Raw genomic sequence first — 72089 nt, 5'->3', positions numbered from 1 at the left:
ACCCTGGACTTCCTGCTTAAGAAATAGCAAGTCTGGCCTGGTGATAGTCCCTTCCTCCCTTTGCTCTTCAGGATAAGGTAGTGTGAGCAGCCCCTGCGATCCTGAAGTGAGCCACGCTTCAGCCACCATCTTACAACACCAGCTTTCACTTCTTGTCTTGTTTTATACCTTCCTCTCCCTTAGTTGATATTGAGGACCTGCATATATTTGATAATCATTCTATCTATTGATGCTTCAAATGAAATAGATCCATGCCTGCCTTGATGTCAGGACATGTGACAGAGCCAGGGTCCTTCAGAGCTGACCCTAAATCCATTGTGCTAGGAATCACACAGGCCAATGCCCCACCAGAAGACAGAAGGACAAGCAACTCCAAAGGGGGGACGACACTGATGACGCCTCCCACCTCCCCTGGTCATGTTCTTCCAAGTCCATCATACCTTGGGGTCTGTGATGGTACTGGGAGGGCACCAAAATGGGGGCAGGCTTGTGAAATGTTGCAGTGGGAGACGGGGACTCGGTGACCCACAAAAGCCTTGCATATATTTGAGATACGGCGTTGTGTCTCTGTGTCCTGGGAGCTTCACAAGGATAATTAAAATCTCCAGTGTTACTGCCCACCGGTGTGCTTGCTATCTTCATTATTTCTTACCTGATGACTCCTGGGCCATGGCTATTGAGAAAAAAGTCCCAGAAAAGTGTGCCTATTCCATGTCCTAGGGCCACCATAACAAAATGCCATAAGGTGGGTGGCTTTAAAGGACAGAAATTTAATTTCTCACAGTTTTGGAGGCTACAAGTCCAAATCAGGGTCTCCCATATCGATTCCTCCTGGGGCTTTGAGAGAGGCATCCTTTGTTGCTTACAGGTGGATCTTCACATGGTGTCTTCCCTTCGCTCTCTGTGCATGACTCCCATTTTATAGGACACCACCCAGAAGGGATCCAGACCCACCCTACTCCAGTAAGGTATTTTTAACTGATAACATCTGCAAAGGAAAACTCTATTTCCCCAAACAAGGCCGCGCTCGACAGGTACAGGGGCTAGGACTTCAACATATCTCCGTGGAGGGCACAGTTCAATCCATAACACTATCCAACATTGATTCTCCTCTCCTTGCTCACTACTAAAACCTTGCGTTTGCTTAGGATGACAATATGCCAGCTAGAAAAACCATACTTCTCAGCCTCCTTTGCAGCTAAGGAGCAGCATGGCACAGGGCTAGACAGCAAGGTGGAGTACACAGTTCCCTCTCCCACTGTGGGCAGAGTATAAGTCCTTACCCCGCTGACGTTGGGCTGGGCTATGTGACTTACTTTGAATATTAGCAGAAGGAATAAGCAGATGTCTGCTGTTTACTTGCATGGTTTGGCCCATTTCTTTTTCTGATGACTCACCATGAGAAAAGCCTGCCCTGGGTAATCCCTACTTGTTCACCCTGGGTCCCAGGACAAGTATGCTTGGAGCAGACCCAGAGCCCAGGCCAGCTGACCCCAGTCTGGAGCACTAGCCCTACCCTGATGAGCCCAGCCTGAATCAGCTTGTCACGCTGAGTTTGGGGGTGCTTGTTACAAGCATTACTGTGCTAGTAACTGACTAATGTTGTTACCTGCCATGGGGTAGGCCCCTGACCCATGGCCACCCATGCACAACAGAACGAAATGCTGCTTGGTCCTGCGCAAGCCTACCTGTCTTAGCTTCCCAAGGCCGCTACAACAAAATCCCACAAAGTGGGTGGCTTTAAAGATCAGAAACTTATGGTCTCATCGTTCCAGAGACTGTAAGTCCAAATCAGGGTCTCAGCTGTGTTGATTGTTTCTGGGGGCTTCAAGAAAAGACCATTCCACATCCCTCCCCTAGTTTCTGGCAGCTGCTCTACATCAGTTGCAGACTGGAATGTTTGATCCATAGGGTTTTCATTGGCTGATTTTTGGAAGTAGATCTCTAGGCCTTTCTTCCTAGTTTGTCTTAGTCTGGAACCTCTGCTGAAACCTGCTTAGCATCATAGTAACACACACACCTCCAGTGACAGACAGTGATGGTTGTGAGGTGCATTGGCTGGGAATCAAACACAGGCCTCCTATATGGAAGGCAAGAATTCTACCACTGAATCACCACTACCCCTTTAACTGACTAATAAAAAGCAAACCAGTTACCGTGGGGTCTATTCCAACTCATGGTGACCCCAAGTGTTGCAGAGTAGAACTGTACTCCATATAGTTTTCAAGGCAGATTGTCAGGCCTTTCTTCTGAGGTGCCTCTGGGGGGGTTTAGGTTAGTAGTCAAGCACTTAACCATTTGTGCCACTCAGTGATTCCAATAACCAAAAACACCTACTGCCTTAGAGTAGATTCTGATTCAGGGATGTAAGCAGAGGTCACTGGTAGAACTTCTGGGAAAGCTCTTTAGCATGGAACAGACTCAGCTGGCAGGTCTTTTGCCCTTGGTCCTTCTCTTTCTCCTTGAATGAAAACAGACTCAATGCTTGGAGGTAGGATAGCATCTTAAAACCACAGGGTGACAGAAACATGCTCTTGGCATGGCTATATGGAAAGATAGAATGAGCCTCCGTATCTGGTAACACCATGACATCACCGTATCAGGCCTGAACTGCCTGAACTTCTTATGTAAGAAAAATAAAGCCTCTAATTTATTTATGCCACTCTTCTTTAGGTTTCTGATGCTTGCGGCTGAAAAAAAAGTCCTAACTGATGGGCACATGTCACTGCTGATATTAAAGCCGTGTCTGCATTCTCACCCACCGACAGCATGAAGGGTCACGAGAGGGTCCAATAGAGTCTGGGAAACGTGGTATAAAATTTCCTTGGATAGGCAGCCCACAGAAGTGATTGAGAAGGAAGGGTCTGAGGGGTGGATGAAGGACCATGAGACACGGTGGCCTGGAAGCCACGAGAGAAGACAGGGATGTTGTTGTTGTTAGGTGCTGTCAAGTTGGCTCTGACTCAAAGCAACCCTACGTACAACAGAATGAAACACTGCCTGGTCCTTCACCGTCCTCACAATCGTTGTTATGCTTGAACCCATTGTTGCAGTCACTATGTCAATCCATCTTGTTGAGGGTCTTCTTCTTTTTCTCTGACCCTCTACTTTACCAAGCATGATGTAATGTCCTTCTCCAGGGACTGGTCCCTCCTGATAGCATGTTCAAAGTACATGAGACAAAGTCTCGCCATCCTCGCCTCTAAGGAGCATTCTGGCTGTACTTCTTCCAAGACTGATTTGTTCCTTCTTCTGGCAGTCCATGATATATTCGATACTCTTCACCAACACCATAATTCAAAGGTATCTGCTCTTCTTCGGTCTTCCTTATTCATTGTCCAGCTTTCACATGCATATGAGGCAACTGAAAATACCATGGCTCAGGTCTTCCTCACCTTAGTCCTCAAAATGACATCTTTGCTTTTTAACACTTTAAAGAGGTCTTCTGCAATAGATTTGCCCAATGCATTGCGTCTTTTGATTTCTTGACTCCTGCTTCCATGGGCATGGATTACAGATCCAAGTAAAATGAAATCCTTGGCAACATCAATCTTCTCTCCGTTTAACATGATATTGCTTATTGGTCCAGTTGTGAAGGTTTTTGTTTTCTTTATGTTGAGGTGTAATCCATACTGAAGGCTGTAGTCTTTGATCTTCATCAGTAAGTGCTTCAAGTCCTCTTCATTTTCAGCAAGGAAGGCTGTGTCATTTGCATGTTGGAGGTTGTTAACTAGTCTTCCTCTAATACTTACGCCATGTTCTTCTTCATATAGTCCAGCTTCTCGTATTATTTGCTTGGCATACATATTGAATAAGTGTGGTGAAAGCATACAACTCTGACACACATATATCCTGATTTTAAACCACGTGGTATCCCCTTGTTCTGTCTGAACAACTGCCTCTGTCTATATACAGCTTCCTCATGAGCACAATTAAGTGTTCTGGAATTCCCATTCTTCGTAATGTTATCCATAATTTGTTATGATCCACACAGTTGAATGCATTTGCATAGTAAATAAAACACAGGTAAACATCTTTCTGGTATTCTCTGCTTTCGGCCAGGATCCATCTGACATCAGCAATGATATTTCTTACTCCATGTCCTCTTCTGAATTCGGCTTGAATTTCTGGCAGTTCCCTGTTGATGTACTGCTGCAACCACTTTTGAATTACCTTCAGCAAAATTTTACTTGTGTGTGATATTAATAATACCGTTTGATAATTTCTATATTCTGTTGGATTGCCTTTCTTTGGAGTGGGCACAAATATGGATCTCTTCCAGTCGGTTGGCCAGGTAGCTGTTTTCCAAGTTCCTTGGCATAGACGAGTGAGCCCCTCTAGTGCTGCATCCATTTCTTGAAACATCTCAACTGGTACTCCGTCAATTCCTGGAGCCTTGTTATTCACCAATGCCGTCAGTGCTGCTTGGACTTCTTCCTTCAATACTATCAGTTCTTGATCATATGCTACCTCCTGAAATCACTGAACATCAACCAATTCTTTTTCATACAGTGACTTTGTGTATTCCTTCTATCTTCTTTTGATGCTTCCTGCATCATTTATTATTTTGCCCATAGAATCCTTCAGTTTTGCAACTCAAGGCTTAAGTTTTTCCTTCAGTTCTTTCAGTTTGAGAAATGCGAAGTGTGTACTTCCCATTTGCTTTTCTAACTCCAAGTCTTTGCACATTTCATTATTATACTTGTTTTCTTGAGCTGCCCTTTAAAATCTCGTGTTCAGCTCTTTTACTTCATCATTTCTTCCACTCTCTTTAGCTACTCTATGCTGGAAAGCAAGTTTCAAAATCTCTTTTGACATCCATTTTGGTCTTTTCTTTCTTTCTTGTCTTTTTGATGACCTTTTGCTTTCTTCAGGTATGATGTCCTTGGTGACATCTCACAATTTGGTCTTTGGTCATTAGTTTTCAATGTGTCAAATATATTCTCGAGCTGGTCTCTAAATTCAGGTGGGATATACTCAAGGTCATACTTTGGTCATGGACTTGTTTTAATTTTCTTCAGCTTCAGCTTAAACTTGTATATGAGCAATTCATGGTCTCCTCCACAGTTGGCCCCTGGCCTTGTTCTGACTGATGATACTGAGCTTCTCCATCATCTCTTACCACAGATGTAGTCGATCTGATTCCTTTGTATTCCACCGGGGAGGTCTATGTGAATAGTCACCATTTATGTTGAAAAAACGTATTTGCAGTAAGTCCTTGGTCTTGCAAAATTCTATCATGTAGTTTCTGGTGCCGTTTCTATCACCAAGGCCATATTTTCCAAATATTGACCCCTCTTCTTTGTTTCCAACTTTCCCATTCCAATTATCAGTAATTATCAATGCGTCTTGATTGCATGTTTGGTCAATTTCAGACTATTAGAAGTTGGCAAAATCTTAAATTTCTTCATCTTTGGCATTAGTGCTTGGTGCGTAAATTTGAATAACAGTTGTATTAACTAATCTTCCTTGTACCATCCTACCACTGACAGCATTGTCCTTCAGGATAGATCTTGAAATGTTGTTTTTGACAGTGAATATGATGCCATTCCTCTTCAATTTGTCATTCCTGGCATAGTAGGCCACATGATTGTCTGATTCAAAATGGCCAATACCAGTTCATTTAAGCTCACTAATGCTTAGAATGTGGATCTTCAAGCATTCCATTTCATTTTTGAAAACTTCCAATTTTCCTAGATTCATACTTTGTACATTCCCTGTTCTGATTACTAATGGATGTTTGCAGTTGTTTCTTTTCATTTTGAGTTGTGGGACATCAGCAAATGAAGGTCCTGAAAGCTTTACTTCATTCATGTCATTAAGAAAAACTCTACTTTGAGGAGGCAGCTCTTCCCCAGTCATATATTGAGCGCCTTCCAACTTGAGGGACTCGTCTTCTGGCACTACATCAGACAACGTTCCACTGCTATTCATAAAGTTTTCACTGGCCAGTTTTTTTCAGAAGTAGACCACTAGGCCTTCTTCCTAGTCTGTCTTAGTCTGGAAGCTCAATGGAAACCTGTCCAGCAGTGATTGAGAAGCAAGTGTCTAGGAGTAGATGAAGGACCAAGAGATGTGGTGACCTAAAAGCCACGAGAGGAGACAGGGCTAGACCAGGCCAATTGCAGTGGTGAATGCAGGAACATGAAGAACATTTTTCAAGAGAAAGTGAAAACCCTTGACCTTGACAAAGGAGCGTCAGCACAGGGTTGGGGGCCAAAGCCAAACTGTATAGGGCGATAGAATGCTAGCCCTCGAAGCTCACTCCAGGGATACCCCTCAAGGAAGGATGATGCAATGGGAAGAAAGCATCCCTGGGCTAGCTGCAACCTTGTTCTCACTGCACAGGCAATGGCTTCTCCTTGCCTCCAGGAGGAAATCTGAATTCCTCAGTTCCAACCTCCAAGATGTGCATCAGCCAGAAATTGGCCTCACGTCCCAGCATCCCTTATCTGCATTCCAGTGACACCACAATGTGTTGGCCACATAATCCTTGGCCATGCTGCCCTCCCTTTGGACTGCTTTCCCCCACCTATCCACAGCCTACTCAGAACAGATTGCACACTGCTTCCTTCTTTCCCTAGGAAGACAAAATGCCCTTTTTCCAGGCTTCTTCCTCCTCTGTGTCTGCCTTCATCATAAGTGGCTGAGTCTCAGGGTGGACACAGTGTCCATGTTATCTGTTCCCCACAGGGCAGAGCACACTGGTGTAGCACACAGAGGGGGCCAGTAGCCTTACCAATTTGTCATGGGCTGGTGACATGTCCTTCATGATGTTTCCATGTTAAGGAGACCATGTGAGCATCTCAGGGCAACACCCGCCCCTTCTGTTCTGACAGGGCCAGCGCTAGAGAGCTCAGGAAGGAAGCAGAAAAATCAGGAACAGAGTGTGAGGGCTGCCTTCTCTCTCCTCTCTGGAGGCTTCCCAGAGGGCAGCTGCTTCCTTTCTCTTATTTTAGAACAAGAAGACATAATTGTGACCAAATTTAGAAACAACCAAACATTAAAATAAAATATAACCCATATTTTATAGTCCATTTCAACAGCTCCACCCCACTAAAAGGAATGTCTGTTGGGAGCAATGTGGGTGAGGAATCAGCGGCAGAAGTAGCAACAAGGCTGGCTGCTATGTCATGGGTTCAGGGCCTGGGAGGTGGGGGTAGTCTTCTCACCTAAGACAGCCAAACCCACCACATCAGCAAATGGTTGGGCTGACAAGGTCCTGGGGAAGAGTGGAGCCAGGCATGGGGGCAGATGGACCCAAATTCCAGGAAGAATTTTCTTGACTTTTTGGTTCTGCCAATAGCTGGAGAGGAAGGATGCTTCTAGAAGCCACCTCCCAGACCAGCCATAGTGGGTGGGCCACTCCCTAGCACCATACTACTTTTAGTACTTTGTTCTATTGTGTTTTGTGGGAAACAGAGGGAAACCCAGGGAACCAAACAATGTCACTCACCTTACTATAATAATAATAGCAACCAGGTATTTGGTGTGTATTATATGCCAGGCGCTGTGCTAGGAGTTTTTTTTTTTTTTTTTTTAATACTGTTACCAGGAATTCTGTATGAGTCATATTGCCTTACAGAGATTATCATGAGAGAAGGGGAGGTCTTTTTGGGCCAGAATGAATGAAATTAATTTTTTAAGAACAAATGTAAAGGCTTGCATTACAAGTATGGTATCCAAGGGGAAGTTTTGGTAAGGCTGTCAGGAAAGCTACTGTGTTCTCAGGCTGCATTAATAGAGATAAGAAGGATAGATTAAGGAAGGTGATAACCTCACTGAGCTCAATTCCCATCAGCCCAGGGACCCCTCCCCTCTGAGCCTCAGATTCCTCCCCTATGAATACCCCTTTGTAGGAGGTATTTGTAGGGTTGTTATGAAGATTAAACAAGTTGATACAGGAAACCAGCATACGCCTTGCAAGTAGCACACCCTTCATAGATGGCAATGATAGTGACAGTTGTCATAAACTTCGGCGCTTAAAATGAAGTTGAGGTTTTCTCCCTGGGGTTGGAGGTTGTCTTCACCTACCTTTTATGGGCAGGAAACAAAAGGGATTAATTCTGCACTTCCGCCAAAAGACAGAGCCGTGACCTCTAGGTGAAAGCTATTATTGAGCCAATTTCAGCCAAATGAAAGGAGTTATGATTATGGAAAAAGACTGGAAGGAAATACTTTCAAATGGTGGTATCTTTTTGGGTAGTGAGAACTTAAATGATTTCTTTCCATTTTTATGTAGTTTTCAAATTTTCAGTAGTTAGCATATATTTTTTAATAATCTGGAAAAAACAAAAGTGCTACTAAAAAACAAAACAATAACAACAAAAAACCCCAGCTAGAGACAGGAATGCTGCAGTAAGGACATTATTCCATTTGAGATCCTACCAAATGTGAATCTACTTTCCAAACTTCAAAAAACTGAAATGCATTCCCAACAGAGGCAACTCAGCACAAGAGTGTCCTCCCTCCCCTGTCTTGGGTCGCCCTGTCCTCCCCCTCAGAGGACAGAGAACAGACACCCTGTAAAAGGACCACCGAGTCCAGCTCCAGGAGCACAAGGACCAACCATCCCAACAGGAAGTGTTTCCCAGCATCTTGGAAGCCTGTGAGGTGGGGTGGGAATTGTCCACCCCAGCATCAGGGCCAGTGAGGCCCCCCTCTTTAGGCAACAAATATGTGGACCTGGCCTTGCTCTTCGAAGTGTGACCAATCTCACCATCAGAGTGTGGCAGAGTTAAGCCTTCCCTTGATTTTTAATTAAGAAAACAGGCTCAAGTTGAATTTGAAAAGGCAAACGCCATGGAATGAGAGGCAGAGGCAGGTGGTGGGTGGGACACTGGATCGGGCAGCAGATGTGGGTTCTGGCCCCAGTTTCATCGCACCTCGCTGTGTGATGCTGGGTAAGTCCCATCCCTCTCTGGGTCTCAGCCTTCCATCTATAATTTCAAGGAGTTGGACAGGATGAGGAGCTCTGGTGGTGCAGGAGTTAAGAGCTGGGCTGCTAACCAAAAGGTCAGTAGTTCAAATCTACCAACTGCTCCTTGGAAACCCTGTGGGGTGGCTCTACTCTGCTCTATAGGGTCACTATGAGTCGGAATCCACTCGATGACAATGGGTTTGGACGGGATGAGTTCTAAGGTGCTTTCTAGCTCAGAATCAGCAGTGTGGTGCAGTAGACCCTTGGCCATTCTTTCTCCCTAGACTTGAAGTCTCCATGGCTCAGCATACATTAGAAGTCCTTCAACCCTATTGTCTAATCCCTGCCTTTAATGAAGCCACATCTGGAGTTTATCTCCTCTGTTCTGTTTTGTATAGTTCCTCACAGCTGGATCCATAAATCAATTTGTTCTGCAGAAAAGTTCCCAGAATTGTCCAGAATCCAACTCGGAAAAGGCAGTTTTATTTCCCTTTAGGTTCTGGTTCCAAAGAGCTGAGCCCAGTCCACGTCAGGACAAGTTCCCTGGGACTTCCAGATGCTGTGGCCAGGAAGGGTTTTGCAGAATGGCTGAACATCATGCTCCTGTTTCCTATCTGTGGGCACCAAGGACAAACCCATACCCTCTCTGGGAACCCTAATTGTTTCCTTCCTAACATGAGTTTGGAATATTTCTTAAATATAATTCGTATCAAAGTAATACATGCACTCATCTTAAAAAGCTGAATAACACTCAAGGTTTATAATAGAATCAACAGTCCCCCATCCCACCTCTCCCCACTCCTCCCCACCCTCACATCTGGCTCCCACAACTCTTCCAGCTACTCCAGTATTTGCCTCCATATTTCAAATAACATATTAACCCTGTCTTCTCATGATTTTCCCATTGTAGATGTTATTATTAACTTCCTATTATAGAAAATGTAGACTTTTCTCTCTTGCACTTACATCATTTCTCTCACTCTTGCTATCTCTCTCACACATATACTCTCTCACACACACACACACATACACACACACTTTCCTGTTCCACCCCACAGTCTACTAATACAGTTTTAGGCCCTTCACAGCATTTGGGGTCACCTGAGCCTGGTCTGGCCCTCTCTCCAGGGAAGGAGTATGGAGTCTTGACCTTTGGTTAAACACAGCAGATTTAGTGCAAATGTTAATCTTCACTCCCCCGCAGAAACCCAGTGAAAACACCATCCCAGAACAAGATGGTTTGAAGAAATTAGGGCTAGTAGCCGAGAGCACAGGAGACTCGGGGGATGTGTCCTCTCTCCTCAAATCTCTGAGGGCCTGTCCTGGGCAGAGAGCATAAACCTGCTGGGTAGCCCCAGATGGGGACCCAGAGCAATAGGAAAGCTACAAGGAGAGACTTCAGCTTCATTACGAAGCCACCCGAGAACAGAATGGGAGGCCCTATAACTGAGGGGCTTCCTCGCACTGCATTGGCCAAACAAGGGTCAGGGACATGGACGAGGGACTCCTGCATTAGGAGGGAGCTTGGACAGAGGACTTCCCAAGTCCCTTCAGATTCTGTGGCCCAGAACTTGCTTCTTTTTTTAACAGTTGGCAATTAGAATCCCATGGTGCTTTGCAATCACTCTTGAGTTAATAACTAGAGCTGCCCAGTGGGCATACCCGTCTGACAGTGTCCTTGTAGGATGCTGAAATCAACTGTCCTAAATTCTCATGAGGAGTCTGTTCCACTGACCCTTGCCTCATAAAAGATTCAAGATGATTCACAGAGGAATCATGACATGGCAGCTGGGGCAGAATGCTCCGTCCCATGGGCTTTAAGCACTCTGAAGACAGATAAGTCCTGGATGGAGCAATTGCAGTTGACTTGGCCACTGGCATCCCCAACGGGGAAAATGAAGAGACACTCCCAAATCCTGCCTCTCTGCCCCCCTCCCTTCACCCCGTTTTAAAGAGAAGGAGGGCAGAGTGCAGGTGTGGGTAAAACAGACGTCTACCTGGACAACTGCTCACAGGCCCTGGCCTTGGAGCACAGTCGCTAAACCTGCTCCCTGACTTGACACTGTTGGAAGAAATGTGCTCACCCAGAGATGTAAATCAGATCTAAACTCCTGTCCTTCAGGGGCAGGGCAGACTCATTAATTTCCATGTCACAGTTGTGTAACTGGACTAAGAGTGGGGGCAGGGGGGCTCTGGTCTGGGGACATCAGCCATGTGACCTGGGCAAGATGCCTATACCCTCTCCAGGAAGCAGAAGGCACAGCAGTTAAGACTGAGCTCTGGAGTAACACTGGGTTTGAATCCCAGCACCATCATTTATCTGCTGTGTGACCTTAGACAAGTTCCTTACCCTCCCTGAGCCTCAGTGGCCTCACCTTTAAAAGAGGGGAGAGAAGACTAGCACCTGTCTCACTGGTGTTTTGAAAATTAACTTTGTTAATTTGTATGACATGCTTATAAAAGTGTCCAACTCACGGCATTAGCATTATTATCAGCAGCTATCAAAGCAGGAGACAGCAACCCTCACTCTTATTGGATCAGTTGACCTTACAAAACCAAACCAAACCCAGTGCCGTAGAGTTGATTCCGACTCATAGCGACCCTACAGGACAGAGCAGAACTGCCCCACAAAGTTTCCAAGGAGCACCTGGCAGATTCGAACTGCCAACCCTTTGATTAGCAGCCGTAGCACTTAACCACTATGCCACCAGGATCAAGCAAAATGATACCCGTGAAAAAACTCTGAAGCTATGTGTAAGTGTGAGAAATTTGGTGTGTAATAAACCCCACAAACATTGGGAGGCTGTGAGAGGTCACGATTACGACCTCACTTAGGAAATAAATATTGTGGCTGTGATACAGCAAGCTATGTGGTCAAGTTTTAGAACATGTTCATCAAGACAGAAAAATAATTTCACTTTGTAATTGTACATGTTGTTGGTTGTTATTTGCCATCAAGTCGTTTCCAACTCATGGCAACCCCATGTGTGCAGAGTAGAACTGCTCCACAGCATTTTCAAGAGATCTATTTCACCTGGCCTGTCTTCCAAAGACCCTCTGGATGGGTTCAACCGCCAACCTTTCGGCTAGTAGTCGAGTGCTTAACCATGTGCATCACCCAGGGACTCTAAAAATGACATACAGAAACCTTCAAAAACCTATTTTTGAAAATACAATTAAAAAAAAACACTACTTTAACCCTTTAAGAAAAATGACACACCCAGGCAAAACTCAGCACACTGGCTACTAATGGGATGGTGGGTGTTGATAAAGAACATACCATTCTCACTGTGTGATCTGGGGCAAACTCCTCCCCCTGCTGGCCTCAGTCCCTGTTGACAACATTGGCTTTAGGTGATCCCTGGGCGCCTTTCAGGTCAGCCACCTGTGGATCCATGATTTGGAGAATTTTTTATATCAGAAGACTTGGCCGCAAGGAAAGCATTGTCGCGTTTCCTGAGCTGACAGCACCACCTAGTGGGAGAATGGGAGTAAGACACCCAGGACCAGCCAACCACTTTTCCTCTCTCCCTTTTTTTCTCGTTTTAATAACCTGCTATTCAAAACGTGGTCCGCCAACCAGTAGTATCAGCATCCTCTGGGAGCTGGTGAGACATGCAGACTCTCAGGCCCCACCGCAGACCCCTCAACACGGAATCTGCCTTTTAACAAGATGCCCAGGTGATTCTTGTTTACATCAAGTGTGAAAGCGCTGTGCGAATTGGAGGAGAAAAAGGAAGCTGGCTGGTGCAGGAAATTTAACAGATGCGTCACCCATAAAGAAATCCAGACTTGATCCACATAAATAAAACAATCCTTCCTGACATGGAAGGAGCTTGTCGTGTAACGAAGATTGAATTTCTTGGGAATTTTTACCGGTTTTCAAAATCTTCTTGAATGGTAGGTAGGCATCAGAAGGCAGAGATGGGCATCCTGGGGCCCCAGTGAGTTTCAAGTGTACCAGCATTGTCTGCCTTATTTATGTAATAACCACACTGATGAGTATTTTCCAGAGCGTGGATTGGGCCATTCTTGGCTCCCAGAGGCCACCCTCAGGCTCTTGTTGCATGGCCCTCTCACAACATGGCAGCTTACTTCTCCAAAGCCAGGAGGGGAATCTCTCTCAGAAACAGCTTTTAGTAGCTGAGGGCCTCAGTTCTGCACCTGCAAGGAACTGAATTCCACCAACAAGCAGGGAGTGTGGAAAAAGACGCTGAGCCTCAATGAAATAGCAGCCTCAGCCGACACTTTAATTTCAGCCTTGTAAGGCCAAGGCCCTAAGCAGAACCCAGCTGAACCATGCCTAGACTTCTGACCTACGTGAACTGTGAGATAATAAATGGGTATGGCTTTAAATTACTACCCAGGGGTGGATTAACCAGTAAAATGCACCAGTTTACAGTAAGCAAGGTATGGGCACGGGCTTGTGTTTATTTACTAATCTTTAGTGCACAATTTCACATGGGTTTCACCGCATCTTTGACAAGTAAAAACCAGGTGAAACCCACATGTGTACCTTGCTTATTGGGTAATCTGTTCTTTCCATTACCAATACCAGTTGCTGGTGGAGTCAACTCCAACTCATGGCACCTCGTGTGTGTCGGAGTAGAACTGTGCTCTGTAGGGTTTTCAATGGCTGATTTTCCAGAAATAGATCTCCAGGCCTTTCTTCCGAGGTGCCTATGGGTGAACTAGAACCTCTAACCTTTCGGTTAGCAGCTGAGTGCACTCACCATTTGCGCCACCCAGGGACTTCTTAAGCCACTAAGTCTGTGGTAGTTTGTTACACAGCAATAGAAAATTAATATATTATATGGTATCTGGACGTGAGATGCTGCTGTATAATACCTAAAATGTGGGAGCAGCTTTGGAATTCAGCAGTAGGAGGAATTTTGAGAAACATGATCGTTGTTGTTGTTAGGTGCCACTGAGTCAATCTGAACTCATACCGACCCCATGTGCCAGAGCAGAACTATCCCACGGCATTTTCTAGGCTGTAGTCTTTGTGGGAGCATATCACCAGGTCTTTCGCCAGTAAGAGACACTGGGTGGGTTCAAACCATGAACCTTTCAGTTAGCAGCCAAGTGCTTCACTGTTGCGCCACCAGAGTGGTGGTAGAAATACGGATGTTGAGGAAGCTGTCAGTGAGAGCTCGGAAGTGAGGAACGTGTCATTGGGAACCAGACGAAGGAGGATCCTTGTTATGTAGTGGTGGAAAGCTTAGCAAAATTGTCTCCTGCAGTTATGTGGAGAGTCAAACAAAAACATCTTCAGAGTTCATTCTTGTCCCCACTTTGCAGATGAGGAAATGAGTCCTAGGCGAAATGACGTGCTATAGCTAGGGCAGGCCTCCAGTACTCCCAGCTCCATACCCCAAGGCTAGGGGCTGGTTCACACCTCCTCGTGGGCTAGGGGAAACCCTGGTGGCGTAGTGGTTAAGAGCTACAGCTGCTAACCAAAACGTCAGCAGTTCGAATCTACCAGGTCCTCCTTGGAAACTCTATGGGGCAGCTCTACTTTGTCCTATAGGGTTGCTGTGAGTTGGAATTGACTCGATGGCAGTGGGTTTGGTTTTTTTTTTATTGGGTGAGGTGGAGGTTAAGTGGAAGCCCACTCAGGCAAAATTAAGGTGAGAATTTCCTCACATCCATGCAGGCTTTTTCAGACTCCTTACCCAATAGCGAAGGAAAAGATTTCTCAAAATACTGTAAACGCCTTCCAATCTGTGAAAATACATTTCCCCTGACACCAAAAAAAAAAAAAAAAATCCACTAGTTTTTTTTCCACACAAGCAGAGTTCATTTGCTGTGGTGCCCAGTGGATGCACACAAACACACCCGTGTAGCCTCCCTGCACGTCATGGATCCTGTTCACGTGGATTTCATGTCTGCCTGAACTGCCGTCCACATGTGGGAGGGCTGACAGCCCTCACCAAGCTCAGACTGACACTGCACAAAGGGCGGGAAGAAAGAGGAGGCAGGGCAGACCTTCTCAGCTCCATGACAGCGCACTTTTACCGTTACCATAACAAGGGGAAGGCTCAGCCCACAGCGCGTACATTTACGAGAACAGACCTGGAAGGAAAGGAGTTCACACTACAGTTGTCTTCGAGGAGCTGTTTAATCCCACCAAGACAAAATAACTAAATTATTGGATATTTGCTTTTGAATAAACACTGATGTTTATTGTTCTTTATATTTTATAAAGTGCATTCATAAAAATTTTCTGTTGGGTGCCACCGAGTCGATTTTTGACTCATAGAGACCCCATGTAACAGAGCAGAGCTGCCCCATAGGGTTTGCTAAGCTGTAATTTTTTGTTTGTTTGTTTTTAGATGGTTTACAGAACTAGTTTCTCATTAAACAGTTAGTACACATATTGTTCTGTGACATTTGTTACCAACCCCATGACATATCAACACGCTCTCTTCTTGACCTTGGGTTCCCAATCACCAGCTTTCCTGCCCCCTCCTGCCTTCTAGTCCTTGTCCCTGGGCTGATGCACCCACTTAGTCTCATTTTGTTTTATGGGCCTGTCTAATCTTTGGCTGAAGGTGAACTTCAGGAGTGGCTTCAGTACTGAGCTAAAAGGGTACCTGTGGGTCTAGGCTGTAATCATTATAGAAGCAGATTGCCAGGTCCTTCTCACATGGAGCTGCTGGGTAGGTTTGGTTAGCAGCTGAGCACTTAACCATTGTGCTGCCAGACCAAAAAAAAAAAAAAAACTCACTGCCATTGAGTTGATTCCGACTCAATAGTGACACAATAGGGTTTCCAAGGCTGTAAATCTCTACGGAAGCAGACTGCTACATCTTTCTCCCACAGAGCCACTGGTGGTTTCAAACTGCTGACCTTTTGGTTAGCAGGTCATCACTTTAACCACTCCTCCCACCACGGCTCCTTATTCATGAAAACAGAAGCTAACATTTGGTGAGCCTACACTGTGTGCCTGGCACTAAACTAAGTTCTTACCTGGTCTGTGTTATTAAATCCTTGCAGGCACCCTGAGAGCGTGCTATGACTATCCCTACTTACAGATGAAGACACCGAAGTACAGAACGGTTAACATGCATCAGATTGACCCAAGCCAGGCCCACTGGAGCTGTTTCTGGGTAATTATTAAAGCAGACCCCAATGGGTCCTGTCAGGGAGGGGAATGTGGGTAAAAAAGAGCCTGAGACACAGTTGATAGTTTTTAATCAATTGCATAATGTGTCTTCATTTCTTAGGGCTGATTGGTTGCAATAGATCTACAGCTTTCTCAGTTTTTTTTTCCATTCGGATCGACTCCCTTAAGTTGAGAGAATCTCAAAAGTTGAGCTGGGATCATTCACAAATCAGAACTAATGAGACAAACTTCAGCAGCTGCTACAGTGGCCCAAATATCTAACAGATAGATAACCAAACGTTATTAATGAACAAATTTGAAAAACGAATTTCACATAGAACATTAACTCTCTAACACTATTGTGTGATAAAAATTCTATAAACACATTTTAAAGTCATAGTTGTCATTAGGTGCTGTCAAGTCAATTTCAACTCATAGCAACCCCATGTGACAGAGTAGAACTGCCCTAATAGGGTTTGCTTGGCTGTAATCATTACAGGGGCAGATCACCAGGTCTTTCTCCCACAGAGCTGCTGGGTGGGTCTGAACCCCTAATCTCTTGGTCAGCAGCCGAGCACTTAACCAATGTGCCACCAGGGCTCCTGAAAGTCATAGTATAATTACTAAAAGCAGGCAGCCACACCACGGGGCTAGGCATTGTTTGAAGTCCACCCTGTGTGGTGGATGCTTATATTAGCCCGATTAAGTCAAACTGTTCCTTTAAGACTTTAGCTCAGTTTCACTTAAAGTACAATAAAAAATTGAAAAAAGAGTTTAGCTCTGGTTCGTCCTCTTTGGTAAACAAGAACATTAACTGGAGTTTTTATTGTGGTAGCAATACATAATTAAATAGCATTATTTATTAAATAAACTTAGAATAGCCCAGTGATCTGAAGGAATCAATACAATGTTCCTAGTGCCTGTCTCTATACACAGAAAAACCTAACCCAACGTTTGAGGTATCATCAGTGTATGCAAAGTACAGTCCATGTCTGATTTCCATCTGTGCAAACATCTTCATACCTGGGAACCCTTGCAAATACCAACATTAAATATTTATCTTTTTTGCTAGGAGGAATAAAAGGCACAGCAGTAAAATATACATCTTGATAGAAAAATATTCCAAGGTTTTAATTCTCTGAATACGAAAGTTAACATTTTTAGGATTATCCCTTGAAAACAGGGTATTTGGGACCAGTTTTAAAGTTTTCAAAATCATAGTACAAAGCTTATTCACATTTTTACTAAATCCAACACCACTTTCACAAACTGCAGAACGAGTTCCTCTAAAAGTAGAGCAGCCAGGTTTTTGGTGGGCTCCATCACTGTCCTTGGCCAAGTCTCTACTGGCCACAGAGCCCACGGGCCCACAGTCCTTCAGCGGGCTCCTTGGCGCAGTGACGTTTCATGACATGCGTTCCTTGAAGAACCATTTCTGACGTTCCGAGTTGGTGCAGTCTCGTAAGAGTGGCACCACACTGTCGCCAGGTGCCTTCCTCTCAGCCTGAACACATTTCTTGGACGGTACGTGAAATAAAGAACCATCCTACAAGACAAGAGACGATGTCTTGTCAATGGAAGTCCAAGTCATTCCACAGAAAAAATATATTTTTCCTTAAAACATGTTCTTAAGAGCTGGGGGTGTGCTTTTGACCATTTCAGGATTACTGGTCCAGGGATAACTGTCTGCACTGCACAAAGGTAAATCCCAGTCCACTTGTCATCCAGTCACCTCTGACTCATGGCGACCCCATGTGTGTCAGAGTAGAATTCTGCACCACAGGGTTTTCAAGGGCTGGTTTTTTTGGAAGAAGATCGCCAGGCCTTTCTTCCAAGGTGTCTCTGAGTGGACTCAAACCTTCAACCTATCACTTAGCAGGAAGCATATTAACTGCACCACCCAGGGACACCAATCCCCATCTCAGAGCTGGGGGAAATGAGGCTTAGAGAAGTGGAGGGACTTATCCCTAGGTCTAACCTCACATCCTTACACTTTGACTATTTGTTTCATGTGTTTAAACCCTATCTCATCTTAGAGTACATTTGCAAGGGCTTCTATTACAACCCACCGCAGCTCAAGGTGTAAGGGACACAGAAAAGACTAGAAGGGAGTAAACAGCGAGGAAAGAAGGAAAGCACTACTACCTCTGGAGGCTGTGGGACTCTAACACTTCTGCCAGCTCAGACTCACTGTGACGCTCCCAGGCTCACAGGACACCCCATGGTGGCCGCCTCACTCTGATGCTCCCAGGCTCACAGGGCACCCCATGGTGGCCGCCTCACTGTGATGTTGCCAGGCTCACAGGACACCCCATGGTGGCCGCCTCACTGTGATGCTCCCAGGCTCACAGGACACCCCATAGTGGCCGCCTCACTGTGATGTTGCCAGGCTCACAGGACACCCCATGGTGGCCGCCTCACTGTGATGCTCTCAGGCTCACAGGACACCCCATGGTGGCCGCCTCACTGTGATGCTCCCAGGCTCACTGGGCATCCCATGGTGGCCGCCTCACTGTGACACTCCCAGGCTCACAGGGCACCCCATAGCAGCCACCTCACTGGGACTTGCTCACACTACAGACAGAATGTCTGACTTTCCCTTTACAGCCCAGGTGACTGACAGCAAGGAGGCAATGACATCGCGCACTCACCTCTCGGAAGATGAACTTCTGATTCTCAGGGGCGGTTTCCTTGCAGAGCTCCATGAACAGAATATCTGATTCTGCAGGCGCAGATACACAGCCCTCTGGCTGTCGGGTGTTATAGCGTATTTCATTCTGGGACGTGTACTCGAAAAACTGAAAACAGAGCAGCCAACAGGATCAAGTTACCCTCTGATGACAAAAGAGGGAAAATTGCTGCCCAAGAACCTGGGGTCACAAAAGCGTGGTTGCTGGGGCCAAGCAGTCTCCTCTCGCCCCACCCCCACACCAGCCCGTGTGATCAAACAGTTTCGTTCATGTCTCCACAGCACTCTGCTACTGTTAGGTGCCGTTGTGTCAATTCTGACTCCTAGCAGCCCCATGTGACAGAGGGGAACTGCCCCATAGGGTTTCCATGGCTCTAATCTTTACAGACGCAGATCACCAGGTCCTTCTCCTGAGGAGCTGCTGGTGGGTTTGAGACTGCTGACCTTTTGGTTAGTGGCCGAGCACTTAACCACTGTGTCACCAGAACTCCTTTCACAGCACTCTTGTTGCTGTTGTGTGCCATCGAGTTGATTCTGACTCATACCGACCCTACGTGACAGAATACAACTGCCCGTAGGGTTTCCAAGGCTATAATCTTCATGGGAGCAGATCGTCAGGACTTTTCTCCTGCAGAGCAGCTGGTAGGTTTGAACCACCAACCTCTCGGTTAGCAGCCGAGCTCTTAACTGTTGGACCACCAGGGCTCCTTCACAGCACTCTAGGGAACCTCTAATGCAGTGCTGAGCAAGTGCTTATCAGGTGGCCCTTTCTCATGCTGTCTCGCTTGCTAGACTGATGAAGGCGCTGGTGCCTGGTCCGCCTCGTTCCCCCATGCCTAGCCCTGTGCTGGTGTGGGGCCGTGGGGTAAGAAGATAAACCAATCCCAGCTCAGGTATTTAGGAGCTCTCTGCAACCTTTATCAGCCACTTCTCCTTTTCCTCAGTCTCTTCCCATCCCAACAAAAACAATGATGTGACAGTGCCTTGTAAACTATAAAATGCTGTGCACAAGTAGACAACATGACTGCTAAGGGTACACTTGGGTCTTCCAGAGCAATGGTTTTCCTGCTTTTGTCTGCCTATGGATTACCTACAGCACTTGTTAAAAATCCTGATTCCTGGCCCCAGCCCAGAGAGGGAGTCCTTCTGTCTGAAGTGGGGCCTAGGAAGCTGCATTTTTTTTATTGTACTTTAGATGAAGGTTTACAGAACAAGCTAGTTTCTCACTGAACAGTACACATACTGTTTTATGACATTGGTTAACAACCCCACAACATGTCAACACTCTCCCTCTGTGACCTTGGGTTCCCTATTACCAGCTTTCCTGTCTCCTCCTGCATTCCAGTCCTTGCCCCTGGGCTGGTATGCCCCAATAGTCTTATTTTGTTTTATGGGCCTGTCTAATCTTTGGCTGAAGGGTGAACCTCAGGAGTGACTTCATTACTGAGCTAAAAGGGTGTCCAGGGGCCATACTCCCAGGGTTTTTCCAGTCTGTCAGGCCAGTAAGTCTGGTCTTTTCTTGTGAGTTAGAATTTTGTTCTGTATTTTGATCCAGCTCTGTCCAGGGCCCTCTGTTGTGATCCCTGTCAGAGCAGTCAGTGGTGGTAGCCAGGCACCATCTAGTTGCACTGGACTCAGTCTGGTGGAGGCCATTGTAGATGTGGTCCATCAGTCCTTTGAACTCACCTTTCCCTTGTATGTTTAGTTTCCTTCATTCTGAGGATGCCGCATTTTTAACAAGACACTCACCCCACCCACCCTACCTCCCTTCCAGGAGTTCCCGACACAGATGGCCATTCCCAAGGCTGTGGGGCAAAGAAGCCTCCTGGAAAGCTGGTTAAAACAAGACTCAGATTCCGTAGGGTTGTGGCAAGGCCCCAAAATTTGCATTTCTAAGCTCCCAGGTGATGCTAATGGTATGCGTCAAGGGACCACCTGTGAGAAGCACTTTTCCAGAGGGGGGGCCCTGGTGGTACAGTGGTTAAGAGCTCTGCTGCTAACCAAAAGGTGGGCAGTTCGAATCCACCAGCTGCTCCTTGGAAACCCTATGGGGCAGCTCTACTCTGTCCTATAGGGTTGCTATGAGTTGGAATTGACTTGACAACGATGAGTTTTTTAATAATTCTAGAAGGTATTGAAGAACCTGAACAATTTACGGTTTCAGGCATCCAAATTATGAAAGCTTGAGGCTTAATATTCAAACGGACCTGCTGTGAGTCCAGATTGGAAGGGAACTTTTGCATCCTCACCCCTTCATCTCTAGGTGTCTGATACCTCCTCAGCAGCCCTGCCCCTGGCGAGCCCATCCACCTTCCAGGGCCAGGAGCCTGTTCTGACCCGCTGGTGCTCCAGGACTGTCCCTCCTCTGCCCTGTCTGAGGCACAGCACTTAACAGAAGAAGATCCACCTGAGCCCCTAGGTAAATCAACATCCCTCAACACCGTTTGCAGTACGGCACTGTGCATCAAAACTGCAATTCCACTGAAGGATTGCTCTAAGGGAATCATCCAAAATGCAGAGCTGTTGGTTTTTCCCTTCTTTCTGATATTAGATGTCAGTGGCAGAGTTATTTATAATTGCAAAAAAAGCAGGGAGGGGTAGGAAATCAGTTCACTAAATAGTAACATATCCATGCAATGAAATATTAAGTGGCCATTAGGAATGATATTCTAGAAGGGCTTCTAATAATGTAAGAAACGTACGTTGAAATAAACGGAAATCATGGAACATAAAACTTGCAGGTGTTTTAACAATGATTTCAAACAGATTATCTAAAGTCTGTGCATAAAAAAAGAAGGAAAGAAAAGATGTCTTAGGCGTATTGGTGGTGCTCTCGGTCCTGTCACTCACTCTCTTTTCTACTTCCCAGATGTTCTGTAATGAGCATATATTATTTTTATAATGAAACACCCAATACCAGGTATTTAATTTAAGAAAAAAACACATAGGTTTCTACCTCATCTCCCCCTTTAGAGGCCACATTGACAATCCATTGAACGTAGAGCCTCCTGAGATGCAGCTCCTACCTGGTTCTGGCCCATCCCGTGGCAGTGGTACAGAAGGACTTGGTGGCCTGAGATCTGGTCATCCTTGGGAGGGTTATAGTCAAAGCAGTATTCTTTTAGTCCTTTGTTCTGCAGCTATATTAATAAAAGATGAAGTTAATAATATATTTTATTTAACCCAATATATCCCAAGCATTATCATTTCAACATGCAATTAATATACTTAAGGAGGCAGGATGGTACAACATTTAAGCGCTCAGCTGCTAACCAAAAGGTTGGCAGTTCAAACCGACCCAGTGGTGATCTGCTTCTGTAAAGATTACAACCAAGCAAACCCTATGGGTCAGTTCTACTCAGTCACATGGGGTTGCTATGAGTCAGAATCAACTCAACGACACCCAACAACTAGAAAATTTTAAATTACCTATGTGGTCCACATTATATTTCTGTTGGATGGCACCATCTAGAGGCAATGACAACCCACAGTGAGAAGCACCCCTAGGATCGACTGTAGACTCTAAATATCATTTCCCATTAAAGGGCCAGGGCTTCTTGGAGGAACAGCAGGGGATATATAAGATAAACAGATTGGCCAGAAATCAGGGAAGTTATTAAAGCCATTAAAATGGGCTCAAGGGTCACAGAAGCTAAAACGAAGAGGCTCCCACTGGCCAGAGATGGTACCATGAGAACATGGAACAAAACAAAGTAAAAAAAGAAAAAAGACTGAATTGATTAAAACACAGTAACTATATAAAAATCTGTGAGTTTACAACAATACTCAAAAAAAAGAAAAATCCCCCCCCCCACAAAAAAAAACAAATGAGCCAACAAACCAAAAAAACAACCCACTGGACACAATAGAAGGAAACTACACTGCCAACTTTTATTCTGAAAATGGGCAAATTAAGAGAAAGACTTATGAACGTGTCATGCCTTTCCTATACCAATTTGAAATTTCATGGCTAACAAATTGCCCTAGTTAATGAGGGAACGTTCTTCCTTACAGAAGAATCCCAGCAAATAAATGTGGGAAAAATGACAGAATTAGAAAAATCACCATTTGGCAACTCTCTCTGAAGTAATGGATCTAGGCAGTGATTATCAATGTCTACTAAAAACATTACACAGAAGGCTGGTGGAAAGCTTTCTAACGGATGGTTCAGGCTGATGGTTCTTGAATCCACTGATCAAGCTTAGCACCCCTAAAAGCAGGATGACCATATATTACCTGCCTCCCGATATGACACAATATGAATACAAAGCACCACCTGAAGCACCAACTTTTTCTTGCCAAAAAGTTGACCCTGACTCTAATCAAGCCTTTGGGCCTCATTTCCATTTTAAAGAAATATGGGGGAGAGAGGCACAAGTTAAGAGACACCACAAAGAAGCAAATGTGTAACTCCAAATGTGTATCACTCTACATACAGGACAAGTGATGCTTTTTTTCTACAAGTTAATAGTGCTGCAAAAGGAAAATATGGAGGGGGACTGCTTTTTAGGTTAAAAGAGACACAACAACACAAATGACAATCAAATGTAATGCACGCACTTTGCTGAGATTCCATTTCAAACTAGCCAACTACCAAAAGGTATTTTTTCAGAAATTGAGAGAGTCTGAATAAGGATTAGATATTCACAATACCAAGAAATTATGGTGATCCGATTCGGTGTGATAATGACTTCATTTTGGAAGAAAAGGCTCACATTTTATACAGACACATACTGAAGTACATAGGAGTGAACCAACATGATGCCTGGGATTTGCCTCAAAAAAGAAAAAGGTAGGAGAGTGGAGAGGAGGAGAGAGAAAGTGAGAGTGCCAAAATCTTGGTAATTCCAGAATCTCAGGGTCAGGATTCATGACACCATACTACCTGACCTGCGGAAACCCTGGTGGCGCAGCGGTTAAGTGCTAGGGCTGCTAACCAAGAGGCTGGCAGTTCAAATCCACCAGCTGTTCCTTGGAAACTCTATGGGGCAGTTCTACTCTGTCCTATAGGGTCGCTGTGAGTCGGAATCGACTCGACCTGACCGGCATTTGTGTGTGTGTGTGAGTATCTTCATAATGAAAGTAGAACTTAGTGCATTACTATCCTGTTTTGTATTTATCAAAGGCCTCCAAAATGTAACATCTGCACTTCTGACCAAAAAGACACAGCAGAGTAAATCCCAGCAAAAGATGCTGGGTATTTATGTTTTTTAAAATACTAGAAGTAACTCTCTATTCCCACTCTGCCTTTATAGATGCCTAGGTTGGGAAATATTAATTGGTCCAGCCATTTAGACTTGAAGTAATGCGATGAGGTATAACTGGAAAACAGAAATACCAAGTGAGCCTTGGTTTCCTCATCATAAAGCAGGAGGCTTACACTTGCCAATTCTGGATGAGAGGCCCAGACACTCACAGGAGAAGGAAGGACAGTTGATGAAAGTTGGGAGAGGCTGAGGGTAATGGGAGGGCACCAGTTCCGATGAAGGGGCCTTTCTTGCCCAGGATTTGTCGCTCAGACCTGGAGGCCAGGCAACTCCCTGCCCTCACAACGTGCCTTGCTTACCATCCCAAAGAAGCCAGGTCTGTCTTCCGGCACGTGCAGTTCTGGATACACCGTCTCCAGGAACCATCTGAAGTCCCTGCACTGGAGCTTTGCACGGAGCTGTCTCCTCTCTGTCACATCCCCAAAGGGCTCCTGAGAAAACAGCACAATGGTGAGCCCCGGCAGGTCACGGCGTTTCCTATCAAAACCCTCTCCTCACTGATGCTCAGTCGCACTGGGTCCTATGCAGGACACAGAGGGTAAAAAACTGCCTTAGCCCTAGTTCCAGCACTCTAGAGGCGAGACAATCACACGAACAACTACATTCCCAGGTGCTCTGGGGAGGTGTGACCAGGTGTGCAAGGGAAGGTGACAATGCATGTGCTGATGGAGTCCAGAAGCCAAGCCCTGGGTTGGCATGGATACCCCAGACCTGAGTGTCATCAATGAGCGTGTGATCCCAGAGGTCACCTTGACATCCCACCAACAAAATGTCAGTCATACCCACGTGCCATGACCTTCTGATTTACTATTAATATCTGAATATTCACTTTCAAACACAAATAAGCATTCTAGATGAAACCAGGAGTGAAAAGCCTTCTTAGCTGCTCAATATACTGAAGTATAAATACACAGCTTATGATGGCAAGAGCAAAATGCTGCAATAGTGAATATTTGTGGACCTTGAGTTTCACGGACAAACCCAGTGATTGAGAAACTTCAAGTAATTCAGTGAAGCACGTGTAGAGTGTGGCAACGTGCAGCCACAAAAAATAATATCACCATCCCTGCACTATGTTCAACTATTAAGTTTGAGAAGTTAAATATTTAATAAAATGGTAATAAGAATGAACTATTTTAATAAAATTTCCAATTTCTGCTTATTTCTTAGAGGTTCTATGACGAGAGTCACTGTACCCTCAGCTTAGCCACGTATCTATTTTAACACTCAGGCATTCGGGCAAAAGGTTTACTTGGTGACCTTCCAACATATTATTCGCTGGGAATCTCACTGGCAGGAAACTGAGGGTTCCAGACAAGGTCACAGAGAAGATCAGGTGTTTCCACCCTGCAGCCGTGGGCAAAATAGAGGACGCTGAGATAAATGACTCTGGAGTCCCAAAGAGAGTGAGGGGCAAGGAGGGAGGACAGGCCGAGAGTCTGTGAGGCTCGGCAGGGCAGCAGTGAGAGGCAAGGCACACCGCAACAGACAGGCTGAGGCCGAGTCCTACTCCATCTCAGCCCCTAGGCCTTGGGCAAGCTCCTTACACCTCCCTCGCTCTGAGTCTTGGCTTTCCCATCCACAAAACAAGCATTTTCTAGCTATCTACAGGGCTGCTATAAGGATTCAGAAAAGGGATTTTCATTAAATGGCCGTGAGACAGGTCTTGGAGCAGAATTAGTCTTGCTAAGTGGCCCTCTAAGTTATGCAAATGCAGGGTAAGTGGGCACCCCTGTCCTGGGGACACGCTGCCACATGCCCCCTGGCAGGTAGAGCTGGTCCATGCAGGGGCAGTAGACCACCTTGAGTTGGAAGCCCAGGATTTCCTGGGAAAATCGGTGGACCATTCCACAGTACCCCTATGGTAGGGGCAGAACAAGGCTCTGGGGTGAAGAAGAGCAATGAGCCCCTAAAAGAAGTCACCAGAGGAAAGACAGAGTCTGGCCTGAAGACCCACCTTAGTGTGGGGGTGTGGGCTGGTCTCAGCACAGCATGTGGCCAGGGTCCCTGGGGAGCAAACTGACAAAGCTGAAACTTCAGCACCCACAGGGACACTCTGACCACTGCTCTGACAGACAGGCTCGGCAAGGCTCACCTGAGCGGGAGGCAGACCAGCCCCTACAGGGCTGTGGGGACCTGGCTTCCATAGCTACAATATGTGGTGAGAAGATGGCAGAGGTGGCCAGGGCCACTCTCCAGTTCTCCCTCTGACTGGAAATGGAGGCAGCGCTGAGTCCCCATTTTGGAAAAGTAAGTCTCAGGGTTGTTGGAAAATTCAAGGAGGCTAGGAAAAGGACTCAGGAGGGAAATAGCAGACTTCTAGCTAATAAGGCTAATAATAATAATAGGTTTTTAGCTAATAAGGCAGTTGTGCCCTGCTCAGTAAGTTTGCAAATAAAGAGCTTGTGCCTTGTACCCTAAGTGTGCTGACCTGATCCCGCTGGTTGCAGAGAGGTAATACAGGTAAGATGCCTGCAACATCACTCTAGGTATCCAGTGGCCAGCTGTGCTGGTTTATTATTATTATAAACGGAGGAACAAGCTTTTTCCATACTTTTATCATGAATGTCCATTTATTCTCTATTTCTAAAACCGAATTTACTATGTTGGGGAGGCCACGTGTTCAGATGAGGCCAGGTGGAGTGTGGGAACTTGACCAGGTCTGGGTGGGCAGGAGAACTCACCAAGCGGGCATGCGGGTTGCGATGGTAGTAGAGCTCTTTATATTCATCCATCCACACTTCGGCTGCGCGGACACTGTTGGCCAGAGCCTTGTTGCGGGAGTAAGGGGCCTTCTTGGGGAAAACGTGGCCAACGTGAGAACAAGGGTGAGTCTCCAGGGTCCCACCACACTGCCAGATCTACATACAGAGCAGAGAAGAAGCTGGGCTGAGCAGCAGAGTGGGCTGCAGCGAGGACACGGAACACATGGCGGTCACAATGACCACTGCCAACACGCGCACACTCCACGAGCAGAAGGCCACTTATCCAGCACACTGATGACACTGAACGCAGTCAAACACCAAGGGAGGAGCCCCAAAGGCATCGAAGCCATCGGAACCAACACCCCAAGCCCATGCAGTATAAAGCTCATGCTCTTTGTTCATAGGAGGGCCCACAGGAATCTCACTCGGAACCATTTACTCATCATGTGAAATACGGGCTTGATTACCTGATCTCCTAGCCACAGAAGATAGGAAAGCAGCAAGTAAGAAGAGAGGTTTGGAAGGGGAAAAGGAAGAGCTTCAAGAGGAAGGCAGAGCACCCTGACACCTAGGGAAGAGGCAGAAAGACCATTAAAAGTGCACCCCAAACCTCAGTGGGCGGAGGCACTTGGGACCGTCTTGTCCTAGGGCAAAAGGCCATGAACACCTCATTGCCCCAAAGACAGTACAACTAAGTACAACATCTGGAAGTTATCATGGAGAGCTTGAGGCCTCGGTGGAAGGCCAAATTCTTGTTTATTAACACTTTTTATGAGGGCAAGAAGCCATTTAAAATATTATTTAAAAATTAAATTTTCTACTGAACAGCATGAACAGTACATAAGCTTTCGATACTTAAAACGTAATATTCCACTAACTGGAAAACCCACGGAAATGCTAGAGGTTTCTCAAAGGTGGATCAGTGGGCCCTGCACACCAGAATCAGTTAGGTGGGCTTGTTACAAAAAGCAGATTTCTGGGCCTCACCCTAATGCTATAAAATTTGACTTTCTGGACACTGCGCCCAGAAGCCTGCCTTCTTAATAAGTTTCCCTGATGATTCTTACATGTGTCAGAGATTGAAAGTCACTGTGCTAAATGAAGAGGCTATTTATAAGTCGTTAATCAAATGAAGGCTCCGGAAGATGAGATCAAGAGGCAGGAATCCATGTTTTAGCCACGAACTCATTGTGTGACCCTGAACAGGCAGGTGCCTTACCCTCGCTGATACTCGGTTCCTCCCCTCTGTAGAAAGAGAGGGCAAGGTGACTTTCAAGGCCCTTACTAGCCCCAAATTTACTAAAAATACATTTTTTAAAAAGCTGAAACAAGAAGGCAAGCGTGTTTATAGTATGTATGTGCCATTATCATCTTTTAGTATCACTGGATAAACTGCTGCGATAGATGAAAGTCCACCAGGCTTTCATAGCAAATCTCATCATCCCAGAGAGAGAGAGAGAGATGACAGATTGGGAATGAGTCTAGAAAGAAGACTAGAATACTTACCCTAAAAGAGAACTCGAGGTTCTCTCCTCCCCAAACTTCCATTCCTGTGTCATAAGACCCCAGATATTCAAAATATTTCTTACTCACAGCAAAGAGCCCACCAGCCATCGTTGGAGACCTGGAAGAGTGCGATACCCATATTTCAATGCAAGCAGCAGAAAACCATCCCAGTTAGTTGCATTGTCTTCCTGCTACAAATCCTTTATTCCATTCATCCATCTCTACTGGTACTGAGTGCCGGCTCTGCCAGGCTCTCTGCTGGGCCTGGTGACGTAAACATACCCCACGGCCCCTGTCCTGAGGAAGCTGACACCCCACAGGCAATTACAGAACAAGAACATGGTGCGGGATAAATGCTTTAACTGAGGTCAACCCTGTGGCTGGTGGGAACACAGAAGAGGGCAAGAGGCAGAGAGGGGAGGGCTAAGTTTTCTGGAGAAGCTGAGGTCTGGAAGACAAAGGGGAGTTAGTCAAGAAGAAGAATGTAAATGGTACTCTGAGAAGACAGACCAGCGTGAGCCAAGGACTGTGGGTGACAGAAACCCTTATACTTTCATACTTTCAGAAGCATAGAAGCAAAGGGAGATGAGGAGAGATAGAGAACCCGTGTTCCCCGAGGGCATGGCAGGGGCTGGCCTATGGAGGCTGCGGCCATGTTCAGAAACCCTGACTTCATAGGCAGGCACTCACAGATGCAGCTTAGAGGCTGCCCAGCAGAAGATCACAAAAGCAAGTTGGGTGTTTTAATGGACCCAAGGGCTGGTTTCTCTTCTTCTCGAGTGGTTCCCCCTCTAGGACCTGGACAGCCAGCTTTGGCCTTGTTTTCTCTCTACCAGGTTTATCTAGAAGCCAGCACAGATATCAGAATGGCCCGAGGCTTCCATGCTACCTCACAGAGAGCTGTAAGGCTACACACCACAGAGAGGCAGATGCAAAAGTTCTGAAATGGGGGAAAATACAACATTAAAAGCCTGGTAATTTAAAATATGTAAGTTTCTCCAGCCACTCTTTGGGTGGTGATAAAGTAATGGCTTTCCCTGCATACCAAGGCAAGCTCTCGGCCAACTGAGGAAAGGACAGCAACATTCCCAGTGGAAGGGAAGGTTCTAGATACAAAGCACTTTCCCATGTGTTCATCCTTAAAATCTGGGAAGTAAGCAGGGTGGATATGATCATACCTATTTCATAGATGAGGAAACTGAGGCCCAAGGATATCATGGGAGGGGGAGGATAGTTGGCCACAAAGTCCTAGAGCACATTTACGGGGGAAGGTAGACAATGGGAGCCTCATGCCAGTATGACAGGCTGGATTTGTGACCCTGTATTAGATCTTTCCTACTCTGCCTCAGTTTCCAAATCTGTTTAGTGAGGGGCTGGGCAGGAAGCTCTCTAAAAGCTCCTGCAGAAGCCTGGTATCATCCTCAAGACCTCCCTTCCCTGTTTCTCCCAATTCTTCCACTTTAACATCTCTGGAATCCACCATTTCCCTCCATCCTGTCCTCCACCATTCAGTCCAAGCTGCCATTATCTCTGACCTGGAAGACTCCAAAGCTTCTCACTGGGGTCCCTGCCCACAACCCTGCTTCTTCCAGGCTGCTCACCACTTGGCATTCAGCACGATCTTTAAAGAATGCAACATGCTCAGGTCCCTTCCTGCTCAGATCCCCTCACTGGCTTCCACCCTCTCGGGGTGAAGTCCCAGCCCCTCCCTTCTATCTTCAAATTCCCCCCAGCCCCCATGATTTGGCTCTGCCCATCTCTGCACTCTCCCCTCACTTGCTCCACTCTAGCCAACGGTCAGTCATCTGAGGGTCAGGACTCGGTGGAAAGATTCAGAGCCCAGTCGCCAAACGTGGATGCAGATAGATCTAAGCCACCATTTCCAGTTCAATGCACCAGCAATGAGGGTGAAGTCCTGACCTCCACCTGTCTGACCCTTCTTCCTGTCTGCCAATCGGTTCTGAATTTGGAAGACGAAAGACTATTACATCAACACCTCAAGAATGAGAGCAACTGATCCTCCCTTAACCCCTCTGCTCAGACCCAGACTCACCCACTGGCCAGAGCTAGAGCCTCCCCCCAAATCCACCCAGCCCCAGTTCAAATGGCCCGACAGCTAACCATCTTCTGAGGGCTTTCACTGACATGTTAGCCAGATGCTACCAGACACACTCAGAGACAAGTAACCTAGAATTCGGTCCCTGACCTGATGACATCGATGGGGGACCGCATCCGCCTCCTCTCCCTCTCGGGGACCGTGTGCCAGGTGAACACCAGTCTCCAGTCGAAGCCGCCGATCTGGGGCTCCCCGGGGTTCCCCAGGTACTCGAAGGTGTCCCAGTCGATCACGTCAATTACGGGACACACCACTGCCGACTCTTCTTCATGGATCCTGAAAGCACCCAGGACACCCTGTCTTTCCACGTGGATGTGTGGCTGGCGAGCAAGTGGGAGATTTGTGCATGAATTCTCCTCACTTTTCCACTAGGAAGGAGGAAGACCTAGCTAAGAAACACCTGCTTCTCTTATCCCAGGTGTCTGCACCCTGGCAGACCATCTGTGGTGGACATGGTGCAGAGGAGGCCGTTCTGGTCTTAGTCTGAGAAGTCTCAGGGCTCTATAAACTTGGCTTCCTCTCTGAATGTCAAGACGTGTACAAAATATCTTTTAAAACAGAAACAGATTTTCAATTTCTCAGGATTGAGTTATTTATTCACAATGGAGTGTCTTAAAATCCAGAAGTAATTATCTCTGTGAGAACAGAGATGCACCAAGACCAAAGGGTCACCTCTGGAGTTAGAATATAGGCTCTAATTCTGTCCCTTACTTGCTGTGTGACATTAGCCAAGTCACCCCGGCTCTGCTTGAAGGAAATACATCTAAATGTGTGTTCTCTAGGGCTGTGATTCTGTAAGATTGACAATTTTCTTTTTATTTTCTTGACTGTACTTTCTAAGTTTTCTACAATAAACTTGTGTAATATATAACAAGGAAGCAAACATTTACATAGTGCCTTCCACATGCTGGTATGTTCTAAGCACTTGATATTAAATCATTTAGTGGTCTCAACACCCAGTGAAGTGGGATCCATTACGATTCCCAGTCACAGAAGACTAGCCCAAGGAGTATCTCAACACAAAGAGTATCTGAACCAGGTGCTCCAGGCCCCAGAGTGTGCCCCGAGCCCCAGAATGTGCCCCTACTGCACATCTACTGCCTCTCCACCAATGGTAATGAGCTTACTTTTCATGTGAGTCTGTGGCCCCGCCCCATGTGATAGGTCACGCACCTCTCCAGCAGCGGCTCCAGCCACCCTTCGTGGCACTCACAGTGACAGTCGAGGAAGGTCAGCACGTTGCCCTTTGCCACGGACGCCCCCAGCAGCCGGGCTCGTACCAGGCCTTCCCGCTTGTTAGCGCGGATCAGGCGCACCTTGGGCAGGCCAGACAGCTCAGTGGCCAGACGCTCCTTCAGGTGCTCTAAGGAGGGACAGCAGAGCAACAGGGATTACCCTGACGTCTTGAAGGAGCACCTCGTCCTAAGCCACATCCTTCCACAGCCTCGCCTTCCCAAAAAGAAGGCTGAACACATATGAGCCTCCTTTTCTTTGGAGTCCCTAGGTGGTCGACACAGATAAACACTCAGATATTAACTGAAATGTTGGTAGTTCAAATCCTCCCAGAGGAACCTTGGAAGAAAAGCCTAGTGATCTACTTCTTAAAGAGCACAGTTATTGAAAATCCTATAGAGCACAATTCTACTATGACACATTTGGGGTCACCACGACTCAAAGTTGGCCCAGCAGCAACTGCATTTTCTCCTATGCTTTGCCACCTGGCGTGTCCTTATCTCACCCACGACCAACGCTGGAAGCACTCTGAAGGCTGTGAAATGTTTATACAATAGCCTGGAAAATGCGAGGCTAGGGTTGAGGGGTTCCAGAACCACCATTTGCTCCCCCCAAAAATGCATGCAATCTTTTAACCACAATTTTTATAACAGTAGAATGAGGCCAGTGTAATTTTTCTCAGGAGCACATTACAGTTTAGACAGTAGTAGTAATAATATTACTGGCAGCTAAGATTAATGAGAGTCTACTGTGTAAGCTACCACTCGTCTGTCAGTTTGTCATACTGCAGTGGCCTGCGTGTTGCTGTGATGCTGGAAGCGATGCCACCAGTATTTCAAATACCAGCAGGGTCACTGATGGCAGACAGGTTTCAGCAGAGCTTCCAGACTAAGCCATACTGGGAAGAAGGACCTGGCAATCTACTTTGAAAAAAATTGGCCAGTGAAAACCTTATGAATAGCAGTGAGACACTATCTGACATAATGCCAGAAGGTGGGCCCCTCAGGTTGGAAAGCACTCAAAATATAACTGGGGAAGTGCTGCCTCCTCAAAGTAGAATCAACCTCAATGACACAAATGGAGTAAAGTTTTCGGGACCTTCATTTGCTAATGTGGCATGACTCAAAATGAGAAGAAACAGCTGCAAACATCTATTAGTAATCAGAACATGGAATGTATAAAGTTTGAATCTAGGAAAACCGGAAGCTGTCAAAAATGAAATGGTACAAAAATCAGAAAAGGTGTGCATCGGGGTTGTATCCTTTCACCATACTTACTCAACGTATACGCTGAACAAATAATCTGAGAAGCTGGACTATATGAAGAAGAATGCAGAGCCTAGATTGCAGGAAAACCCCTTAACAACCTGCAATACGTAGATGACACAACCTTGCTTGCTGAAAGTGAAGAGGAGTTGAAGCACTTACTGATGAAGCTCAAAGACTTCAGTATGGATAATACCTAAGACTTTGGTATGGATTACACGTCAACATAAAGAAAACAAAAATCCTCACAACTGGACCAATAAGCAACATCATGATAAATGAAGAAAATACTGAAGTTGTCAAGGATTTCATCTTACATGAATCCACAATCAACACCATGGAAGCAGCAGTCAAGAAATCAAACAACACACTGCATTGGGCAAATCTGCTGCAAAAAATAAAATAAATATATATATTTTTATTTTATTTAAAGACCTCTTTAAAGTGTTAGCAAGCAAAGATATCACTCTAAGGACTAAAGTGCGTCTGATCCAAGCAAGGCGATTTTAAATCGCCTCATACGTATGCGAAGTTCGACAATAAATAAGGAAGACTGAAGAAGAATTGATGCCTTTGAATTATGATGCTGGTGAAAAATACTGAATATACCACGGACTGGCAGAAGAACAAACAGAGCTGGCTTGGGAGAAGTACAACCAGAATGTTCCTTAGAAGGGAGGATGGCAAGACTTAGTCTTATGTATTTTGGACTTGTTATCAGGAGGGACCAGTCCCTGGAGCACATCACGCTTGGTAAAGCAGAGGGTCAGTGAAAATAAGAAGACCCTCAACGAGATGGATTGACACAGTGGTTGCAACAATGGACTCAAACATAGCTATGATTGTAAGGATGGTGCAGCACCAGGCAGTGCTTCGTAGTGGTGTACACAGGGTCAGTACGAGTAGACTCAACAGCACCTAACAACACCACAACTCTGTACTAAGAGATGTACAGAACCCTGGTGGCACAATGGTTACAGCCCTTGGCTGCTAACTGAAAGGCTGGCAGTTCGAACCCACGAATCTCTCTGTGGGAGAAAAGACCTGGAGCTCTGCTCCCATAAAGATTACAGCCTAGGAAACTCGGTGAGGCAGTTCTACTCTGTCTGATAGCGTCTCTATGAGTTAAAATCAACTCGATGGCACACAACAACAGCAAAGTGATTTACATATAACTTATCTGATCCTCATAATCCTATGAGGTAGGTGTTACTATTACCCCATTTTATAGATGAGGAAGTTGAGGTCAGAGAAGCTAAGCGACTTGCCCAAGTTCACAGATGAAGTAAGCTGGGGAGCCAGGATTTGAACTCAGGAACTCTGACTCCAGAGTTCACAGGCTTTACCACTGTCTCGCAGAGCTTTCTTGTGCAATTTCTCATCTTTATTAAATAAATATAAAAAACTTTGTCAAGAGGACATGCTTATCCCACTTTACAGACGAGGAAATGAGTACTAAAACGCTGAAAGAAAGTGCCAGAGCCAGGGCGGTCCCCAGCAGTCCTCTCTCCTCATGAGGACTCTGGGCTGCAGGCTGAGCCACACCCCTCAGCGGGTTAGGTGGAGGCAGCAAAACGAGAGAATTTCCCTACATCAATGCAGGCTTTGTCTCCAAGTCCTCACCCCTCAGCGAAGGGAAAAACTGTCGAAAAGGTCCTAGATTGCTTCATAGTTTGTGAAAACATTTCCCTAAATATCTTTGACACTCAAAAAAACATTCACTGAGAACACCATACTGAGTGGAATAAGCCAGACACAAAAGAGCAAATAGTGTATGACGCCACTTATATGAAGATATGTAGAACAGGTAAATCGCTGAGACAAAAGATCAGTGGTTACGAGAGGGTGGAGGGGGGAATGGGGAGTTAAAAAAAAAAAAAAAGGAATAATTGGATAAGTACTTTTTAAGAAGCTTAGTGACTGTGACAAAATCCCTCATTAAAATCCCCAGAAAAACTATACCAAGAATTAGCAAGAGAAGTGGCTTAAGCCTGCCTCATCCAGCATAGCCACTGGGCTCTGTGCGTAGATAATGACTGCCAACAGTCAAAGTTGGTGCAAGTTAGCAACTCTGCTAAAGCCCTGATACTAGATTATATTTAAACAAGTCTCAATCCAAATTATGCCACTCCTATTGACACTCAAGGGTCCCTGGTGACACAATGATTAAGCGTTCGGCTGCTAAGCAAAAGGTTGGCAATTTGAACCCACCAGCCACTCCATAGGAGAAAAGAGCTGGCAATCTGCTCCAATAAAGATTATAGCCTAGGAAATCCAATGGGGCAATTCTACTCTGTCCTATAGGGTCCCTATGAGTGGGAATCCACTCAACGGCACACAACAACATAGACACACACACATACAAAACACTCACTGGCTGATTTTTTTCAATTCTAAATAAGCAAGTAAACTGGTGGCAGGATTAAGGGGGTGACTTCTGAAGCAGAGTTCATTTGCTGTGGTGCCCAGTGGATGCACACAAACACAGGCACGTAGCATCCCTACGTGTCATGGATCCTGTTCACGTGGATCTCGTGTCTGCCTGAACTGCCGTCCGCATGTGGGAGGGCTGACACCCCTCACTGAGCTCAGACTGACACTGCACAAAGGGCGGGAAGAAAGAGGAGGCAGGGCAGACCTTCTCAGCTCCATGACAGCGCAAGTGGGGTATCTTCCTGCTTTTACCATTACCGTAACGAGGGGACAGCTTCCTGGCCAACTGGCTGGAAGAGATCTATATTTGCGCCTATTCCCAAGAAAGGTGATCCAATCGAATGTGAAAATTATAGAACAATATCATTAATATCACACGCAAGCAAAAAATTCTGCTGAAGATCATTCAAAAACAGCTGCAGCAGTACATTGACAGGGAACTGCCAGAAATTCAGGCTGGTTTCAGGAGAGGATGTGGAACCAGGGATATGATTGCTGATGTCAGATAGATCCCGGCTGAAAGCAGAGAATACCAGAAAGATGTTTACCTGTGTTTTATTGACTATGCAAAGGCATTCGACTGTGCGAATCAGAACAAATTATGGATAACATTGCGAAGGACAGGAATTCCAGAACACTTAATTGTGCTCATGAGGAACCTTTACACACATCAAGAGGCAGTTGCTTGGACAGAACAAGGGGATACTGATTGGTTTAAAGTCAGGAAAGGTGTGCATCAGGCTTGTATTCTTTCACCATACCTCTTCAATCTGTATGCTTAGCAAATAATCCAAGAAGTTGGACTATATGAAGAACGGGGCATCAGGATTGGAGGAAGACTCATTAACAACCTTCATTATGCAGATGACACAACCTCGCTTGCTGAAAGTGAAGAGGACTTGAAGCACTTACTGATGAAGATCAAAGACCACAGCCTTCAGTATGGATTGCACCTCAACATAAAAAAAACAAAAATCCTCACAACTAGACCAATGAGCAACATCATGATAAACGGAGAAAAGACTGAAGTTTTCAAGATTTCATTTTACTTGGATCCACAATCAACAGCCATGGAAGCAGCAGTCAAGAAATCAAGACACACATTGCATTGGGTAAATCTGCTGCAAAGGACCTCTTCAAAGTGTTGAAGAGCAAAGATGTCACCTTGAAGACAAAAGTGCACCTGACCCAAGCCACGGTATTTTCAATCGCCTCGTATGCATGTGAAAGCTGGACAATGAATAAGGAAGACCGAAGAAGAATTGATGCCTTTGAATTGTGGTGTTGGTGAAGAATATTGACTATACCACGGACTGCCAAAAGAATGAACAAATCTGTCTTAGAAGAAGTGCAACCAGAACGCTGCTTAGAAGCAAGGATGGCAACACTGAGTCTTACATACTTAGGACATGTTGTCAGGAGGGACAGTCCCTGGAGAAGGACATCATGCTTGGCAAAGTATAGCGTCAGCGGAAAAGAAGAAGGCCCCCAATGAGGTGGACAGACACAGTGGCTGCACCAATGAGCTCAAGCATAACAACGATTGTAAAGATGGCTCAGGACGGGGCAGTGTTTCGTTCTGTTGTGCATGGGTCGCTATGAGCTGGAACCGACTTGACGGCACCTAACAACAACAACAACATAACAAGGGGAAGGCTCAGCCCACAGCACATTCATTTATGAGAGAACTGGGCTGGGTCGAAACTCCGTGTCCAGTAGGCTACACCCAGCATCAAACTCCAGCCAGGGTTAATATGCTGTCACGGAAACTGCCAATTATTCCCGAAAGCCCACTCTTCCCATGATGTTTAGCTGAGCACATGGCCATCTGGGATAAAGACTATATTTCCCAGCTTCTCTTGCAGCTAGGGTGATCATGTGACCAAGTTCTGCTCAAAGGGATGTGAGGGAACTTTCAGGTAGTGAAAGGCTCTCTTCTACTTTAACCCCTTCCCCCTGACCTGGGTGAGCAGGAGGTGGAGAACCAACATGGACCAGCAGACTCACATCATCCTAGAGAAGGTGAAGTAACAAGACAGAAGGAGCCAAGCTCGCCTAACACCAGAGAACCCCTACACTAGTCTGGGCCACTTACACCAAATTTGTGATGAGAGAGAGAAATCAGTTTTTCTCTTGTTTAAACCTGTTATTTTGAGTCTCTGTGATGGCAGACAAACACATACACCTAAACCAGTCGTTGCTGAGTTTGATCCTGACTCATGGCGACCTCATGTACGTCAGAGGACAACTGTGCTCCATATGGTTTCCAATGACTGATTTTTCAGAAGCAAATCACCAGGCCTTTCCTCTGAGGTGCTTCCAGTTGACTCAAACCTCTGACCTCCCGGTTAGCAGCTGGGCGTGTTAACCATTTGCACCATTCAGGGACTCCACACACCCACTAGTGCACATACATGCTGGGCTTTGCAGCCAGACAGGGCAGGCAGTGCTGAGACAGCAGATGCCCAGTAAGCAGGAGTTGCTACCCTTCTGGGTGGCCCAGGGGTAGTAATTTGGTTTGAAACAAGCTCTAGCAACTAAGCCCCCAGCTCAGCCTGTGGTTACAGCCTAGACATTTCCTCTCGGGTAACCGTAGCTGCCCCCTAGAACCAGTCACCCAATATTTACTGGCTCATTTCCTACAACCCCATCGCCACTGCTAACGCCAGCCCAAGCCAAGTACGTGGGCACCACAGTGGCCCCTTACACCTCTCCCTGCTTCTATCCTTGCCCAGCACCTCCCCCACCACCCCACCTCCCCCCCCCAAAAAAAAACAGGTCATTTTCCACACAGCAGGCAGAGCGACCACTGAAACTGGCCCAGACCGTCCTACTGGGCTCCTAATCATGTCCCCTGATGCATCCTACCAGGTTTGTATTTAAGCCTAAACCCCTAGTATGGCCTCCAAGGCCCTACTTGACCTGCCCCTGCCCACCCTGCAACCTCTTCTCCTACATCATCGCCCTACTGGCGGTGCCCTGCCTTGGAGAATACCACGCTTGGTCCACCTCCTGGCTTCTGCACCTGCTGCCCCCTGGCCTGGGATGCTCTCCCCAAGGTCTTCATTTGGCTGCCTCCTTCTTGACAGTCTAGCTTTAGTTTAAATTCACTTGGTCAGAGGGGCCTTTCCAACCTTCACTGACTAGCACAGGCCCTGTCCCCAGGCTCCACTCCCTTTCTTTCCTGCTCCCACTTTTCTTTTACAGCACTTTCTACTTGTTGAAATACAACACAAGATAACACAGCACCACCATTCACCTGGAGACCCAGGCCAGAAGGCCAGAGTATTCCTCACGCTTCCCTCTCCCTCACACCCCTCAGCCAGCCAGCCTCCAGGCCCTGTGGAGCCCACCTCTCCTGCCCCTCTCTGCCACCATCTGACTCCAAGCCCACCTCACACCTGGGCCACCTCAACAGGCCCCTGGCCTCTCCACCAAACGATCCTGCACACCACTCTCCACACTTCAGCCAAGGAGGGTCCTTCTAAAGGGGAAAACTGCCCTCCTGTTTAAAACTCCTCCTTGGCTCTCTCTGCCCTTAGAGTAGAGTCCAAACTCCTCATGCTAGCCCCATTTTTTGACTCCCCAGAGGCAGCTGACACTCCATCCTTCTTGAACTACCTGCAGATCCAAACAACCCATGCACCTTTGCACTCCAAGCCTTTCCACACTGGGTACCCTCCACCTGAGATGCCCTCCCTGCAACCTTTCCCACCTAGCAAACTCCCCAACCTTGGAGACTAAGGCCAACCATCACCGCCTCTGTGAAGTCTTCCTGACCACCAGGTGGAGCCAGTTCCTCTCCTCTGTTTCCTGCAGCATGAGTGGTAGAGCCCTCGGTCATCACATCTGCGTCCCCCACCAGGCTCTGAGCTCCCCAAGAGCAGGGGCTGGTCTGCTTATCCTCAGTGCTGGGCACAGGGGACACAGGGAGCCTGTCTTCACCAGGCGTCTTCTATTCCTCCTGGGTCACCCTCCACCTCCCAGTCACCGCCACAGAGGGAGAAGCTCCTCCAGTAGTCCATGTTGGGCCTTACCTCTATCACTGTAATCATCGACAAGGATGACTTCCTCCAGAAGCATGTCTGATGATGTCTCGAGGACACTGTAAACTGTCCGAAGGAGAGTTGACCAGGCTTCATTATAAAAAGCTATGATCACAGATGTTCTTGGCAAATTCTCATAATCGTACTTCTTCTCCATGCACCTGTAAATATGACACAACTTCAGAAATTAAGAACCTACTGTTGACCTTGTGCACCGGGCCCAGGCTGGCACTGGGGTGGAGTGAGGAAGGGGACAGGGGCCGTGGTCTCGAGGCCGCCCCTAGGGAACTGGAAATAACCTGCCAGAGAATCATCCTGAGCCCTGCATGTCCCACCTGGAGACTCTGAGAAATGTTCGAACCATGCACCCAAGAAGCTTTGACCGTGGGATATTGTTTTTCAGCTTCAAACCCAGTTTTCAGACTTAGGCACCATACAAACTGAGCAGAATCAGGAGGGAGAGAGATGTCAAGTCCATCTCTCCAATAGCTCTTCTATCTGTGCATCCTTTCCAACCTCACTGTCAGGCCTTTGCTCAGACTGTTCCCTTGTCCTGGATGCCCTTTTCTTCCCTTCTCTAGTTGGCCAACTCCCTGGCTTCTTTTAAGAAGAACTCAACCCAATTCTCCTCTGGTAAAGCTTCCCGGGTGCCTGAGTCAGGCTGGTGCTTGCTCCTTAGAGCCCCTCTAGCACCTTGTCCACGCCACACCTCTCTTCCAGCATGTGTCACTCCAGCACCCTGGTTACTTCACGTACCACTGCGTCTCTACCTTCTCTCCAGCATCCAGCAGTGTCTACCCTTAACAGAGGTGGTGTGCTGAGTGAATGAACTAGAATCAAGGTTAGAATGTATGAGCATTCCCAGGAGGACATGGACTAACTCCCCAATATCAATGCCCCCGCTGCTCCATTCTGTGGCAGTCACAGGGTAGGGTGGGCTGACCCTGCCCAGCTCCGGGGTGGGCCTGGTTGGCGGTGATAGGAGCCACTCCACTTAGTAGAGTCTTCTGTCACTTTGCACTGAAAGTTCCTTGGTTGACACAGAAGCCTATCCTTAGAGGGACCAATGTCAAACTCAGTGTCATGGGACTTGACTGAGGGGTGTGCCTAGAAACCATCAACAGGTCTCAATTCTGTAAGTGGCTGACAGCAAGATGGCGGGGGGGACAGGAACCCAAGAAGGATACCATGGAGACACCAGAAGGATCAGGGTTTGAATGCTGCACTGGCCAAAGGCTGGACCAAGGGACCAGCTAGAAATGTGAGAAGGGGACAAAGGGCTGAAGATCAACCAAGGCTACCTGGACAGGTAAGGCAAGGTCAGAAGACAGGATTGGAGATGCAGAAACTTAGCAGGATGAGGGGTGAACACGACTATTGACTGCTGACTGTGCCCCAGGGCCCCTGACTCATCAGTCAGTCACCAAATGCCTTCGGTTCTTGTTATTCATGGCGGTTATGTTCTATAAAGTCTCCCTAAACACTGAATTAGCAAACACAGAGCTTATTGAAATCCTAAATCTGAACCCTAAAATATAGGGTTAGATTCCCGTGAGCCTCTGGTCACAACATTTTCATCAATCAATCAATACATACCCTTGTTTTACATGTATTTCTGCTTAAAGACACTTACATAACATATATTGTTGATTTTCTGATATTGAACTCATGGCCAATAGCACTATAACTCATCTCTGAACGAACCTATCTAACATGTATTTTCTCCATAAGGTATGTCACCGCCTTTTTACGCTTAGGAACACTAGATATTTTAAACATCAAAATCACCAACAAAAATCATTAAAAATGAGAAAAACATAACTAGACCATGAAAAGGACAGTTGCTTACGCTATGAGAGCTGAAACAAGAAGGCAGAGTGTCACCAAGTTCGACCTTAGTTGGGAACAAGTATATCAGGCAACTCACATCTTTCACCACTCTGCACATCTCTGTGAATGACTGCAAAGCACTGCGAGTACTGATTTTGGGGTTACAAATAAATGTCAGCAAATTCACAAATACAGAATCCATGAGTGATGAGGATCAAACGTGTTTCCTGATCATCTGCTATGTGCCACACAGGCAGGTCCTTACTCTCATGGAGCTTACATCCTGGGGAAGGGGAAGAGGGAGGAAGAGTGGAGAGAACAGTCAAGAAAACAAACAAATCAACAATAATTTCAGAAAGCAATAGGGGCTACGAAGAAAGTAAAGTAGGGTGATGAAATAGTGAGCAACTCTGGAGGGGAGTGGGAAGGGGGAAGGTGAGCAACCTTACAGCAGGTGATCAGGGAGGGCCTCTGTGAGGAGGTGGCATTTAGGGAATGATGAAGGACCCTGCCCCCATGAAAAGCCAGGGAAGAGCCTGTTGCATGCACAACCTTATTTCTTTGGATTTTTAAAAATTTTTACCATGAAAAATTTCAAACATATAAAAAGTAGAGAGATTACTATAAGGGTACACTCCCTTCACCCATCTTCAACAATTCTCAACATATGGTTAATCTTGATTCATTTATGTCCTCACCTGCTCCTTGATCCCAGATTATTTTTAGCAAACCCAGCATATCGTACCATCCATAAATGTGGTTCTGGCCGTGTGGCCTGCCTTTTGTTCCTGCTGCTCTTCTAAGCTCAGCCTCTCCAGCCTTTCCAGTGACTTTCTAAGCTACTCAACATCCTTCTCCTAAGTTCCTGTTTCTGTTGCCTGCACCCGAGAATCCTGACCAATGTGCCTCCCAACTGTCTCCCAGCATCTACTATCCAGCAACCAGAGGGGAACTTAAAATGTAGGTGTGACCATGGCACTCTCTTATTTAAACCCCTTCTATGGCTTCCCATTTCACATGAGATGAAACCCAAACTTCCAGTCATGGCTTATAAGGACATAGCCCCTGTCCATATCTCCGATCTCATCTGGTGTGGTGGTTTTAAAATATATCCAGAAATTCTTTCACAGCCTTGCCTTCAAAAGATGGAGCTTAATTCTCCTCCCCTTGAATGTGAGTTTGACTTAATGACTCATTACTAACAAAGAGAACGCAACACGAGTGACAAGTATGTGACTTCTGAGACTAGATCATAAGACACAGAAGTTTCCTTTTTATTCTCTCCATGGGTTGATTGCTCTGCAGAAAGCCTGCTGCCGTGTTGTGGGAATACTCAAGCAGCCCTATAGAGAAGTCCATGTGGTGAGGAAGTGAGGCCTCCTGCCCATGGCCAGCACAAACTACTAAACACGTGAACGAGCCATTTTGGAAAGAGATCCTCCAACCCCAATCAAGCCTTCAGATGACAAAAGTCATCATTTTGACTGTGATCTCAGGACAGAACTCCAAGCCAGATCAATCCAGCTAAGCCACTCATAAATTCCTGACCCAAGAAATGGTATGAAATAATAAATGTTTACTGTTGTTGTAAGCCACTAAATTTCTGGTAATACACACTCTGAAATAAATCCTAAGATAAATGAGACAGACCCAAATTGAGAGACCTTTTACAAAATAGTGGGCTTGTACTCTTCAAAATTTCAATTTCAGGGAAGACTATGAAAGACTGTCCCAGGCTGAGGAACTGTTCCAGACTCAAGAAGACCAAATAGACACGAAACTGCACGCAGATCAAGAAGAAAAGAGGTGCTCTAAAGGACATTATTGAGACAGGGAAATCCCAATACTAGACCAGGAAGAAAAAAGTTGCTATAAAGAATATTTTGGGAATAGTCAGAGAAATTCAATATTGTGTGAATTTCCTGAATTCGATAACTGCACCATGGTATCATGAGAGAATATCTTTGTTCTGAGAAAACAAATGCTGAAGTAACAGGTAAAGGGCCGTGATCTCTGTATCTTACTTTCTGATGTTTATAGTATTATAGTATACGTACAGAAAGAGTAAATAAATATACAAATATACATATAAAAAAACATTGCCATCCAGTCGATTCTGACTCACAGAAACCCTCTAGGACAGAGTAGGACGGCTCTGTAGGGACCTTTCGGTTAGCAGCCAAGAACTTAACCACTGCACCACCAGCGCTCCAAAACCCGTTGCTGTTGAGTCGATCTCAACTCATACAGACCCTTTGGGACAAAGCAGAACTGCCTTACATGGTTTCCAAAGAGCGGCTGGTGGATTTGAACTGCCAACCTTTTGATTAGCAGCCGAGCTCTCAACCACTACGCCACCAGGGCTCCACATGTACATACGGGAAGAGTAAATACAGGAAGGGTAAATAAAGTAAAAGGGGCAAAATAATAATGGACAGAACAAGGTGAAGGATATACAGGAGTTTATTGTGTTATTCTTGCAAATCTTCTGCAGGCTTGAATTTTTCCAATAAAAGAGTTTAATAAAAAAAAGAGAAAAAGTTAAATGTTGCAAAGGGTTTACCCCAAACATTAAGTTGCTTTGGTGTATAGATATTTATCTCAACCTTGGCAGACCTTAGCAAATTCCTCTATTTCATCTTTCTCACTTTAACCAAAAAAAAAAAAAAAAAGTCCTATGTATACATACATACACATATATAAAATAGCAAAGGTAAAAACACATATTCCGGTGTATAAAAATACTAATAAGTGTCTGGATTTCTTAAGACTCTGAGTACTAGACAGGAAAGGAAAAAAGCTATGTAAGGCCGAGTCATAGCCCACTAAGAGCTTCAGAAAGAATTAACTGTTTATAATACATGAAAAAAAAATGTTTTTCTGTGAAACCTAAAAATAAAGACATTTCTAAAGGACAGTTTAGTTTTCAAAATTAAAATAACCAGAGTGAGATACTCATTCTTAATGATTCAAACCTTTCAGTGAGTCCCAACACTGTTTGAACTTTTCATAATGAGAATAAAGCAGCCAAGCTTTGCTTGACCAGATGGAGTTTCAAATCCTATGTCAGCCCCTCCTCAGGTTTTTGTGCTTGTTTATGTATATTCACTGCTCTGTGAAAACCAAAGGGCTAAGACCACTGTTCTAGAATATCTAAGTGGGCTCTCTATTCTAAATCACAAGAAAGGCATGTACCAATTTGTCAGCAGGTACCCAGAGCTTTAAAATGTGTATCTGTTCTTGGATCTCATATCCATATACCTAAAAATTTCTTAAGAAGACTTGTGGTGCAATGTTTAGGCACTTGGCTGCTAAACAAAAGGTTGGCGGTTCGAACCCACCCAGCAGCTCTGCAGGAGAAAGGCCTGACAATCTGCTCCTGTAAAGATTACAGTCTAGAGCAACTAAGGTGTCTATCTATGGATGAACGGATAAATCAATTATGGAATATTACATATCAATAAAGAACAATGATGAACCTGTGAAACATTTCATAACATGGAAGAATCTGGAAGGCATTATGCTGAGTGAAATTAGTCAGTTGCAAAAGGACAAATATTGTATAAGACCACTATTACAAGAACTCAAGAAATAGTTTAAACAGAGAAGAAAATATTCTTTGGTGGTTACAACAGGGGGGAGGGAGGTAGGGAGGGAGAGGGATATTCACTAATTAGATAGTAGATAAGAACTATTTTAGGTGAAGGGAAAGACTACACACAATACAGGGGAGGTGAACACAACTGGACTAAACCAAAAGCAAAGAAGTTTCTGGAATAAACTGAACACTTGAAGTCCAGCCTAGCAGGGGCAGGGGTCTGGGGACCATGGTTTCAGGGGACATTTAAGTCAACTGGCATAAAAAAATCTATTAAGAAAACATTCTGCAACCCACTTTGGAAAGTGGCATCTGGCTCTTAAACACTAGCAAGTGGCCATCTAAGATGGATCAATTGGTCTCAACCCACCTGGACCAAAGGAGAATGAAGAACACCAAAGACACAAGGTTATTATGAGACTGAGAGGCAGAAAGGGCCACATAAACCAGAGACTACATTAGCCTGAGACCAGAAGCACTAGATGGTGCCCAGCTATAACTGATGACTGCCCTGACAGGGAACACAACAGAGAACCCCTCAGGGAGCAGGAGACCAGTGGGATGCAGACCTCAAATTCTCGTAAAAAGACCAGACTTAATGGTCTGACTCAAACTAGAAGGACCCCAGAGGTCATGGTCCCCAGACCTTCTGTTAGCCCAAGACAGGAATCATTCCCAAAGCCATCTCTTCAGACAGGGATTGGACTGGACTATGGGATAGACAACAATATTGGTGATGAATTAGCTTTTTGGATCAAGTAGACACATGAGGCTATGTTGGCATCTCCTGTCTGAAGGGGAGATGAGAGGGTAGAGGGGGTCAGAAGCTGGCTGAATGGACATGAAAAGAGAGTGGAGGGAAGGAGTGTGCCGTCTCATTAGCGAGAGAGCAATTAGGAGTATATATAAATTTTTGTATGAGAGTCCAACTTGATTTGTAAACTTTCACTTAAAGCACAATAAAAATTAAAAAGATTACAGCCTAGAAAAATCTATCGGACAATTCTACTCTGGCACATGGGGTCACTATGAGTCAAAAATCAGCTTGACAGCACCTAACAACAACAAAGAATTTCTTAATCAGAGATACCCCAAGAAGGCTAGTTGTAAAAAAAAAATTCTTTATAGTATTATTTATAATGGCAAAAAGCTGGAAACAAGATCAATGTCCAAGAAGAAAAAAATGGTCAAATAAGTTACTCAATGGCACATCACAACAAGGCTGCATGAAGAAATACAAAGGTAAGTCAAAAAGTATTGCTACTGGAGGCGGAGCCAACATGGGGTTATAGACAGAAGCACCATGACATCCCTCTGCAGCAAAGACCCTTAAAACAGATACAAATGTCAATCCTGGAACCCTAAGTACCAAATGAAGGAATAAAGAATACGATTAAGTACTGAACGGAATAAGAAACCGACAAAAAAAAAGAAAAAGAGGAGAGCCATGGAGTGGAGGTCCCCTACCAGCCATACCAAGATGGCCAGATTTGCCATCGTGGGCTACAGCCACCAAAGAACTCAGACAGGGAGTAGAGGAAGGCAACATCACGGAGCTCCTAGCAGGAGACAGAGCACTTAGTAACCAGGGATACGCAGTTTCCCACCCCACATTCTTCCCTCTACACAGCCTCTGCCACTTGCCAATGGGCCATGGTTGCTTGGCTGGAGAGATACCAGCTTCCTACCACTCGGATTCGCCACATTGAGGCTTGGCCACCAAGGACTGTGGACAGGGAATACAATAAGGCAACTTTGTGGTGCACCCAACAGGAGACAGAGCACCCAGTAACCAGGGATACATGCATTCCCATACCCCATCCTTCTCTCTACATGGCTTCCACTGCTTTGCCCAGAGGCTATGGTTGCTTGGCCAGAGAGACATTAACTCACTACAGCCGGGGTTCACCCTGCCCCTACTGGCTGGCGCCTTCAGTGCCATTTTTTTTTTTGTTGTTGTTGGTTTATATTTTGGTTTGTTTTCTGGTATTCTTTTTTTGGCTTTTAATTTGTTGCTTCTCTCTCTTGTCCTTCCTTCCATTCCTATCTCCCACTCAGCTCACCCCATGTAACATCCCCTCCCTTTTCTTGATGGGCTCCGATTTTTTGATTTGTTTGCTTTGTGCTTTGTGTGTGTGTGTGTGTTTCTTTTTGGCCTTTTTTTGTTGCTTCTCTCTTTCCCTTCCTTCCTTTCCTTTCTCCTGCCCAGTTAGGCCTGTGCGCCAACCCCTCCCGTTCTTGACGGGCTGTGATTTTTTTTGGTTTGCTTTGTTCTTTTATTTTTTTTCTGGTTTGTTTTTGGTACTTTTGTGGGGGGTGTTGCTACTCTCTCTCCCTTCCTTCCCTCCCTTTCTCCCGCCCAGCTAGCCCCGTGTGCTATGCCCTCCCCTTCTTGATGGGCTGTGATTTTTTTGGTTTGTTTGCTTTGTACTTTTTTTTTCCCTTTTTCTTTCCTTCTTTCTTCCTGTTTCTTCTTTCTCCTTTCCTTCCTCTTTTTTCTCCTGCCCATTCAGCACTGTACACTATCCCTGTCCTTTCTGGAGGGGCCATGCTGAACAGTTTGGTTGGAGAGTAACTGTAGGCAGTCTCCCTGGTCTCTGCTGCCAAGACTGACTCCCTCAGCGCCATCTTATTTATTGTTCGTTTGTTTTTCTTTTGTTATTGGTTCTTTTCTCTCTCTCTCCCTTCCTTCCTTTTCTTTCTCCCATCCATCCAGCCCCGTGCACTGTCCCCAACTTCTAGGTGGGCTGTGCTGTACTGTTTAACTGCAGAGCCTCTGGCAAACAGCCTCCCCAGGTCTCTGTTGTGCCCACAGGCTAACTTCCTTGGCGTCATATTTTTTATTTTTCTTTATCTTCCCCCTTCTCCTTTTCCTTCTCCGTATCACCTAGGCCCTGTACTGCCTCCACCCCTTACTGGCGGGCCATGCTTTGTCACCCAGTGAAAGAGAAATCAGCTCGCCTCCTCCACGACTCTGCCCTGCCCCCAACGGCCGGTGCCCCACCACCATATATTTTTGGTGTTGCTTTTATTTTTTTTATTACCTTTTATTCGTTTGATTGTTGGTTTCTTCTCTTTCCCCCTTCTCTTTTCTCTTGTCCACTTAGCCCCATGTGCCACCCACGCTGCTTCTCAACAGGCCAAGCCACAATGCTCAGCTACAGAGCCACCAGGACACAGCCTCGCCAGGTCTGCCCTGTCCCCACCTGCAAAATCATACCCGCCTCCATTTTATTCGTCTTTTTTCTTTTTCTTTTTACTTCTTTTTTCACCTTTTTTGTCTTTGGTTCTCTCTCTTCTTTCACCCACCCACTTAGCTCTGCATATCACATCCTCTCCTTTCCCTTCTGCCTATCTGTACTATGTGCCAAGTGCCACACTCCCAAGTGGTACCAATGCAGTCCCCTGGACCCCGCCCTGCACTGCACTCCAACCCCACCCCATCGCCCCCAGTTCATGCTGCAAACTACCCAACCCCACCACTCCACCCCTGCTAGACCTGCCCTGCTGTACAATAGCTGAGTGACTGGGCCTGCCCACCTGGACAAGGTGGTGGGAAGTATCGGGCCCACAGGTGAGCAAGAAACAAAACACACCCAGCCCGCCTGCCCAGGCATCACCAAATAAAACAAAAAAGGACAAAACAATCGAATCTACAATCAATAAATGAAGAAAATAATTTCTGAATATCCCGAAGACAGAAGAAAATATTGAAACATATTTAAAAGTGACCAAAATACCAGATGACCTTCTGCTAGAAGAAAAGGTACTGGAACTACCTGATAGGGAATTCAGAACTCTAATATTCAGGGTTCTCCAACAGATGAAGGAAAATCAGATAAAAATAAGAGAAAAAATAGATAAAATCATTGAAAAGATAAAAAATGGAAGGAATCAGGAAAATAACACAGGAACAAAAATGTCAAAATAAATACACAACCAGAAATCGTACAAAAATAGCAATCAGAAACCCAAAAGACAAACAAGATTTCAGAAACTGACAGTGCAATAAAAGGTTTTAGGAACAAATTTGAAACAATGCAAGACAGGATGAGTGAAATCGAAGACAAATCCTTGGATACCACTTTGAGGAAAAATCAGAGAAAAGAATGAAGAAAAATGAAGAAACCCAGACAACAATGTGGAATACAATCAAAAGCAAAAATTTGCATGTGATTGGAGTTCCAGAGCAGGGAGAGAATATGGAAAACACAGACAGGATTACTGAAGATTTGCTGAGAGAAATCTTTCCTAATAACCTGAATGACAAAAACCTGACTATCCAAGAAGCTCAACAAACCCCGTACAGGCTAGACCCCCCGCCCCCAAAAAATCACCAAGACATCATAATCACACTCGCTAAAACCAAAGATAAAGAAAGAATCCTGAGAGCAGCTCACGAAAAACACAAAGTCACATACACAGGGGAAACAATAAGACTAAGCTATGATTACTTGACAGAAATCGTGAAGGCAAGAAGGCAAGGGGATGACATATATAAAATTCTGAAAGAAAAGACCTGCCAACAAAGAATAATATACCCTGCAAAACCTTGCTCAAATATGATGTCAAAATTAGGACATTCCCAGATAAACAGAAATTAAGGGGATACGCAAAAACCAGACCAAACTTACAAGAATTACCAGAGGCAGTCCTTTGGTTAGAAAACCAACAATATCAGACAACAACTTGAATCTAGCATGTAAGACAGCATCAGCCAGATACCAGCCTAGATAATGAACTCTCAAGGATAAAGCAAAATAAATATTTACAAAAGGAAATCGGTGAAGTCAGTCTGTAAAAGACAAGAAGAACAGAACACTAAAAAAGGAAATAAACAGTATAGGTATAGAGCTTCCAAATGGAGAGGAAGTCAAGGTGTTATCAAGCAATAAAAGACTGGTTTAAACTTAGGAAGAAAAGGGTAAATTTCAAGGTGACCACAAAGCAAGTTAGCAAACCTCATCAAAATAAAGAAGAAAAACATAAAGTCTCAGTAAACACAAAATCTACAAAAACAAAAGAAATGAAAAAGAAAAAATACAAACAAAAGGAATTCAGCACAGAAGAGTAAGAGGAGCAAAGAAAATGTCAGCACTACAAAAAACTACTACAAAATGACAGCAATAAACTCACACTCATCAACAATCACACTGAACTTAAATGGCTTAAATATACCCATAAAGAGACAGATGGTCACAGAACGGATTAAAAAAAAAGTACCCATCAATATGCTGTCTACGAGAGACACACCTTAGAAACAAAGACATAAATTCATTAAAAATCAGAGGATGGCGGCGGAGCCAAGATGGTGGAATATACACATGCTTCCAGCGAGCCCTCTTTACAACAAAGACCTGAAAAACAAGGGAAACGAGTATATTTATGACAAGCTAGGAGCCCTGAGCATCAAAGGCAAGCTTAGAAAACGAAGAGAGGGACAGGGAGAGGAAGAGACGGTTCAGAAGCGGAGAGGAGTTACCAGACCTGAATCGCAGGGAGCCCTCTAGCACCATTTCTGGAGTGGCAGTGGCGGGCTGGTACTAGCGTTTGGCAGCAATTTCCTCAGGGAGAAGCAGCCAGCCACACAGCCTACTCACACCTCTGGAACCTGAGAAGAACGGCACTCTCGGAAAAGCTAAGTACTTGCGTATATTTTACTGTGACCCCCAACCCCAAGCCGGCTTCAGCGGCTGAATTCCCTGGGCCTGAGATAGGCACTGTTGAGCACCTTGAGCCATCCTCCCAGCCTTGGAGAAGGAAAAAATTTGCATTTGGGGGAAAAGATAATTTGCCAGCTATACTAATGGGGAGCTCAGGACAGAAGCGGCTCCTGCCCAGGCATAAACGCTCTGTGGCCTTTGAGTACCTTTCCCCTCTGCATGGACCTGTGTAGGCCTATTTCAGGAAAGCAGGCCCTTGTTGGCAGACTGCAACCATTTCAGCTGTGCAGTGGAGAGGTGGGTGTTTAATGGTTGACATTGCTTTGCCTATTAAACAGGGTCCTCACCTACCCACATCAGGGGCCTAAGGGCTGGTAGCTCCACTCAGATCACCCAGCCACCCACGAAAGGGGTCCAAGGATAACTGGTACCTCCCAGTCTTTACAACCAAAAACACTGAGTGCCCATGGTCCGTCTGTAGAACCCACCCACCTGTGTGTTCTAGGGAACAGGGACATGCTTTCTTCAGGGACACTCAGGGGTCGGTTCTCAACCCCCTGTTTTGTTCAGAGCATGATCCCCTGCTGCAACCAGATACTGACACGTACACCAATCACCCCTGCCCCTCTAAGACTGTAGGACAGAGCCTGTACCACATACTTGCTGATGAGCTACCTGAACACCTGAGCTGAATTCATACAAGAAAAGTGAATGGACGCCTAGACTGATAGACCTGATAACAGCTCTAGCTGTCTGGGGACAGGACATCAGAGCTCCAAAGGCAAAAATAATCAAGCTAGCCCACTCAAGCAACCCATGTGGGAATATCAAGATGAAACAAAGCAAGAAGCTGTGACACAGTAAGCAAACATAAACTAATACAATAACTCACATGGCTAGGAGACAACAGTCAATACCAAGTCACATAAAGAAACAGACCATGATCACCTCAACAAGCTCTCAAAACAAAGAATCAAGGGATCTTCTAGATGAAAGTGCATTCTTGGAATTACCAGAGGCAGAATACAAAAGTTTTATATACAGAACCCTTCAAGACATCAGGAAGGAAATCAGGCAATATGCAGAACAAGCCAAGGAACACACAGATAAAGCAATTGAAAAAATTTGAAAGATTATTCAGGAACATAATGAAAAATTTAATAAGCTGGAAAAATCCATAGACAGACAGCAATCAGAAATTCAGAAGATTAACAATAAAATTACAGAAGTAGACAACTCAACAGGAAGTCAGAGGAGCAGAATTAAGCAGTAGAAGCCAGAATTTCTGAACTTGAAGATAAATCACTTGGCACTAATAATATTTGAAGAAAAATCAGAAAAAAGAATTAAAAAAAATGAAGAAACCTTAAGAATCATGTGGGACTCTATCAAGAGAAATAACCTATGAGTGATTGGAGTACCAGAACAGGGAGGGAGAACAGAAAATACAGAGAGAATTGTTGAAGATTTGTTCACAGAAAAATTCCCTAATATTGTGAAAAATGAGACGATATCTATCCAAGATGCTCATCGAACTGTACATAAGGTAGATGTTAAAAGAAAGTCACCAAGACATATTACAATCAAAGTTGCCAAAACCAAAGATAAAGAGAGAATTTTAAGAGCAGCAAGGGATAAACGAAAAGTCACCTACAAAGGAGAGCCAATAAGAATAAGCTTGAACTACTCGGCAGAAACTGTGCAGGCAAGAAGGTAATGGGATGACTTATTTAAGAAACTGAAGGAAAAAAAATTGCCAGCCAAGAATCATATATCCAGCAAAACTGTCTCTTAAATATGAAGGTGAAATTAGGACATTTCCAGATAAACAGAAGTTTAAGGAATTCATAGAAACCAATCCAAAACTACAAGAAAAATTAAGGGAGTTCCTCGGTTAGAAAATCAATAATATCAGGTATCAACCAAAGACTTGAACACTGGGCACAGCAATCAGAAGTCAATCCAGACAAGGAAATCCAAAAAAAAGAAAGCTCAAAACAGGGTAACAGTGATGTTATTACATAAAAGAAAACAACATTAAAACAATAAAGAGGGACTAAGAAATATAAGCATAGATCTTCCATATGGAGGGGAAGATAAACAATATGAAGAAATAAAAGTTAGATTTAAATTTAGAAAAATAGGGGTAAATAATAAGGTAACCACAAAGGAGACAAACTATCCTACTCCTCAAAATAAGATACAAGAAAAAAATAGAGACTCAGCAGAAACAAAACCAACAACAATGAATATGAGGAAAGGACAATATATAAAGATAATTTACTCAGCACATAAAATTAAGTGGGAAAAAGAAACCGTCAACAACACACAACAAAAGACATCAAAATGACTGCACTAAATTCATACCTATCCATAATTACACTGAACGTAAATGAACTAAATACACAATAAAGGGACAAAGAGTGGCAGAATGGATTAAAAAACACGATCCGTCTATACACTGCCTAGAAGAGACACACCTTAGACTTAGAGACACAAGCTAAAACCCAAAGGATGGAAAAAATACATCAAGCAAACAACAATCCAAAAAGAGCAGGAATGGCAATATTAATTTCTGACAAAATAGACTTTAAAGTTAAATCCACCACAAAGGATAAGGAAGGACACCATATATGATTAAAGGGACAACGTACCAGGAGGATATAACCATATTAAATATTTATGCACCCAATGACAGGGCTGCAAGATACATAAAACAAACTCTATCAGCATTGAAAAGTGAGATAGACACCTCCACAATTATAGAAAGAGACTTCAGCACACCACTTTGGGTGAAGGGCAGGACATCCAGAAAGAAGCTCAATAAAGACACGGAACATCTAAATGCCACAATCAACTAACTCTACCTCATAGACATATACAGAACACTCCACCCAACAGCAACCAAGTATACTTTATTTTCTAGTGCACATGGAACATTCTCTAGAAGAGACCACATATTAGGTCATAAAGCAAGCCTTAACAGAATCCAAAACATCGGAATATTACAAAGCATCTTCTCTGACCATAAGGCCATAAGTAGAAATCAGTAACAGAAAAAGCAGGGAAAAGAAATCAAACACTTGGAAACTGAAAAATACCCTGCTCAAAAAAGACTGGGTTATAAAAGACATTAAGGATGGAATAAAGAAATTCATAGAATCCAATGAGAATGAAAACATTTCCTATCAGAACCTTTGGGACACAGTGAAAGCAGTCCTCAGAGGTCAATTTACATCAATAAATGCACACATTCAAAAAGAAGAAAGGGTCAAAACCAAAGAATTATCCCTACAACTTGAACAAATAGAAAGAGAGCAACAAAAGAAACCCTCAGGCACCAGAAGAAAGCAAATAATAAAAATCCGAGCAAAATTAAATGAAATAGAAAAGAGAACAACAATTGAAAGAATTAACAAGACCCAAAGCTGGTTCTTTGAAAAAATTAACAAAACTGATAAACCATTGGCCAAACTGACAAAATAAAAACAGGAGAGGAAGCAAATAACCCAAATAAGAAATGAGATGGGTGATATTACAACAGACCCAAGTGAAATTAAAAAGAATCATATCAGATTACTATGAAAAATTGTACTCTAACAAATTTGAAAACCTAGAAGAAATGGATGAATTTCTAGAAACACAACGCCTACACATCATCAAAAATCACATTTTCAAAGATTATTCAATGACAAATGAAAATGATCACACTATAATGTTAAAAGAGCAGGGTACAGATCTTGTCATCTAGTGGTGCTATAACAGAAACATTGCAAGTGGACGACTTTAACAAAGAGAAATTTATTCCCTTATAGTCTAGTAAGCTACAAGTCCAAATTGAGGGCATCAGCTCCAGGGGAAGACTTTCTCTCTCTGTCGGCTCTGGAGGAAGGTCCTTGTGATGCATCAGTCTTCCCTTGGTCTGGGCGCATCTCAGCACAGGAACCTCAGGTCCAAAGGACATGCTCTGTTCCCGGTGTTGCTTTCTTGGTGGTCTGAGGTCTCTCTGCTTGTAGATCTCATCCATGTAACTGGCACTAGGCCATCTCATTAACATCATAGTGATAGGATTTACATACAGCACATAGGGAAATCACATCAGATGACAAAATCATGCAATACTGAGAATCGTGACCTAGCCAAGTTAACTGACACTTTTGGGAGACACAATTCAATCCATGACAGATCTACAAACAGCATTACCCCGATTCTATAAACAACAACATGAGTGTGCACGAAATCACATATAGACAATAAACAATGGAAGGAATATGCCAAAAATGCTAACAATGGTTATCTCTGAAAAGTGAGATTATCAATGATTTTTTTTTTGTTGTTGTTGTTGTTGTTAGGTGTCGAGTCAGTTCTGACTTATAGCAACCCTATGCACAACAGAACGAAACACTGCCCGGTCCTGCACCATCCTCACAATCCTTGTTATGCTTGAGCTCATTGTTGCAGCCACCTCGTTGAGGGTCTTCCTCTTTTCTGCTGACCCTGTACTCTGCCAAGTATGATGTTCTCCAGGGACTGATCCCTCCTAACAACGTGTTCAAAGTATGTAAGACGCAGTCTTGCCATACTTGCCTCTAAGGAGCATTCTGGCTGCACTTCTTCTAAGACAGATTTGTTCTTTGTTTTGGCAGCCCACGGTATATTCAATATTCTTCGCCAACACCACAATTCACAACTCTTCTTCGGTCTTCCTTATTCATTGTCCAGCTTCCACATGCATATGATGCTACTGAAAATACCATGGCTTGGGTCAGGCGCACCTTAGTCTTCAGGGTGACATCTTTGCTCTTTAACACTTTAAAGAGGTCCTTTGCAGCAGATTTACCCAATGCAATGCGTCTTTTGATTTCCTGACTGCTGCTTCCATGGCTGTTGATTGTGGGTCCCAGTAAAATGAAATCCTTGACAACTTCAATCTTTCCTCCGTTTATCATGATGTTGCTCATTGGTCCAGTTGTGAGGATTTTTGTTTTCTTTATGTTGAGGTGCAATCCATACTGAAGGCTGTGGTCTTTGATCTTCATCAGTAAGTGCTTCAAGTCCTCTTCACTTTCAGAAAGGAAGGTTGTGTCATCTGCATAACGCAGGTTGGTAATGAGTCTTCCTCCAATCCTGATGCTCCGTTCTTCTTCATATATTCCAGCTTCTCGGATTATTTGCTCAGCATACAGATTGAATAGGTATGGTGAAAAAATACAACCCTGACGCACACCTTTCCTGACTTTAAACCAGTCAGTATCCCCTTGTTCTGTCCGAACAACTGCCTCTTGATCTATGTAAAGGTTCCTCTTGAGCACAATTAAGTGTTCTGGAATTTCCATTCTTCACAATATTTTCCATAGTTTGTTCTGATCCACACAGTCGAATGCATCTGCATAGTCAATAAAACACAGGTAAACAGCTTTCTGGTATTCTCTGCTTTCAGCCAGGATCTATCTGACATCAGCAATGATATCCCTGGTTCCACATCCTCTTCTGAAACCGGCCTGAATTTCTGGCAGTTCCCTGTCGATATACTGCTGCAGCCGTTTTTGAATGACCTTCAGCAAAATTTTGCTTGCATGTGATGTTAATGATACTGTTCTATAATTTCCACATTCGGTTGGATCGCCTTTCTTGGGAATAGGCATAAATATGGATCTCTTCCAGCTGGTTGGCCAGGAAGCTGTCTTCCATATTTCTTAACACAGACGAGTCAGCACCGCCAGCGACGCATCCGTTGGTTGAAACATCTCAATTGATATTCCATCCATTCCTGGAGCCTTGTTTTTCGCCAATGCCTTCAGAGCAGCTTGGACTTCTTCCTTCAGTACCATCGGTTCCTGATCATATGCTGCGTCTTGAAGTGGTTGAATATCAACTAATTCTTTTTGGTATAATGACTCTGTGTATTCTTCCCATCTTCTTTTGACGCTTCCTGCGTCATTAATATTTTCCCCATGGAATCCTTCACTATTGCAACTCCAAGCTTGAGTTTTTTCTTCAGTTCTTTCAGCTTGAGAAATGCCGAGCGTGTTCTTCCCTTTTGGTTTTCCATCTCCAGCTCTTTGCACATGTCATTGTAATACTTTACTTTGTCTTCTTGAGATGCCCTTTGAAATTTTCTGTTCAGTTCTTTTACTTCATCAATTCTTCCTTTTGCTTTGGCTGCTCAACGCTCAAGAGCAAGTTTCAGAGTCTCCTCTGACATTCATTTTGGTCTTTTCTCTCGTCCTTGATGTCATTCCACAACTTGTCTGGTCTTCTGTCACTAGTGTTCAATGCGTCAAATCCGTTCTTCAGGTGGTCTCAAGGTCATATTTTAGCTCTCGTGGACTTGCTCTGATTTTCTTCAGTTTCAGCTTGAACTTGCACATGAGCAAGTGATGGTCTGTTCTACAGCCGGCCCCCGGCCTTGTTCTGACTGATGATATTGAGCTTTTCCATCGTCTCTTTCCACAGATGTAGTCAATTTGATTTCTGTGTGTTCCATCTGGCGAGGTCCATGTGCACAGTCACCACTTATGTTGGTGAAAGAAGGTATCTGCAATGAAGAAGTCGTTGGTCTTGCAAAATTCTATCATTCCATCTCCAGCATTGTTTCTATCACCAAGGCCATATTTTCTAACTACTAATCCTTCTTCTTTGTTTCTAACTTTTGCATTCCAATTGCCAGTAATTATCAATGCATCTTGATTGCATGTTCGATCAATGTCAGACTGCAGAAGCTGATAAAAATCTTCTATTTCTACATCTTTGGCCCTAGTGGTTGGTGCGTGAATTTGAATACTAGTCGTATTAACTGGTCTTCCTTGTAGGCACATGGATATTATCCTATTACTGACAGCATTGTACTTCAGGATAGATCTTGAAATGTTCTTTTTGATGATGAATGCAACACCATTCCTCTTCGAGTTGTCATTCCCAGCATAGTGGACTACATGATTGTCCGATTCAAAATGGCCAATACCAGTCCATTTCAGCTCACTAACGCCTAGGATATCGATGTTTATGCGTTCCATTTCATTTTTGACGATTCCAATTTTCCTAGATTCTTACCTCGTACATTCCAGGTTCCGATTATTAATGGATGTTTGCAGCTGTTTCTTCTCATTTTCAGTCGTGCCACATCAGCAAATGAAGGTCCCGAAAGCTTTACTCCATCCACCTCATTAAGGTCTACTCTACTTTGAGGAGGCAGCTCTGCCCCAGTCATCTTTTGAGTGCCTTCCAACCTGGGGGGCTCATCTTCCAGCACTATATCAGACAATGTTCTGCTGCTATTCATAAGGTTTTCACTGGCCAACGCTTTTCAGAAGTAGACTGCCGGGTTCTTCTTCCTAGTCTATCTCAGTTTGGAAGCTCAGGTGAAACCTGTCCTCCATGGGTGACCCAGCTGGTATCTCAATACTGGTGGCATAGCTTCCAGCATCACAGCAACATGCAAGCCCCCACAGTACGGCAAACTGACAGACATGCGGGGGGGGGGTTTATTTACATCATTGTATTTTTCTGCATTCTAAACTTGTTCTACGATGAACATACATAATGTTTATAATCACAAAGTATTTTTATATAGCTGGATCATTTTTCTTTAGCTCCCCATAACAAATGCCTTCATTGAGCAATAATTTAATATTCTTCCCTCTCCTTTTTCTTGACCTGGTATGTTTCTGCTTCTTTCATTAAAACCTCCCCTAAACGTGTTCTCCTTTAAGCTCAATATATCCTTCTGGAATGCCTCTGTGCAAAATTTCTCTAAGTTTGTTTCTAGGAAAAACTTTCTCTTTTTCCTAACAAAAAAAAGCTGTGCTTTGATTAGACAGGAACAGCTACGCATTGTAGGGTTCCACTTTTGCCTTGAGGACAAAAGGAAGCTCAGAGCCAAGTTTAATTCCAAATCATAGTATCATTTCCTTAAATTCCTGGTATGTTCCGTGTGCTCTGTGAGAGCAGGGGCTAAGTCCTATTTGTACTTTCAGGATGTCCTGTATTGTACCTGGCAATAACAGTCACATTTATTGATTGCATATGTCATGGATTGAATTGTGTCCCCCCAAAATATCTGTCAACTTTGCTAGGTCATGATTCCCAGTATCGTATGATTGTCTACCATTTTATCATCTGATGTGATTTCCCTATGTGTGTAAACCCTACCACTATGATGTAATAATGTGGATTAGCAGCAGTTATATTGATGAGATCTAAAAGATTAGTGTTTAACCCAATCTCTTTTGAGATATAAAAGGGAGAAGCGAGCAGAGACAGGGGGCCTTATACCACCAAGAAAGCAGTGCTGGGAGCAAAGCACGTCTTTTGGACCCGAGGTTCCTGTGCTGAGATGCTCCCAGACCAAGGGAAGGCTAATGCATCACAAGGACCTTCCTCCAGAGCCGACAGAGAGAGAAAGCCTTCCTCTGAAGCTGATGCCTTGAATTTGGACTTGTAGCTTACTAGACTGCGAGAGAATAAATTTCTCTTTGTTAAAGTCGTCCACTTGCAATGTTTCCATTATAGCAGCACTAGATGACTAAGACAGCATACTACATGTGAGGCACTATGCAAGCATTTCACATATTACCCCATTTAGCCCTTATAACAACCATATCGGGTAGGACCTAGGAGAAGCCCCACAGGTATAATATATGTGGATGGAATGAATGGACGCAGTGAATATCCTCTGGTCTTCTTTCATCTTTTTATTAGGGTTATCACATAAATATCTTTAAAAAAAAATGGGCCAGGGAGATTATAATGTACATTTGGGAGTTATGACTGTTCAAAATCCTTTCCCCTTTCTTTATATCACTGTACCTTCTTTTCTCTTTCAGGATCCATGCCTCCCTGACTCTCAGCCTATGTGGTTTGTATAGGGTCGGACACATAGTAACACACACACACACACACACACACACACACCATCACTACCACCACACCCTCTGGAAGGTCACATGCCCCAAGTCTGGCAAATCAACATTCTCCTGATGACATCATTTCAGTCCCAGGATCCAGGGCCAGGAACAACCTGAACCCAGTTCAAATCCTGGATTTTAATATGATAGATGTCAACATAATTTCTTTTTATGTTTAAGTCAGTTTGTGTTGTTTTTGGTCCCTTGTAACCAAAAGAGTCCTAGCACATAAAATACGTGCTTTTAAAAAGTGTCTTAGGCTGGGTTCTCTAGAGAAGCAATACCAGTGAAGAGTATATATGTGTGTGTATAGTTTTTTTTTTTATATATATATATATATACACACACATATATACAGACACACATACAGAGAGAGAGAAATTTATGCCATGGAATTGGCTCACACAGTTGTAGAGGCTAGCAGGCCCCAAGTCCATGGGTCATGCATTAGGCTAGAGGTTTCTCCTAAATCACGTAGCTGCAGGGGCTGATGAGCTGAAGATTAGTAGGTCAGAAGGCAGGCTGCTGGCTCACAGGCTGAGAACGCCAACGAATCCCAAGACTGGCAGGTAAGACGGCGGGCTGCTGGCTCAGACTGCAGAAGCTGATGAATCTCAAGATCAGCAGGCAATACAATAGGCAGCTGGCTCAAGTTCCAAGAACTGGAGGTCAGATGTTGACAAGCCAGATGCAGGATCCAGAGCAAGTAAGTGAGGTTTGCCAGAATGTCCATATATACATTGGATGCAGGCCACACTCCCGAAGAAATTTGCCTTACTACTGATTGGCTGATCACATCAGATCACATCATGGAGGATGACTACATCATTACATAACTGCCAAATTATATCATTATATAACTGCCAAACCACTGAGAATCATGGCCCCACCAAGATGACACACAACCTTAACCATCACAAAAGTGAATACAGGACTTCCATTTTTGACAATATGGAAGACTAAAATGTCTAGAGAAATCCTCCTGTTATATAAAACGCCCAGAAAATTCTTGATAAAATACTTTCTAAAATCTTTTAAATGCATAGCTTAGCTGACAAGCAAGTAAAAGAAATCCTCAAAGCCCAGGAACAACAAAAAACACGAATCTAGATACCACAAGTAAGAAATACAGAGCATAAAATAAGTAAGCTTAATATGTTTAAATAAATAAAAGAATATCTCAAATGAATGACAAAGGAGCAAGAATGACAGATTTGCCTAAATGTCGACTTCTCCCAGCAATAATACAAAGCCAGGGGAAAATCTTCAAATGCCAAACTATCAGTCTAGAATTACATACCCAGAAACACTATTTTTCAAGAACAAGAGCAAAATAAAAACATTTTTAGATAAATAAAAGTGAGCGTTTAAACAACAGACCTTCTCTGTAAATCACTGTAATGATGAATACAAGATGTATTTCAGGAAGAAGGAAAAGAATCCCAGAAAGATCTTCAACTCGGAAAATAATAACAAACTTGTGGATAAATCTAAATAAAAACTGCATTAAAAAGAATGTCTAACTCGTTGGTTTAAAAACCAAGGCAGAATTAAAACGGTGGAGCGGAATGTCATACAAACTGGGAGGAAGGTGATAAGTGCTCAAGCACTCTAAGGTCCTTGGTTCAGGAAAAGCCATAGTTCCTGATTAACTTCAGAGTTTGCTGAGTTAAATATATCCTTTAAAATTTCTAGGGTTACCACAAAAATAAAATAGATAACTGCCAATTTAGTAGAGAGAGAAAAATGGAATGAGAAGGGGAAGGGGAAACTTCTATCAATTCAAAAAGCAACAACAAAAGAAAAAAATAGAAAAATCATAACAAATGGAAAACATAAAATAAGAAGACAGAATCCAAAAGTATCAGTAACATAATACATATACGTGGATATAACTATCTAGTTTAAAGACAAAGACTGCCAGTCCGGATTTTGTAAAATGAAAACACAGAATCAAGCAGCATGTTATTGAGACACACACCTAGAACATCAGGACAAAGTAAGAGTGAAAGTCCAAGGATGAAAAAAGATATCACAAAAATACTAAATAAATTGAACATATTCTGTGAATTTAATGAACTGACTCAAAAAAGAATGTCATCCTGATGACCACAAAATGGGGCTAATAAGAATTAATAAAATGCCCTGCATTTTACAACCTTATTGTGGAGGCAAAAGAAACACACATCAGTCTAATCTCTACACCACATATGATGTTTCTCCAAAGATAATGTTGTTACAAGAACAGACAAGCAGACTACATGTCTTCAAAAAGAGATATCCTGACCAACTCCCCCCTGCCAACCTCAGCAAGACGCAAACACTTTCTTGGGGGAATTAACCTACTTAGAGCTATTTTGAGACTCTTGGCCTTTCCAGCACCCAAATCCTGAACCCTGAACTCAGATACACCTACAATTATGTTATTAACAAGGCAAAAACTAGAGCAAGAGTTTAAGAAATGCAAACTCTTGTGTATCAGTTACATGCTCTCCCAACCAGTGGTTCACAACTCCTCTGCCGCGGGCAGAAACCAGCTCCTGTTCATACGCATGGCACCCTGGGGAAATAAATGCACAGCACACTCTGCCTTTTCTCTCTTCTTAAGCAGGTCAGAATGCAAGTGAAGATAACATTTTAATGATTATCTCAAGGCCTCTCTAGTCTATGAAAACTGAAACTTTCTGCAAACATTGGTACAATATTATGTTTGTTTTTAGCTGCCGTCGAGTCGGCCCCTAACTCATGGCAATCCTATACACAACGAAACTAAATGCTGCCCAGTGCTGTACCATCCCCATAATCAACTGGGGATCAGACCATTGTGGTCCACAGGGTTTTCACTGGCTGATTTTCGGAAGGAGATTGCCAGGCCTTTCTTCCTAGTTCATCTTAGTCTGGGAGCCCCACTGAAACCTGTTCAGCATCATAGCAACGTGCAAGCCTCCTCTGACAGATGGGTGGTGGCTACAGATGAGGTGCATCGGCCAGAAATCGAACCCAGGTCTCCTGCGTGGAAGGCAAAAATTCTATCACTGATATTAGCAATCATTTACTTGTGACACACTGCACAACTAACTGTGCTGTCATCCCTAGTTTCATCTGCATTTGACTTATTAATTTCTACTTTGTCTAATTCTGGTATTCTCCCACGCCCTCAAAAACACCCATCCTAAATCTTCTGAGTAAGAAATCCACAGGTTCTGGGCCAGTAGCTTTCAATCCTGGCTGCACATCAGACTCAGCCTAGGTCTGACTCAAAGACTCTGATTTAACTGTTAAGGGGAAGGTCTCTGGCATTTGTATTCTTAAAAGGCTCCCCAGGATCGTAAACCCAGCTATCTGGCTCCCCACTTTGATTTGCTGCCATCTCAGAGTGAAAGTTCCCCTCCTTGCTAAGATCAAATGGGATGATATTTGTGAAAGTGTTTTGCAAAACCTACACTTGCCATACTACCATGCAAAGATTCCCTGTCAGCATACTTCTCATCTTCTATCCAGTTCTGTAACGAATATAAATAAAGCTGTGCTGAAGTCCACTGGCATGTGAATTGTTAGTTCTCAGAGGGGCTGGGTCTACACAGAGTCTCTCAGAGTTAGAGCCAAGACTCCAAAATGTCTCTTTTTTGGTCTGGCCCTGTCCAAGGGAGCAGACATAGTGCCAGGCCTTGCAGACACCGGGAAGAGCCAAGCCAAACATCCCTCAGTCGCTTCCAACTCCTTGCTCCTGCTAACTGGTTAATGCACGTAGTGCAAAGACTTTGGTTAAAAACATGTGGACCTATGTACATGTTCATGTTTGAGTATGTTCTCATCCACACACCCAAATGTACGTTTTTCAAAACCTAAGCATGCTGAAACCAAAGACACAAGGAAAATCTTAGTCCAAAGGACTAATGGACCATATGAACCACAGCTTCCACCAGTGCCCAGAACTACATGGCACCTGGCTGGCACCACTGGCTGCTGTGACAGGGATCACAACACAGAGTCCCAGACACAGCCAGAGAAAAGGCAGAACAAAATATAAATTTACAAAAAAAGACCAGACTTACTGGTCTGACAGAGTATGGAGGAAACCCCAAGACTATGGCCCCTGGACACCCGGCTAACTCAGAACTGAAGCCACTCCCAAAGTTCACTTTTCAGCCGAAGATTAGACAGGCCTATAAAATGAACAATAACACACATAAGGAACGTGCTTCTTAGTTCAGTCAAGTATACAACACCAAGTGGGCAACCGCTGCCCAAGAGCAAAGACGAGAAGGCAGAAAGGGACAGGAAAACTGGACAAATAAACACAGAGAACCCAGGGTGAAAAGACAAAGGGGGAGAGTGCTGACACATTGCGGGATTGCAACTAATGTCACAAAATAATTTGTGTATAAATTTTTTGAATGAATAACTAATTTGCACTGTAAACTTTCACCTAAAACACAAACAAAAAACCTAAGCGTGCTGAATTGACTCAACAGCAATAGTTTTTTTTTTTTTTTTTAAAGCATGTTGAATAGGGTTTAGCAGCACTTCCAGACTAAGTCGGAGTAGGAAGAAGGCCTGATGAACTCCTTCTGAAAATCAGCCAAAGAAAACCCTATGGATTGCAATAGTCCAATCAACAATCCAGGACTGGGCAGCATTTTCTCCCGTTGTGCACAGGGTCACCATGAATCAGGGGGCTAACTCAATGGCAGCTAAGAACGACAATATCTATACCTGGAAAAGTCTAGACAGATAAACAGCAAAATGTTAACAGCAGTTCTCCTGAGATGGTAGGTTTATGGGTGATTTTTATTTTTTCCTTTTTGCCTCTCCGTATGTGCTAAAATTTCTTGACTGAATACATATTACTTTTAAAATTAAACCAATCCCACCGCCGTCAAGTCAATTCCAACTCATGGCGACCCTACAGGGCAGAGAACTGACCCATAGGGTTTCCAAGGCTGTAAATCTTTACCGAAGAAGGCTGTCACATCTTTCTCCTGTAGAACCTCTGGTAAATAAAAAAATCCTCCGACATTCCCAAGAAGAAGAAAGAGGATAAAAAAAATCTGGGTTCTAGGCTAGCTCTGTTTCAGATATGTTGTGTGACCATGGGGCTGTGGCTTTTCCTCTTTGTTTATACTGGATGCTCCCTCAAAGCCCTCTCTCCTTCAACATTCAAGGACCTTAACCACCTCTCTAAGGAGCCTGGCAACGCAGTAGCTAAACACTCCACTGTTAGCCAAAAGTTCAGTGGTTCAAACCCACCAGCCGCTCTGTAGAGAGAAAGATCTGGCTGTCTGCTTCCATAAAGTTTACAGCCTTGGAAACCCTATGGGGCAGTTCTACTCTGTCCTATAGGGTCATTATGAGTTGGAATAGACTCGTCAGCAATGGGTTTAACCACCCCTCTGACAGGAACCCTGGTGGCACAATGGTTAAGCACTTGGCTGATAACCAAAAGGTTGGTGTTTCGAACACACACGGCAGCTCCAAGGGAGAAGGACCTGGCGACCTGCTCCCATAAAGATTACAGCCCATATTAGAGCAGAAAAAAATCAGAGTACAGAAAAACAATAGAAAGAATCAACAAGACCAGAAGTTGGTTCTTTGAAAGGATCAATAAAATCAACAAACTACTGGCCAAAGCGACAAAAGAAAAGCAGCACAAGAAGCAAGCAGCCCAAGTAAGAAATCAGACAGCCATAATTACAACAGAAACAAGTGAAATAAAAAGGATCATAGAAGAATACTACGAAAATTTGTACTCCAACAAATTTGAAAACCTAGAAGAAATGGACAAATTTCTAGAAACACACTACTTACCTAAACTGACACAAACCGAGGTAGAAAAACTGAACAGGCCCATAAGAAAAGAAGAGATTGAAGAGGTAATTAAAAAATAACTCCCAGCAATAACAACAAAAAGCCCTGGACCAGATGGCTTCATTGGAGAATTCCACCAAACATTCAGAGAAGGGCTCTCATCAATACTACTCAAAGTATTTCAGAGCATAAAAGAAGAAGAAATACTCCCAAATTCATCCTGTGAAGCCAGGATAACTCAGATACAAAGCCAGATGCAGAAACTGCAAAAAAAGAAAATTACAGACCAATATCCCCATGGACATAGACACAAAAATCCTCAATGTAATTCTAGCCAAAAGAATTCAACAACATAACAAAAAAATAATTCACCATGACCAAGTGGGAGTCATACCAGGTAGGCAGGGATGGTTCTACATTAGAAAAACAATCAAATCCATCACATAAATAAAACAAAAGACAAGCCCCACATGATCTTATCAATTGATGCAGGAAAGGCATTTGACAAAGTTCAACAGCCATTCATGATAAAAACTCTCAGCAAAATAGAAATAGAAGGGAAATTCCTCAACATAATAAAGGGCATTTATATGAAGCCAACAGTCAACATCATCCCAAATGGAGTCTGAAAGTACTCCTCTTGGGAACTGGAACCAGACAAGATGCCCTTTATTATCACCACACTTATCTGACATTGTGCTAGAAAAAGAAATAAAGGGCATTCAAATTGGTAAGGAAGAAGTAAAAGTATTTCTATTTGCAGATGATATGATCTCATATACAGAAAACCCCAAAGAATCCACAAGAAAACTACTGGAACTAAGAGGATTTCAACGAAGTATCAGGAAACAAGATAAACATACAAAAATCAGTTGGATTTCTCTATACCAACAAAGAGAACTTCAAAGAGGAAATCACCAAATCAATATCATTTGCAATAGCCTCCAAGAAGATAAAATACTTAGGGATAAATCTAACCAGAGATGGAAAAGACCTATACAAAGAAAACTTCAAGACACTACTGCAAGAAACCAAAAGAGACCTACAAAAGTGGAAAAACATACCTTGCTCTTGGATAGGAAGACTCAACATTGTGAAAATGTCAATTCTACCCAAAGTGATCTACAAATACAATGAAATACCGATCCAAATTCCAATGGCATTTTTTAATGAGATGGAGAAACAAATCACCAACTTCATATGGAAAGGGAAGAGGCCCTGGAAAAGTAAAGCATTACTAAAGAAGAAGAATAAAGTAGAGGGGCCTCACAGTACCTGACTTTAGAACCTATTGTACTGCCACAATAGTCAAAACAGCCTGGTACTAGTACAATAACAGATACATAGACCAATGAAACAGGATTGAGAATCCAGATGTAAATTCATCCACCTATGTTATGAGTAGCTGATATTTGACAAAAGCCCAAAGCCCGTTAAAGGGGAAAAGACAGTCTCTTTAACAAATGGTGCTGGCATTACTGGATATCCACCTGCAAAAAAATGAAACAAGACCCATACCTCACACCATGCACAAGAACTAACTACAAATGGATCAAAGACCTAAATACAAAATTTAAAACAATAAAGATCACAGGAGAAAAAATAGGGACAATAGGAGCCCTAATACATGGCATAAACAGAATACAAAACATTACTAACAATGCACAAACACCAGAAGAGAAACTAGGTAACTGGGAGCTTCCAAAAATCAAACACTTATGATCATCAAAAGACTTCACTAAAAGAGTAAAAAGGCAACCTACAGACTGAGGAAAAATTTTTGGCTACAACAAATTTTTTGCTACGACTAATCTCTAAAATCTACAAGATACTACAAAACTTCAACAACAAAAAGACAAACAACTCCATTAAAAAATGGGCAAAGGATATGAACAGGCACTTCACCAAAGACGACATTCAGACAGAAAACTGACAATATGAGGAAATGCTCACAACCATTAGCCATTAGAGAAATGCAAATTGAAACTACAATGAGATAGATACCATCTCACCCCAACAAGGCTGGCATTAATCCAAAAAACACAAAATAATAAATGTTGGAAAGGTTGTGGAGAGATTGGAACACTTATACACTGCTGGCGTGAATGTAAAATGGTACAACCACTTTGGAAACTGATTTGGAGCTTCCTTAAAAAGCTAGAAACAGAAATACCATAAGATGCAGCAATCCCACTCCTTGGAATACATCCTAGAGAAATAAGAGCCATCACAAGAATAGATATATGCACACCCATGTTCATTGCAGCACTGTTAATAGCAAAAAGATGGAAACAACCTAGGAGCTCATCAACTGACGAATGGATAAACAAATTATGGTACAGTCACACAATGGAATACAATGCAACAATAAAGAACAACAATGAATCCGTGAAACGTGTCATAACATGCATGAATCTGGAACACATTATGTTAACCAAAATTAGTCGCAAAAGAACAAATATTATATGAGACCACTATTATAAGAACTCAAGAGAATGTTTAAACACAGAAAAAAACATCCTTTGATGGTTAGCAGGGATGGGAGAAGGAGAAAGGAAAAATAACTAACTAGATAGAAGACATGTGTTAACACTGGTGATGGGAAAGGCAATACGCAATATGGGGGCAGTCAGCACAACAGGACCAAGGCACAGGAAGACATTGAGAGGAACGCATAAATAAAGGGCAACTACAGTAACTACTATAGCTTAGATAATCCTGCAGCAATAGTGTTAAAAAATAATAATTTACAAATGGACAAATAGGTAGATGAATATGCCAAGAGGTATGGAAGGGCATTAGGGAGCATGCCCTCCTGCAGATATAGGTTTGGTTGTAGATATTTCTACATACATAATTGTAGGTGCTGCACATATATTAATACAGACAACAGCCCACACAAGGGGCAGAGTCACAGAAACCTCTTAGTCATAACCAAACACCTTGCAGGACAAAGTTCCCAGGCTCAAAGGCAAAGGACCATAGACTCAGGGGACATTTACATCAATTGGCACAACACAGTACATAAAGACAATGTTCTGCATCTTACTTTGGTGAGTAGTGTCTGGGGTCTTTTAAGTTTGCAAGCGGCCATCTAAGATATAGCTATTGGTCTCTTCCCATCTGGAGCAAAGGAGAGTAAAGAAAACCAAAGACTCAAAAGAGCAGTTAGTCCAAAGGCCTAATAGACCACATGAACCGCAGCCTACACGACCCCGAGACCAAAAGAACTAGATGGTTCCCAGCTACCACTACTGACCGCTCTGACTGGTATCACAACAGAGCAGGAGAAAAATGTAGAACAAAAAATGAAATTCATAAAAAACACCAGACTTACTGGTCTGACAGTGACTGGAGGAAATCCCAAGACTATGGCCCTAAGACACCCTTCTGACCTGGAACTGAAGCCATTCTGGAGACCACCTTTCAGCCAAACAATAGACAGGCCCATAAAATAAACAGTAACACTGAGAGGCATGTGTTCCTTAGAACAATCAATTATACAAGATCAAAAGGACAATACTTGCCCAAAACCAAAGATGAGAAGGCAGGAACGGGAAGAAAATCTGGAGGAAAGGAAACGGGGAACCCAGTGCTGAAATGGGGAGAGTGCTGATTGATGGAGGGGAATGCAAACAATGTTAGGGAATACTTTATGTACAAACTATTGCATGAGAAACGAATTTGCTCTGGAAACTTTCATCTAAAGCCCAATAAAAAATTTAAATAAATAAATAAAATTGACAAAGGAAGAGTTAAGGTTCTGCTGTCACCCCCCCCAAAAAAAAAATTACAGCCTAGAAAACGCTATGGGGCAGTTCTACTCTGTCACAAGGATGGAATATTGCTGTGAGTTGAAATCGACTTGATGGCACCCAACAACAACAACAACCCCCGCTTATTAATTAGGCTCTCAAGGAAAGCCCTCACACGCTGTGAATTCATAACTTGCCATTCCAGTTTCTCCTGCTAAATTTCGAAACTCTGATTAGCTCCGCACTCCTATATGAAGTGAGTCTCCACATAAGGCCCTGCCTTACTGACCGGCGAGCTGAAACCAACACTGCTCAAGCCCACCTTTCTTTCTAGTCTGGCAAGAATAGCCCAACAGGCCCTGATGCAGGAATTAAAGGCAGGAGGCATTCACACTCCTTATCATGCTGTGTTTGCATTAACTTCCCAGAGTCAATGCAACAGCAGGATTTATAAGCCAACCTTGATAGGACACAGGGCAGCTGCATCACCATGGAGACTGGAAACCACAAGCCGCACAGGTCGTCCAGTGTTTTCAAAGGGACCTGCCCAATTGCAATCTCAGACAATAAAGGAAGTTGGATCCTGGAAAAGAAAACCTTTACGAGCAATCCCTAGATGACTCTCAAAAGCAGCTTCCTGAGTGTATTCTTGGCAACAGGGAAGGAAGGAAAAACTAGTAAGAATTGAGTACACTGTGTTGCTCCCAGGCACGGTGCTAGCTGTTAGTTCACAGATTGCGCTATTTCTACTAGTTCACTATTTTATAGATAGGAAAACTGCAGCACAGAGAGGCTAAGTAGCTTGCTCAAGATCACAGAGCTGATAAGCAAAAGAGACCAGATCTTTTTTGGGCTGGGTTCCACCTGAAAGCTGTGCTCCTTCCCTAGATATTGCCTCAGTGAGCATCTTTGGGGTTTCAAGGAGTTAAATGTGCACTAAGTCATTTGGGCGAAGAGGGGAAGGCTACTAATCCCAACAAAGTTTTACTCAAAAATATTAACAGTGAAAATGCCTCAGGCAAAAGCATGAAGTTAGAAGTGAGCAAATGCCGAAAAATAGGGAGGACAGTGAAGTTCAAGTCCATCCAAGCTTTGAGGACTGGGGCGGGAAGGGTCAGGGGGCGGTCTGAGCTTCCTCATCTAGGTATTCATACTCTCACTGGCCAAAGTTCTGCAGGGCGAGCCCCTAAAACCCTGAAATCAGCATGGTGCCAAGAGGGCCAGGAGGGTCACTTTCCAGCTGGGGGCCTTGGTGAGTCACCTATCCTCTCTGAGCCTATTTGCACACCTGTGTTGGAGCCCTGGTGATGCTAACCAACAGATGAAAAAAATGATAGAACTATCTCAGAAATTGAAGAATCCACCAGCCGCTCCTTGGAAACCTACGGGGCAGCTCTACTCTGTCCTATAGGGTGCCTATGAGTCGGAATCAACTCCATGGCAGTGGTTTGGTTTGGGTTTGGAAAGCAGGAAGGACAAGGAGAGAAAAGGATGGCAGGTGTGTGCCAGCATACAAATCAGGCTGTCCACAGTGGCTCCTCCAGGGACGCCCTCTCTGATCCCTCTTTCCCTCTAAGTCTTGAAGGAGGGGGCTCAGCTAGGGTCCTGGAAGATTACCACCAACTGGGAGAAAAGGAGAGAGGCCAGGAGGTCCAGGGGCAAAGGTGGCAGTAGCCACCTGGCCTTTCTCCTACTGCCAGCTTGTTCACCTGTTACTTACCCACCCAGAGGACACACACTTGCCCAGCCAGCAGCTCCAACAGGAACCAGGCCTTCTCATCACACAGGCTGGGTCCAGCACCACCCACAGGCATGAGCTGGGCTGGGCCACAGCCAGGAGGAACTCATTCCACCAGCTGCTCCTCCCTGCCTTCCTTCTCCTGAAGTTCCAGACCCAGCTCTCAGTAAGAGGGGAAGGCAGCTTGCAGACACTGGCTTGGCCTTCCAGCCACTTTTCCCCTCTCTTGCCTGGCCGCCACTCCCAACGTGGTCCATTCGCTGGGGTGGCACACAGATGAATAAATCTGGCCTACCTCTGCTCCCAGGAGTCACTACCTTGGCGGACAGACACACACCAGAGCGACACAGGCAGAACGGGGCTGTCCTGGGCGTGTTGCGAGAGCAGAAGAAGGGCAGCCAAAGCGAGACTCATCAAAATCTATCTGCTTAGGCCCCAACCCACCTCTTTCGGGGCTGAGACCACTTAGTAACAGATTCGTCAATTTCTGAGATTTTTCTCTTTTTTTTTTCACTTTCTTGCTTAGCCCGACCCCCCCCCCCGCCCATGTGCACCCTGACACTGCTCACTTCCGAAAAGACTCACTGAGATGCCATACCCACATATTCAGAGACTCCAGTTCCACCCTGCCACTCTACAGAAGGAGAAACTGAGGCCCGGGGAGGGGCAGGCCGGGACTCCGAGTCCAGTGCTCCTCCCCACCACCTGAGGACTCACAGCGGGTTTCTGCGCTCGGGCAGGCGGCGGTGCAACGAGATGCGGTCGCTGAGGTAGACGTTGATTTGGTGCAGCTGCACGCTCTCCTCCTGGAGCCGCAGCTCCTCGCCCTGCAGCTGCAACCGCACCGCCTCGCCCTGCGCGCCCAACGCGTCCGCGGGCAGCGGGGGCCGCAGCAAGACTGGTTCGCGCCGCCCGAGGCGCGGGGGTCTGGGCTCTGCCGCCCCGGCCCCGCGCCGCGCCCGCAGCACCGAGCCCAGCCCAGCCAACGCCAGCAGCGCCAACAGCGCCAACAGCGTCGCCCGGCCCCGCCGCAGCCCCCGCGGGCAGCGCCGCCGCCCCGCGCGCCCCCACATGCGCCCACCAGCTGAGGCCAGCGGTCTGCGCGCCCGAGCCGGTGACGGAGAGGAGATCCGGATCCCGGAACCGCAGCGCCGCGCCGCCCCGCCCCCGGCCCGCCCCACCTGCGCGCCACCCCCTTCCCGCCCCGCCCTCCCTCGGGAGCGCGGTCCACCGTTTTTCTCAGATTCTCACACGGGCTTACTAAGACTTGCACCGTCTTCGCTGGGCTGCGGTGCATTAAAAAAAAGTTGTTAGATATCGCGGTGGAGTCGATTCGAACTTATAGTGAGCCCACGTGACAGAGTAGAGAACTGCCCCGTAAACTGTAATCCTTACGGCAGCAGATTGCTTTTTTTTTTTTTTTTTTGGTGTTTCTTATTCTTCATTTTACAGACGCTGACTCCAAGAAACTGAAAATGAACTGGAATAAACTATTTTCTCAGG

The 72089-nt window shown here is 44.5% G+C and overlaps 1 protein-coding gene across 1 annotated transcript; it reads right to left on the bottom strand.

Moving 5' to 3' along the window:
* Nucleotides 1-15134: 15134 nt before the first annotated feature.
* GALNT12 (polypeptide N-acetylgalactosaminyltransferase 12) lies at nucleotides 15135-71695 on the bottom strand. The gene is made up of 10 exons (XM_049896138.1): nucleotides 71304-71695; nucleotides 39280-39449; nucleotides 31485-31674; nucleotides 30402-30587; nucleotides 28196-28313; nucleotides 26669-26845; nucleotides 24284-24415; nucleotides 21744-21857; nucleotides 18680-18826; nucleotides 15135-17574 (listed from the first exon to the last, which is right to left on the bottom strand). The coding sequence occupies exons 1-10, from the start codon at nucleotides 71657-71659 to the stop codon at nucleotides 17434-17436; spliced, it is 1731 nt and encodes a 576-aa protein (XP_049752095.1). The 5' UTR covers nucleotides 71660-71695; the 3' UTR covers nucleotides 15135-17433.
* Nucleotides 71696-72089: the final 394 nt, after the last annotated feature.

This window comes from Elephas maximus, chromosome 9, assembly GCF_024166365.1.
Source record: "Elephas maximus indicus isolate mEleMax1 chromosome 9, mEleMax1 primary haplotype, whole genome shotgun sequence".
NCBI lineage: Eukaryota > Metazoa > Chordata > Mammalia > Proboscidea > Elephantidae > Elephas > Elephas maximus.
This window is presented reverse-complemented; position numbering and strand designations above follow the sequence as displayed.

Bases quoted from the DNA above. Each gene is read 5' to 3' on its own strand.
- GALNT12 (XM_049896138.1), bottom strand. From the start codon at position 71,659: ATGTGGGGGCGCGCGGGGCGGCGGCGCTGCCCGCGGGGGCTGCGGCGG. The intron at 21,858-24,283 runs GTAAGCAAGGCA...TTATTAATATAG, and splicing joins GACCTGGCTTCTTTGGGATG to CTGCAGAACAAAGGACTAAA. The intron at 18,827-21,743 runs GTAGGAGCTGCA...CTCTGTTTTCAG, and splicing joins ACGGGATGGGCCAGAACCAG to TTTTTCGAGTACACGTCCCA.